At 40.9% G+C, this 72,089-nt stretch overlaps 4 protein-coding genes across 4 annotated transcripts; 3 read left to right on the top strand and 1 right to left on the bottom strand.

Moving 5' to 3' along the window:
- Positions 1 to 15,931: 15,931 nt before the first annotated feature.
- Positions 15,932 to 24,272, top strand: tbc1d24 (TBC1 domain family, member 24; the record flags this gene model as incomplete). Its single annotated transcript, XM_083904319.1, has 6 exons — positions 15,932 to 16,920; positions 17,563 to 17,721; positions 19,424 to 19,487; positions 20,496 to 20,591; positions 22,052 to 22,289; positions 23,970 to 24,272. 6 exons carry the CDS (start codon positions 15,932 to 15,934, stop codon positions 24,122 to 24,124), a joined length of 1,701 nt encoding a protein of 566 aa, XP_083760445.1. The 3' UTR covers positions 24,125 to 24,272.
- Positions 24,273 to 29,359: 5,087 nt separating this feature from the next.
- atp6v0cb (ATPase H+ transporting V0 subunit cb) lies at positions 29,360 to 44,620 on the top strand. Its single transcript, XM_083903823.1, has 3 exons — positions 29,360 to 29,631; positions 41,515 to 41,698; positions 43,631 to 44,620. Exons 1-3 carry the CDS (start codon positions 29,559 to 29,561, stop codon positions 43,833 to 43,835), a joined length of 462 nt encoding a protein of 153 aa, XP_083759949.1. The 5' UTR covers positions 29,360 to 29,558; the 3' UTR covers positions 43,836 to 44,620.
- A 187-nt stretch (positions 44,621 to 44,807) lies between these two features.
- On the bottom strand, positions 44,808 to 51,030 carry nubp2 (nucleotide binding protein 2 (MinD homolog, E. coli)). The gene is made up of 7 exons (XM_083903822.1): positions 50,934 to 51,030; positions 50,513 to 50,625; positions 49,691 to 49,889; positions 48,777 to 48,931; positions 46,061 to 46,171; positions 45,736 to 45,805; positions 44,808 to 45,298 (listed from the first exon to the last, which is right to left on the bottom strand). The coding sequence occupies exons 1-7, from the start codon at positions 50,962 to 50,964 to the stop codon at positions 45,159 to 45,161; spliced, it is 819 nt and encodes a 272-aa protein (XP_083759948.1). The 5' UTR covers positions 50,965 to 51,030; the 3' UTR covers positions 44,808 to 45,158.
- Positions 51,031 to 68,236: 17,206 nt separating this feature from the next.
- On the top strand, positions 68,237 to 69,226 carry LOC310938777 (C-reactive protein-like; the record flags this gene model as incomplete). Its single annotated transcript, XM_083903367.1, has 2 exons — positions 68,237 to 68,240; positions 68,616 to 69,226. 2 exons carry the CDS (start codon positions 68,237 to 68,239, stop codon positions 69,224 to 69,226), a joined length of 615 nt encoding a protein of 204 aa, XP_083759493.1.
- Between the last annotated feature and the right edge of the window lie 2,863 nt (positions 69,227 to 72,089).

Genomic DNA, 72,089 nt, shown 5'->3' with positions numbered 1-72,089 from the left:
TCTTGTGATAACTTCCCCTGGTCCACGATAAACCCCAGGAAGGGAATGGACGAGGCGTGGAAAGTGCACTTTAGCATACAGTTTATTCTCAAGTAGTCTCTGCAGGACAAGACGAACATGCTCATTCACCAGGTGCTGAAAAACCGGCGGGGCGTTGGTCAGTCCGAAGGGCATCACTAGGTACTCGAAGTGACCTATCGGGGCGTTGAATGCCGTCTTCCACTCGTCGCCCTCTCGTATGCGGACCAGGTGATAGGCGTTGCGTGATCCAGCTTGGTGAAGACTTGAGCTTTGCAGAGCGGGCTAAAGGCAGTGTCCAGGAGGGGAAGAGCGTACTTATTGTGTACGGTGATGTCGTTCAGTCCACGGTAGTCGATGCAGGGTCTTAGAGTTCCATCCTTCTTCTGGACGAAGAAGAACCCTGCACCGACGGGAGAGGAAGAAGGACGTATGAGTCCTGTAGCCAACGACTGGTTAACATAGTCCTCCATGCTGCTACGTTCGGTCCGGGACAGGTTGTACATCCGACTGGAGGGAATAGAAGCACCAGGCAGAAGGTCAATTCCACAGTCGTACGGTCTATGAGGTGGAAGAGAAAGAGCCAGTTCTTTCGAAAAGACCCCACCGAGATCGTGGTAGACCTTCGGAATGGAGGATAGGTCTGGAGGTTTCGGTGTGGTGGAGGGCGCCATGGCGGTGGAAGGCATGGCGGAATGGAGACAGCAAGAATGACAGGCGCCGACGAAGATGGGATGAGGAACAGTTGAAGCAGCTCGTGATGGTTGCCGGAGAGGATGAGGGTGATGGGTTCAGTGCGGTGAGTCATCGTAGCCAGGCATCGACCGTCCAGGTCGAGGATCTCCTTGGGCTTGGGGAGAGGAACCGTGGGAATCCCAGCCTGGTTAGCGATTTGTAGATCAATGAAGCAGTCGTCAGCCCCAGAGTCGACCAAACAGGAGAGGGAGATAGACTGCTGCGACCACCGGATCTTGCCAGAAAGAGTGACTCGCTTGTGAGTCGAGCAGGAACTTGCTCCGCCCGCCAACACTCCTGCGTGTGTTGACAGAATCAGTCTTTTGGCCGTCGAGGACAGGCGTTTAGCTGGTGATTCGACCCCCCACAGTACAGGCAGGATCCACTCTTTATTCTTAGGGTCCTCTCCGTAGGAGTGAGCCGCGTCCAACCCAGCTGCATGGGTTTGTGAGGCTCAGAGAGAGGTAGAGAGAGAGATGAGGAAGAGAGAAGAAGAGCTGATGACGAGGTCGGTGTAAGTGGTGGCGTGCTAGCTACACGGCGTGAAAAAAACATTCTTTCGCGGCGTCTCTCACCGAGGCGATTATCGAGAATTATGGATAAAGCAATGAGAGAGTCGAGATCAGATTAATCATTACGTGTAGCTAGTTCGTCCCTGAGTTCCCCGTTTAAGTTTTTAATAAACATTGCTCTGAGAGCTGAGTCATTCCAGCCACTCTCTGCGGCATTAATCCGAAATTGAATGGAAAAGTCTGCGACTGAAGAGTTACCCTGAGTAGTGTTAATCAATCTCGTGGCTATGTTATGATTAGCTCAGGAGGTGGACCCGAAAACAGACTGAGACGGTAGGTATATGTAAAAACAATAATATTTATTTACAAAGAACGAATAAACAAAAGCGACTTCCAAAACAAGCGGAAGTGAATGATTGAGAGAGAGAAGAGAGAGAAGTGAGAGTGCAGTAGCGGAGAGTTTGGCTCGGCGATCTGGTGACGTTCCAGCACGGAACAAACTCACTGGGAGAAGAAGTCAGCAGAGGAGTTTCCCAGGAGAGTAGGGAAAGCAGACAATGACCAGTAGTTTCGGAGGTGCAGGAGACGTGGCGACCTGGAGCGAGGAGAGACGGGTGAGTATCCAGTAGACGGTAAGTTTAAAGCGAACGAAAAACAGCATGACTTTACCGACTGAACATGAACAACGATCTGACAACGGTGACGGGGAACGGCTCCGCTTTAAAGTCTTCCTGATTGCTGAACAGAAGCAGGTGAGGCGGAGCCGCGCAGGTGTAGTCAATCACCGGTGTCTTGAGGGAAGGTAGGTCAACCACGCCCCCTGCATAGAGAGAAGGAGGAAGAGCACGCAGCAGCAGCACACACACACATAATAATAATAATAATAATAATAAATAATAATGTGAGGAAGGTGCAGGTGAGATCGTGACAACATATTATTTTCACCTTGTTGTCACTGACCTTATCCCACATGCAAGCCATCTGTTCATTAAAAATATCCACTGAAGTTCCTGGGGCTCTATATACACAACCTATGACGATATTTGGCATTTTATCAAGTTTTATTTCGATTGCTATACTTTCCAAAATATTCTCTACAGTTTTTGACATAGATTTCACAATACTACATCTTAGGTCAGTATCAATGTAAAGTGCAACCCCACCTCTTGTTTTCCCTACTCGATTTGTTGTAAACAGTTCATACCCATCCAGTTGCACATCATTAACTTTATCCTCATTTAGCCATGTTTCAGATACAGCAATTACTTTGAATTTTTTGAAATTATACAAGTAATCATTAATCCTTTCTAGCTTCGTATATAGACTTCTACTATTAAAATGTATTACTGATAAGGAATCTTCCATTTTTACATGGCTGTTAAATTCATTCTCTGTATAATATTCACAATTAATGTTAATGGTATTATAAAAATGGTTTTCAGGGTCGATGTCATTTGCCCTGTTCTTTTAACAAAGGTGTAGGATTAGCAGGTGGGGTGTCATCAGCCCAGACACAATTGCCAGCCACATCATTCCTGAGAATCACATCTATCCCATCTAAAGGTAAGGCAGGCCTAACCCCAATGTAGACTCACCAAGCCACATGACAGAATGACCTTGTGTACAGGAAACAACAGAGCGGTTAAACCCATTCCCGTGCTGCAACACAATTACCAGAATCTGAGTCCTGAGGAAAGGGCAGAGCAGAAGCTAGGATAAATGAACTCTTTGCTCCTGTATCTCGAAGAATCTTCACAGGCACTTTAACATCATCGCCAATATGAGAGACAAACCCCTCTGACACAAAAGCTTCAAAACCTGATTATTTATTAGGTTTTACTGCATCAAGTACCTCCTCCGAGAGAACTGGAATGTTTCTAACTGGAACACTGAGAGCAGCTGGCTTAATATGTTCATTACCCATATGCTTTACCTTGCTTCTCAGTACAGGACACTCCGCTTTCCAATGCCCATGATCACGGCAATAATTGCAAACTTGATCAAAACACACTGAACGTGGACCACGATTTACCTTTGTAGACTCAGTCCAAGAAAATTTAGGAGAGTGAACTGCAGTCTTTCCTTCTCCATAGCCTGCTGAAGCCATTCCCTATGGGCTGAAATATGTGCCACCAGAAACTGAAATTTAATCATTTATATTTGAATTTATATTGTTTAATTTGAATTATTGCATTGAAAAACTGATTCAACACTCCATATATCTTCAGATTCAGTTCTCAAAATTCAGATTCAAATTACTGTGACATCCGGGTAATTCAAGGATGATGCAAGAACAATCCAGCAGCCGGATAGATCGGAGTTTGTCAGCCTCTCATCTGCTAACCAGTAGCACCTAAACAAGTCCAGTCAAGTAAACAAACTAACATAAAGTGAAACTTACCGGTAGGATAGAGCTACAGCCAGTGGTTAATGAAGCCATGTGTTATGTAAGGTGGGCCAGCCATACATTTGCCCCGCATGCCATGATGTCTCACTCCAAGGTTTCCTCAAAAGTTGGCAGCCCTGCAGAATATTATATAATTAAAAAAAAAAAAAAAGTTGATTGAGAAGATATAGATTGGGATATATAGGTATATAAGTATTATATATATATTATACATTGTTCACTCTTTTTGTATAAATGCATTTATTCATATAATGTTTGCAGTAGTAGAACTGCTAACATTTTGATCCACACTCCATACAGATGGTGGCGGTAATGTACCAAATTGTAATTGCCAACCGCAGAAAACCTCAAGAAGAAGAAGCAGCAGAAGCAGCGAGAAGCCATAGGCCGTTTCTCAATATCCATACTTGTGCGTACATGTCCGTACTTGCGTACTCCCGTACTTGTTCAAACGTCATCAGCCTCAGTCCAAGTTCTGTTCCATTTCTCAAGAACGCGAGCAGCGAGTACGGTTCTCATACCCGGAAGTGTTCTCGCTCCGCCCATTTTACAAAGTATGCATCGGGTGGTGACTTCAGCGTACTTGGGAAAGCCATATATCCCAGAATGCATTTCGGCGGAACACAGCAGGATAAAATACAAATATAAACCTGAAATGTCCCGGAACGCAGTTTTGAAATCATTTTAGGCGAGAAATTAGTCATTTAGAATCCAAACATGTGGTTTGTGTAATAAGATATGATGTATTTATAGTGTTGCGGCTTCCAAACACAAACCTTTTAGCCGCTGAGAGTTTATGAGGTTTGGGTCCTCAAGTACGTAGATTTGTGACGCGCTATAGTAGATTATGATAAAGATACGCTGAGATCCAAATATGCTTAGGTGCATTTATTGTAACAAAACAGCACAGAGCTATCACAGCGCAGCAAGGATGGATAAACGTGAAAATGAGACTGGCGGATTAAACAGGAAAAAAGGGTGATAAATGAATGAATGAGTAGCGGTAGCGGTCAACAAAAATTACGGCTACTCCCAACCCTGACTCTCTCTCTCTCTCTCTCCCATCTGCCTCACCGGTGAGTGCCCACCTTTACGCACACACACTTCCGCACGCACACACGCCCACTCCCAGGTGAACCACCCCCTCTGCAACACACACACACTCTAACACACCGTGCTGCTCATCTTCAGCCTGTATGTCTCTTACACACCAGCCCCTAATTATTAGGTCCCACATAATAATTCACATTTCAAAACACAATAGGAGACATAATAAATCATCATATCAATTTCAACGATAATGCAAAAATGTCTAATAAATTGCTCAAGTCCATGAAAAGTCATTACGACGAATATTCCTTCTTCTGGTCGTCATGACCGATTAGTGCAAAGTCCATCTGACATCCGAAAACACAAAGTCCATATAGAGGTCAGCAACGTCCTCATGCTGCCTCCTCCTTCTCCAGCAACAAACACACCTTGGATATGGGTCTGTCCAAGCAACTGGTTCTTGTCTTAATCCGAATTTGACGCACAAATCCCTTGCGATCTGGAAAAGTTTGCAAGACACGTCCCATAATCCAAGAATTACGAGGTGCAGTACTGTCCATTAGCAAAACTAGATCTCCTGCGACAAGGTTTCTCTGGACTCCAGTCCATCTCTGTCGTTCCTGTAACAGAGGCAGGTACTCCTTTGTCCAGCGCTTCCAGAACAGATCAGATATGTACTGGACTTGTCTCCATCTTCTCTGTGCATTTATGAAGGAGTCAGTGTCCAGAGAAGGTGCCACCTCGATGTGAATAGCTCTCAATACAAGACAGGTAAATAGGACACCATACCTCTTCACTGTACTCCTCCTGCTCCTCACTTCGATGGGTCCAAAATAATCAACCCCTACACATGTGAATGGAGGTTCATCAGGCTTGAGTCGGTCTGTGGGCAAGTCTGCCATCTGCTGGCAAACTGGAGTGGCATTAAGTCTTCTGCAGATGGTGCACTTGGACAGAACTCTCCTAATGGCAGTACTTGCTCCTGTCATCCAGTATTTCTCCCTGAGCTTGGACAACATGTGGTTGCGGCCGCTGTGTCCTACCTCTTGATGTATATTTCTCAGCAGCAGGGTAGAAATATGAAGGTCTTTTGCCAGAATGATAGGATGCTTAGACTCCAAAGGCAGTGCTGCTTTGCTAAGCCGTCCTCCCACACGCAAGACTCCATCCTCCAGCCTTGGACACAATTTGTGCAGGTGACTATTTTTCTTGACATTTTGTCCCTTTTCCAGACACGAGAGCTCCTCAAAAAACTTTCTCTTCTGGCAAAACTGAATTATGGCCAGCTCAGCCTTGTCAATGTCCTCCACTGTAGGAGCTCCCAGAACAGCTGCACCTTTAAATGTGCACCTTTCCTGCTCCATCATTCTCTGTTGCTGCATGCTCTCTTCACTCTGATTGGCTATTAGCCTTTTTCTCTTCCTGATACAGGACGACAACCATTCCTTGTATTTCAGCCACCACGCCACAGCTTTCTTTAATCGGATCCACGAGGAATAATGATGGATCAGGTGAGTAGTGGGATCCTCTTCAGTTTGTACAGCATTGACAACAGCAGTTTTCTTCACCTCTGGATCGTCCTGGGGGAGATGACTCACAGGCTCAGGGTTCACAGGCCATTCTGTTTCAGGTTGGCAAAGAAACGGAGGTCCTGTTAACCAGAGTCTGTCCTTCAGAAATGCCTCCACTTTGAGCCCTCTGGATGCTGCGTCTGCTGGATTTGAAGCTGTATCCACGTACCTCCACTGAGCGGGGTGAGATGATTTCAGGATCTCCGAAACACGATTGGCAACAAACACCTTAAATCTGGAGCTTTCGTTGTTAATGTATTTCAGCACAGAAGTACTATCAGTCCAAAACACAGGTTCCTGAAGACTCATGTGTAGTTCTTTCTTCCACAGGACATCCATGCGACTGGCCATTGTTGCAGCAATCAGTTCCATTCTTGGAATTGTAACTGTCTTCAGTGGAGCAACACGAGCCTTTCCCATAATGAAAGCACTGTGCATTTGGAGGTGCTCATTCTGTAACAGCAGGTAAGTGACTGTACCATAGCCTTCCTCAGAAGCATCGCAGAAATGGTGTAGTTGTGCAGTAATAACATCTCCAAACTCCAGAGGTTTTAGACATCTGGGCAACTCAAAGTTGTCCAGTAGGTGGAGCCCTTGCACCCACTTAAGCCACTCTTTGGAGACAGTCTCTGGTATGGGATCATCCCAACCAACTCCTCTTCTGCACAAATCCCTCAAGATCCTTTTTGCTGTCAGAACAAGGGGACTTAACATGCCCAGAGGGTCATAAATGGAGCTTACAGTAGAAAGGATGCCTCTGCGGTTGAGTGGTCTGTCCTTCCATACAATTTTGAATTTAAAGGTGTCTGACTTGATACACCACTCTACACTCAGCACTCTTTCAATGGGCACAAACTCCCGGTCCAGGTCCAACTGCTCCATGCCTTTAGCTCTGCGGGGCTCTGGGATGGTCTTGAGCACTTCAGATCTGTTACTGTGCCACTTGGTCAAACAGAATCCCTCTTTAGCGCACAGAGACATGAGCTCATGACAGAGGATCAGTGCCTCCTCCTCTGTTGCAACTGCCACCAAACAATCGTCCACATAAAAGCAGTGCTGCAGCTTGTCCACTGTCTCCTCCTTATGCTCATGTCCAAAATCCTCTGCACATTTCCTGAGGGAAAAGTTGGCGCAGCTAGGGGAGGATGTAGCTCCGAAAAGATGTACCTTCATCCTGTATTCACATGGTGCTTGGTTCAAGTCTCCTTGTGACCACCAGAGGAATCGCAGCAGATCAGCATCATCTGGGGGCACTTGCACCTGGTGAAACATAGCTTCTATGTCAGCCATGATGACCACAGGTTCCCTCCTGAACCTGGTCACAACTCCAATCAGTGAGCTGGTTAGATCGGGCCCTTGCAACAGCTCTTCATTCAGAGATTGTCCTTTGTAACTGGCACCACAATCAAAAACAACTCTGAGCTTTCCCTTTGTCGGGTGGTAGACACCATGGTGCGGTATGTACCAGACCCTGCCATCACTTCTTTCCAGCTCTGCATCAGGAACCTTTTCAGCATAACCTTTACCAAGTAGATCGTTAATAAAGGTGTTATACTCCCTGTAAAACACTGGATCCCTCTGGAGCCTCCTCTTCAGATGGTTTTGACGCTGTTCCACCACTTTCCTGTTATTTGGCATGCTGACGTTTGGATTTTTCAAAGGCAGGGCGACCTGGTAGTGACCATTGACATGTTTGGCTGACTTTGTGACCATGTCCATGAACCTCAGGTCTTCCCTGGACAGACCCACTTGTTCCTCCACAGCAGATTCTGGAAAGTCCATCTTAAATTGCTGTTGCCACAGTTCATCCAAATTTACAATGGACACACGGTTCACAGTTACTGGCTGCTCACAGTAATTGGCCTCTCCACCGTTTCCTGTCAGTGGTCCATTTACCGTCCAGCCCAGCGCCGTCCTTATAGCGTAGGGTCCATTGTGCTCACTGCGGATAACTTCCAGCGGTTCCATGGCTCGTGGAACATTCGTTCCAATCAGCAACTCAATTCCAGCCTCAATCTGTGGTAAGGAGATGTGTTTTAAATATGGCCACCTTGTCAGATCCTTATTTGTGGGTATGTTTGCTTTGTGGACTGGCATTGACAACTGAGTATACGCTTTTGGCAACTCAATGAAGCTGTCATCTTCAAGTGCTGCCACCTCCAGCTCTGGCACAATGTAGCTACTGACCACCTTCTCCTGCCCCATGGTCCTGAGAAGAATGTTGGCTCTCTTCCCAGACAAATTGAGCTTCTGCTTCAGACTCTCAGTACAGAACACCGCAGTACTTCCCTGGTCCAAAAAGGCATATGTGAGAATGATTTTATTGCCCTTCTTCGCCTTCACTTGGATCGGCACGATAGGAAGCTTGCAATCCATCTCACCAGCCCCTGTAAGCCCACTGGAAACCAAGGTGTCGTCCACTGTAACCTGGATGCTTCTCTCAGCTGGTTCTGCCGTTGCCACACTATCCTTATGGAGCACAGTTGGTCTTAGGCCACACTTCGAGCAGGAAATCTTCCTTTGGCAATTTTTGCTTATGTGTCCTATACACAGGCAGCGAAAACAAGCACCATTTTCCTTCAGGAAGTCAATTTTCTCTTTGTGTGCCATTTTTTCCAACCGCGCACACACATCCAATGTGTGTCCTCCGGTGCAGCAGGGACAGATCTTCTTGGCTGGTGGTTTTATGTATGTAGCTTTCACAGGTTGAGCTGTTCTCTCCACACGATTCACTGTGGTAGCGAAGCTGGTTCCTCTGATGCTGGAGCGAGGGGGAGGTTTGTGTTTCATTTGTTTAGTTGTTATAACAGTGTCCTGAATGTTTCCAAACACAGGGTCTGTCAAGATTTTTACCTGTTTTTCAACAAAGTTGGCAATATCCACAAACCTTGCTCTCCTATTGTACCTTTCCTGCAGGTCACATGCGTCGCACCTCCAGCGGTCTCGGAGTTTGTACGGCAGTTTTTTAATGATTTCCACCATGTTTGTGGGTGTGTCCAGATCACTTAAATACTGCACATCCTCCAAAGCGTTGCAGCATCCACGCAGAAAGAGGCCGTACTCCTGGAGGGCTTTCACATCTTCTGTTTTAATAGTGGGCCATGACAAAGCTCTCTCCATGTATGCTGCTGCCACCTTTTGCTCATTGCCATAGTGCTCTTTCAATAGAGCCTTCGCTTTCACATATCCTCTGCTCGACTCAATGTGCTGACAGCTCCTCACTAGTCCCTTTGCATGCCCTTTGGTGTATTGTTCAAGGAAGTAGAGTCTGTCACAGTTGTTACTGGTGTTTCGCTCAACTCCATTTTCAAATGCTTTAATAAACGAATGGTATTTGAGTGGGTTACCATCGAAAATGGGAATTTCCCTTTTTGGGAGTGCTGAGAGGCATTGTTGTTGCATCAAGAGTGTTGAAATTTCATTTTGTTTTCTCATTATGTCCAGCACACTGTCATTTTGTGATGCATCAGTTTGTGTAACATTGGTCACAGGATCTTCAGGAGTGGTTAGATAACGTTGGAGCAGGTAAGAAGGACCTGGGAGATGTTTTATGTCAGGTAAGTGAGTGACTTTAGGCTTCACAACTGTCTGTGTGGTTTCAATTGGGTTGGATTTTAGTTTAACTGGCAGTGATGGGACACATTCCATAACATTGATGTTAAGTTGTTGTTTTGAGCATGTCATTTCATAGTATGAGTTCATCCCATCTGAAACCTTTGACTTTGATTTACTGCCAACACTGCTTTGTGATTTTATAACACTTAGTTTTGCCATTTCCTCAGCGATTTCATTCTCCAGTAAAAGCTGTTCTCTTCTTTTGCGTAGCTTTAACTCCTCTTCATCCAATGCATGTTTTTCCTTTAATGCCTTTTGTTTTGTTGCCAAAATTGCAAGATTTGTTTCAGTTTTTAAGCGAGCAGATGAGCGTGAAGCCAAGGATGAGGAATGATGTGAGCGTGATTTCTTGGTTGCATTTGAGATGCTGTCACAGGGCTGTAGTTCATCCTGAGGATCTTGTCCAGTGGAAACAGGTACTGGAGGGTCAGCAACAGACAAATCCTTACTTTTTTCGACAGGAATTTGTTCTGCATAATTTATTTCCTTTGTTGGTTGCTCAGAAGTATTTGTCTGTAGTGGTAATTCATTTGAGTTTTCATGCGGATTTTCCTTTATCCATTTTTCCACTTGTTCCTTGAATGCATCACTGTAATCCATAATGCTAGAAAACCACTCTTTTTGTTTTTTATGTTCATCATCAGGAAGAAGTTGCAATACTTCGTTGTGCAGGTCAGTGGCCTTTTTACACAGTGCATTCAAGTTATTCAGTTGTGAGGGGATTTCAGTTACATTTTCTTTTGATTTCATGTGCGCTTTTATTTGCGGAATAAGCTCTTTGATTTTATTAACGGCACTTTTGCGCTCATGCTGCAACCGTTCGATTTTATTTTCCATTGCTTTGGCCGTCAGTTTGATTTCCCTCTTTTCACGTTCCATGTTTGAACATTCAGCATCAGCGTTTATTTGACTCATTTTCGTTAGATTGTATTTTTGTATGAAGCAACACAATCACATTTAATTCAAGAGCGTATCCAAATCCATCCATAGACATTTCATTTAAATTCATTGACAGAGCGGATTCGATCCAAGCATTTCAACAAGCAGTAGGTCTTTAGACAACATCAGCCGCCACATGCCACAAAGTCCCGACATCACAATCCATTAAAGCACGGAGAATATGCGCCACCATCAATGCGCCAATGCAACCAGCGTATCCATTTAATACATTGTCCTCATTTGACTCAATGCATTCCAATCGAAGCGGATTCCTTAATCCACAAACATTAACAGGTTCAGGCCTACCTGTTCCCAGGTAAATGTTTGGCGTGGTGTGGCACTTAGCTGTGGCTCCTTTGTTCTCGGGCTAGTCGGTGCGGGACGACTTGGTTCTTTGATGCGGCTTGATGATTTTCATTAAACGCCTTTTTTTGTTGACAAATGTTGCGGCTTCCAAACACAAACCTTTTAGCCGCTGAGAGTTTATTAGGTTTGGGTCCTCAAGTACGTAGATTTGTGACGCGCTATAGTAGATTATGATAAAGATACGCTGAGATCCAAATATGCTTAGGTGCATTTATTGTAACAAAACAGCACAGAGCTATCACAGCGCAGCAAGGATGGATAAACGTGAAAATGAGACTGGCGGATTAAACAGGAAAAAAGGGTGATAAATGAATGAATGAGTAGCGGTAGCGGTCAACAAAAATTACGGCTACTCCCAACCCTGACTCTCTCTCTCTCTCTCTCTCCCATCTGCGTCACCGGTGAGTGCCCACCTTTACGCACACACACTTCCGCACGCACACACGCCCACTCCCAGGTGAACCACCCCCTCTGCAACACACACACACTCTAACACACCGTGCTGCTCATCTTCAGCCTGTATGTCTCTTACATATAGTATGACAGCGGCGCTGTCGGAGGTTATCAGCTCGGCCTCGGCGGACGCTCGGTGCCCAGCACAGAGCAGCATTACCTCGGCCTGTCCTGATGAAATGATCCGCTGGTTCAGACAGCTCCGTCATTACATACTTGGTGTGATCCATAGATCTGTTGTTGACATGTTGTTTTGTTTTTAATGCAAACGTTTTGACCTGACAGTGTGAACTTTTGTATAATATATTAATGTTTAATTTATTGTAACTTTGAATTTTAGATTTATATTAAAGTCGCACTGTCATTGTATATGTATTTACATATAATGGACAATATTTTATAGTGTATAAAATATTTAAAATGTGAAAATAACAACAATATATGTATTTATTAAAAGTATTTTATATGTTCATTCATCAACACTGTAGGTGGCGGTAATGAGGCTTAAGTGCTTCGCGCCACCCGCCATTCAAACAGTAGAACAAGGAAGTACGCTGCTGTTCCAATCGAAGAACCGTGCTCGTGTACTCTCGTACTTGGCAAGTATGTACTTCAGTCGTACTTCTCAAGTATGTACTTTAAAAGTAAGCAAGTACATACTGGCATACTAGGGTATTGAGAAACGGCCATAGACATATAACAGTAGACGCCGCATTGGCTGCTGGGGCGCGAGAAATGCGGCCGCCATCTTGGACCGGTCGTTCTACTATTAGTTGAGCAGCAGAAGCAATACGATGCCAGAACATTGTGCAGCATATTCCTGCGTTAATAGACGGACGTTTGAAAACAGGGCTCGAGGGATTACTTTTCACAAGTAGGATTGAACATTACCCAGAACAGGTGATTAATTGAACCTAAAACTGATTTTGTCAGTTGTTTATTACTGTTCCATCCAGTGTCTCTGGTGTGGGCTGCAGTTAACGATTCAGCCTCCAGAGGCCAGGCATCTGTTCTTTTAAGTAATATTGAGATTCCATAAAATTTAAAAGGAAAAGGGAAAGATATTATTTGTAAAATCAAGATAATAGTGGAAAAACAATAAACACTGTTGTGATCTCCCCAAGTAAATATGAGAGTTTCTTTGTGTCTGTAGTGTGTTCAAATTCAGGGTGTATTTGTATTATTTTGGGAAAGTGTTCATTTCTCAGAGCCTGGTATTTGGTATCTCTCTCTGTATATGAATTATATATATTTTCATTTTCTCTGATATATACCATGTGTGTATGTATACATATATATATATATATATATATATGTGTGTGTGTGTGTATGTATATATACATATATGTGTGTATATATATATACACACACACATATATATACACATTTATATATGATTACTCTATGATTTCTATTGCTGTGTTTATATTTATAGTGTATATAGTGTTTGCAAAATACCTACATATCACATAATATATCATACATCTGAATATTCTATTACTGTACCCACTATGACTATTAAAATACGCCGAACCATGTGTTCTGTATCACAACTACATGTATGACGTTTGCAGCAAAAAAAACTCGCGTGGAAATAAGTTTTGAATTCAGAGTTACTTTGATACTTAGATTGATAAAGTGCGCATTGAGCTGTCAAACAGATAGACAGAGTGGAGCGGGCGACCTGTCCCAGATGGCGGCCCCACGGCTCGTCAGCGCCAATAGGCAGTAGCGGTCGATGCGGCGTCTACTGTTATATGTCTATGGCGAGAAGCAGCATTGCATTATGCAATGCGCATGCGTGAGTTTTTGACTGCGGCTTCTTGTCTGAAGACAGCTGATGTCCTGGTAAGAATACCGTCAGTTCATGTTCATGTTAAACTTTTCAGTATTTATCTACAAGGCTCTAAATGCACAACTTCCATAATTCCTCCACATGAATAAACTGGAGGACTTTTCTTTGACAACTGTGGCCAAAATGAATCCCTGGTTTTTCCATGTTAGCTGGCTGCTGCTGCTGCTGCTGCTGCTGCTGCAGCACCGTTCGCTGACATGTTGCTGGGTTGTGTTGTATCTGTTCCGTCATTGCGTTGTGTCTTGTCTTGTGTGTTATATTATGTTCTGTTGTGTCTGTGTTCTGTTCGCACTGACAGGAACAACTCGCGGCTAGCTAACGCTACCTTTGCTAGTTTACGCTACCTTTGCTAGCTTGTGGATGCGGAAGGCTGTATTAGATTAATCCCACGTCCCGTGAACCCGTGCACTGGCACTGGCTTAGTTGCTGTCTCCTCAATGAGTACGTTAACTGAGCATACAGTGTGGCCAGCTTTTCTTGCATTTATTTTTGTTTTATTACGTTTGTTATTTACTTATTTGAAATAAGTACATAATAAACGTATTATGTTTATTAGATAGATATCTATCTAGTCTAGATGTAACAAACAAGTGATTTGTCATGTTCCATATTTTGCCATATTCGACACTTTTGAATTTAGCTCAGCTGACATAGGGCGATAGGCAAGGGTATACCCTGGACAGTTAGCCAGTCCATCGCAGGGCCATGGTGATGACATGTTTGATAATGCTAATAATAATAACAGTAGCCGCCTCCAAACTGGATCTGGATCCTGCAACCTGCAAGACGAGAGCGAGAGGTCATATTCACAGTGCTCTTTGTACCTGAGGAGGAGGATTTTAAATTGAATTCTAAACTGTACGGGGAGCCAGTGTAGAGAAGGTAGCAGGATGCTTTTGTTACATCTATCTAGTCTAGATGTAACAAAGCATGGACTCATTTTTCAGCGTCCTTTAAGGGCAGGATGTTTCTAATTTTCATAATGTTACGCAGGTGGAAGAAGGCTGTTCTGGTAATTAGTTTTATGTGTGAATCAAATGACATGTAAAGTGCTTTATACATAAAATTAATATTTTTTATTAATAACAAAATGCTTCCAGGTAGATCTACCTACTTTTTCACATTGGAGTGTGTTTTAGCACCTGCTAATATTTAAGTTTTGTATTACCTGAGGCATAACATTTGCTGCTTCCTGACCTTTATTTGCTCAGTCTCCTGTGTCTACAGCTACATATACTGTATAACATCACTAATATTTGATGATCGTGAAATAAGAGATATTAAGTTAAGTTAGTTTTAGTGTACTTCATTCTGCACACTTGATTTACAATACAACATAATTCTGTATTTAAAACATTGTAGAGAATGCTATTCACCTGATGTTTAAAATGTAGGTGTGTTGTGTGTCACAATTTTGGCTCTGAAGAACCTATAACCTTCTTAGTTGTTGCTGTTGAATCTAAATTCAAGTCTGCTGTTTGTCCACCGTTGTAGAGGGTCAAGAGTACATAGAAAAAAAAAGAAGTAGAAAAGTAGTCTCCCTGTAAAGTCAGCATAAATGCATCCAGTGTTGCATGCAGTCCTCATGTGACATGTTGGACAGCAGTTTGCAATTATGTAATCATTTTATGTCTGTCATTTCAGTGTCATGTAAATGATCTTTCGCCTGCATTTCATTGTGTCTGAAAGGTGTTTTTCTGTGTGTCCTGTGGATAAGCACTGGCCAGAAACTGACAATTTTTCAATTATATTGATACTTTGATAGTGAAGCATTACAATTTCTATTGCCAAAGTAGTATTTGCTTGACCACTAAACATTTTTATGAAAATACTGAAATATCAAACTCAGACTGATTAATTGTTGGAGATATATTTTAGCATCAAATGTTTTCTGACGTGGGTTTGTATCTGTCATATGACATCTCTAATTTACTTGTACTACATTCCATTTAAGTTTTTCTCTTAATTTTCTCATCAGATGTATAAATTGCATGATGCAACCCATTTCCATCTGAAGATCAGAAATCTAATCAGTGTCCCTTAACAATCCTTATCCTTAACTAATAAACGTATGTGGTCTGGTGCTAGCAATGAACATGATTTGTATCGTGCTTAGAAGTAACCAATGGCTGATATTTGCACATTCAAAAGATTTTAGAACACATTGTTCTTTCTAAATGTTGGTCAGTTGACAAAGAAATATGTTATGCTCTGATGCTGCTGCTGATGTGAATATTTTGTCTATGATCATAAACTTTTTTCCCATTGTGCTTTTCAGTGAACAGCATGGGCAGATAAGACAGATAGTCTGGTGATCTGCTGTGTGGAGGACAGAAGTTTTTTTTTTTTAAAACCCCAGAGGAGTTCTCCTACTCTTTTCGCTCTAGCAGTCCATCTAGTTCTGAGCATCATGGCTGAAGATGACTATGGCACGTTTGTCGACTGGGCCCAGATGGGGGATCTGGCTAAGACGAGTGGGCCCAGCAAGGTAGACTGCCAAGACCTGAAGGAGTTCAAGGCCATGGCTCGGCAAGGTTACTGGGCCAAAAACCACAAACTACGGGCACAAGTCTACCAGCAGCTTATCAAAGACATTCCCTGCCGTACAGTTACCCCAGATGCAGAAGTATATCTTGACATTATGGGAAAAGCACCCACTAAGAAACCCTCTTCCCACATCCCCCTGCCAGAGTTTGTAAATGGAATTCCTGTGCCAGGGTACTGCCTGAAAGCTGAGGCAGTAGCCTCAGCCCATCAGATTATCAACTGCCTCGCTGGACAGTTTCCAGATATCTCCCACTGCCCATCACTTCCAGCCATTACCTCTTTGCTCCTGCACTTCAGTATAAGTGAAGCTCAGTGTTTTGAGCATGTCAGCCACATACTGTCCTGCAATGAGCCAGGCAAGCGCCTGCTGGACCAGACTTTCCTGGCCTATGAATCTAGCTGCATGACCTTTGGTGACCTAGCCAACAAGTATTGCACAGCTGCCCACAAACTGATCGTAGCTACAGCCCAGGATGTGACGGACGTCTACTCAGACTGGCAACGCTGGGTGCTTGGTGATCTGCCCTTCAGCCATGTGGTCAGAGTCTTTGATGTCTACCTAGTGGAGGGTTACAAAGTTCTTTACCGTGTGGCTATAGCCTTGCTCAAGCTCTATTGCAAGCATAAAGCAGGAGTCCAAAGGCTTCCAGGCAACCAGCAGCTGCAAGATTCAAGCAAAGTCAGAGAAGACGTTCAGGCTTTTATCAAGGGCATTGCCTCCACCATCACACCTGAGAAGCTGCTAGAGAAAGCCTTCTCCATACGTCTGTTCAGCCGTAAAGAGATCACTCTGCTGCAGCTCACAAATGAAAAGTCCTTGAAGCAAAAGGGAATCACTGTCAGACAGACGCGGTACAGTCAATATTATGATTTTTATGTAGTATGTAGAAGTGTGACCATCTTTTGTTTAATTTTTATTTAGAATTAAGCCATCTATCACACACACATACCATATTATGCACGTATCTAAGAATCCTACACACGGAAATTAGATGAATGCACTTCACTATACATCTTTATTTCGTTAGAACTTGATTAAATGTCCGTCTTCCGTCTTCGATGATTTTGTTTAAACCTTTCACAGATATCAGAAACTTTGATAGATATGAATTGTTTAAATAGGACTGTTTTCCTCATTGATTCTCTGGCATGTGTTTGTAAATGGACATTCTTGCAACAATGTCATGCATCATGCTCCTGTTTTCTTTTCATTTGGTTTGGGCCACTCTTTTCCATCTGTCGTTGTGCGTCTCATCTATACTCCACTTCTGTGTTCACTACACTGGTTCTTTCGCAGGTCTAGGTGGGTTCTCTCCATGTTATTGTCCACATGTAGTACTAATGTTGTTAAAAATGCACTTTGGTTTTCATTCATCATGGTAATTTATCAAATTTAAAATATTCTTAATGTTTTATGCACCACTAGCCCTGTGATGTGTGTCTTATTCTGTACCTCTGCATTTCCTTGTGTCCATATGTTTGGGGCATCTTCAGGCGGAACGTGCAGCTGGCACTTAACCCTGACACCTTTTCCTCTGAGATTGTGAGTGCCAAGGAGATGCGGGACATCTGGTCGTGGATCCCTGAGCGTTTTGCCCTGTGCCAACCACAGCTACTCTTCACCACCTCTACCCATGGTTGCAGCATAAACAGGTACATATGTCAGATGTCATGGTTATTGCAATAATGCTGTTACCCTGTCTTGTCTCGCCCTCCGCAGTCAAACTCGCTTGTAGACTAGCTTGGGATTTAGAATAGGAATTTAGTTCTTGAAGATGTTTTAAATTTAATTCAAGAGGCCTCTTTAGTGAAGACCTGATGAATTTCCTTGGATTGTTAAAGCGGAACTAGACCGGAAGTTTCAATTAACGCTGTTTTTTTGGTGTGTATCTGCGTCATTACCTTGTTTACGAAGCCCTGAAGTTTCGAAAACAAACAGTTCAGCCATTGCTGAGAGCGCTGTGTTTTATTGTAATCTCAGGCTCAGCGAGATCTCTGAAAATCCCGTTTAAGTTACGTAAGCAGCGGTTCTCCGGAACAGCCGATCGTCCTGCTCTGGGAACAAGTCCGGGAACATCCTGTTGTAGTACATTGAACCGCAGAAGAAGAATAACGTCCTTTGTGGAGGTGTTTCACGAGCGACAGCGTCTTCTGACTCTGGGTCTGACTACGGTTCAAAGTCATAAAAGGGACTGCAGCGGGGAGTCGTGAAGAAGCTATTTTTAAACACTGTTAAAACAATGTTTTGATAATGAGGAGCAGTGCATCCACCATTCCAGAGGGGGGTGCTGCGCTTCTGAGAGCGGGTGTGCCAGGATAATGGCCAATCACAACACAGTCTGTCTTCTCAGGCGAGATTTATGTCTGAAATAGCGCAGCTGACAAGTGCTTCAAAAAGGACAGATTTCTATCGGCTCGTTTCCAGCAACTAGGAGGTTTTTGACCATAAAAACAAGTTAATATATGTAAATAGACCTCCATAACTAACATATGTGCAAAAGGACCACTCTATGTGAGCTTCAATAAACACAACATTTATTGTACTGTGAACTACTTTTATTCTGCTTTTAAATAGGTTTTTAAAAGAAGTGTTATTGTCCAGACGACATCCAGGAAACTTAATTCAGTGTTTCCCCTACCATTATATTTGGCGTGTGTGGGAAAGTACCTTTTTATATTTATTTATTTTTGGTATGGGGTTGTTTAATTTAATACATTGTTTTACTTTATATTCCCTTAAAGGAATGGTCTGTGTCTTGTGCATGAATACTGTGACAAACGGGGGTTGAGAGAGTCTGTGCACGATCATTCCTTCAATACTGTTTAATTGGGATATCTTTTGATATGATAGTCTATTACAGTGATTGTTTATACTGATTTTAAAGGCATAGAGTGATTGTCATTTCCATGGGTTGTTTTAGGGCGGTGTCCCGTGTGATGAATTAAATTTCAAATACATTTTAATAACATTTTCAAGATTGTTTAATAAATAAATAATTACTAATAATAATTAGGGCACGGTTGTTGTAGTGGTTAGCGATCTTGCCTTTGCAGCAAGAAGACCCTGGTTTGCACCCTGGTTGGAACAAGGGCCTTTCTGCATTGAGTTTGCATGTTCTTCCTGTGTGTGCGTGTTTTTCCTCAGGGTTCTCTGGTATGGGTATTAGGTATTAGGTAAATTGGATACTCTGCGGAGGATAAAGTGGTAGAAGATCGATGGATGGATAATAATAATCATTTAGTTATTTTTATTATACAACATTAACTGTTGTGCCCCATGAATACACACTGTACATACAAACATGTAAAAGAACATGAACACCATGATTCCTTTAACTGTTTGTGTTTCCTCCAGATTCTACTCGCATTGTGAAGGCTATGAACCTACTCTGCTCCTTATCCGGACCACAGATGGTGATGTGAGTAACGCATATATGGCTCTGTCTGTCATAATCATAATTCAGTCATAATTCATTTTTCTTCGATTATAATGTTTTTATGATCGTGAGAAGCCAACAATCGAAATCGTGATTAAAATTTGATTAATCGTCCAGCCCTACAAAGCAGCTTACCTTATATTTTCAGAATGCAAACTGTCCAGTGAATATGTTGTTATAATCCTCCAGAACATGTGTTCTAATTGGAAGTGTCTGTATGTAGCATTAATCGTCATTATCGTCAGATATGTGGCATAGTTTTCCCTGAAAATGTTCATAAACTGAACACTGGTATATCACCATACAGAGAATGGCAAATGGCACATTTCTCACAAAATTCTGACCAATCACAAAACTGTTTACAAAAAACTCGAGGCATGTAGAGTCCAGACTGCAGTGTGAAAACGAATGGAGTTAAGTTTTAGTGCAACATTGTAACATATTACTCCCTGAATCTGAACCAAATACAGCTATGAATGGTTTGGCAATGTTGCTGTGAATTACTCTTTCTTGATATGCAAACTGAACTGGGTCAAATTTGATGTGCTTCTCGGTCAAAACGTCTCTTCATGATTCTTTCAAAACCCTTTATTTATGTGGTAATTATTCACCACCATTGATGATCGACACCTATGGATCTTTATGGATCCTTAACTCAGGAACTTTATTCTGGTTCTTGCTTACTGCAGTCATGTTTGGCTCAATTCAAGTAAACCTATATTGTTTGTTGTGTCTGTAATACATTTGCATTGTTCCTGGCCTACACTTGTTTTCTTTTATGCAGAAAGGTCCACAGCAGCTCTCTGCTTTTCTAGATGGACATTTGTGAATTGGTGTCAAAGTTCACAATTTCATTGGTGTCACACAAAGTGATCCCACTTCAGGCATTGGTATATTACAGATGGAAAGCTGCTGCTTGTATGGGTTTTGATGTATTTTACAGAAGAAAGCCAATGCATATGAGCAAATCAAACATTTGTTTTGCTACAGGTCTGTGGAGCCTTCCTGTCTACAGACTGGGAGGAGCGAAAGAGAGGAGGCAACAAATTAAGTTTCTTTGGCACAGGAGAATGTTTTGTTTTTAAGGTGAGTTTACTTTTAGTATCTGAACTTCAATTCCTTTTCAGTAAAAAAAAAAAAAAGTTTCCCTTTTTAGCAAATGTATCCAGCTGCAGCTCTCTGCATATTTACCACTGCACTTGGGATAGAACAGGACGGCCAGGATTAGAAATGAGCAAATTCGAGGGCAGCTCAGATTGAATTAAAGTCAATGTCGAGATTTTTTACTCACGTGCAGAGGAGGGGTAGTGATCATATTGGACAAGGGATGTTGAAGATGGAGCTGCTAGGCAGAAGGAAAAGAGGAAGACCACAGACGATTGATGGATGTTGTGAAGGCGGCATGAGGACAGTTGGTGCAACAGAAGAGGACATGAGGGATATGACAGTGTGGAAGCAGATCTGCTGTGGTGACACCTAAAGTGAGAACCCCGAAAGAATGATATCCAGCGGCAGCCTGTCGCTAACAGCGGGCTCACTGCACACCCCCTGTGGCAGTTAGTAGGGTTAGGATCAAGGTTGGGGGTTATAAAAAGCAGCATGCTGTGAGAGCTACAGGTTCTAGCCAGACTCTAACTCTAACACTAACCTTGTTTAGTGGAGTGCAAGGACGCTTTACAACCACTATGGCACTGTAGCCACCAGAGGGTGCTATTTACTGGTCTTTGTATCTGTGTCCACGTCTTCATATTGGGATCTTTATGATAAGGCGCCATTTGCTAAGCCTACCTTTTTAGGTCAGTAAATTGTCTTTTCTTCCTCTGCTAAAGCCCTCAATCGGTGTGTTTAATTTAATTGTGATGATGCGACGTTAAGCTTAAGGTTTATTAACACCATGGTTAAGCACACTGGATTTCTATTGCCCTCTGTATGAATTAGGCAGTTTGCAATACGGAATACACACACACACACACACACGACGATCACACACACACACACACACACACACAGGTTTGTGTAGCTATCCTTAGTAGTGCACTGCATTGACTTCCATTCATTTGGACAGACTATACAAAGTCGTGTCAATTACATATCTGCTGTTACTGACACCAGTTCATCACAGTGGTTTTAAAATATTGTATCGTTAATAACATTAGTGCTAATGCATTAACCACCAAGCTGTAACCAGCCAGTTTGAATACATCATACACCAGCTGTGTAACAAACCTCCTGCTCTCATGAAGGAAATGGTTACCAGCCTTCATGTTTACCCGATTTAAATGCTGCTGCTTTTTATTTGTTCTATATTTATTCCACAAACAAAATTACACTAACTGTACTCCACGTCTGATGATAACTTTGAGATGATTACTGCAGTGTGGCAGGATTTTTTTTTTCAGGATTCATTCACCTGATTTCGATGAGTATCATGTGTGGATCTTTATGTTAAGATTTGCAATGCCACTTAATTTAATGTTTGGTGTCCTACTGTGTAATTGGTGAGGTCTACTCTGCAGTAGCAATCTGTGCTTTGTTTCCCTTGTTAGTTAAAGCCAGAGGTGGAGCGCTATGAGTGGGTCGTGATTCGTCACCCAGAGCTAGCCACCTCCATCAAGAATCAGTCTCCAGTGGACACTGCGCCCTCTGATGGTCAAAACAATAGCTTACAACAGCCAGAGAAATGTGCTGGAGAACTGTCACCCTTTCTCTCTGCTCGCCACTTCAACCTCAACTCCAACAATACTTCCATGTTCATGGCTGGAAACTTTGACTCCATCATAGTAGGTGAGTGAACTGCTGTATAATAACATAATAACATGTTTCCCCTACCATTATATTACCCCCGACACCCCTTGAAGGTCAAGTTAATTTGATAAGATTTTGTTTTAACACTCGTTAAAAATCAACTTGTTAATCATTTAAATCCTTATATTTGGGACTCTGGAGGTCCTATCAGTCGGCAAAGTGAAGACACTTATGTTTTTGTCTCAGTCTTAAGTACAGGAGATTGGGAGCTCCGCTTTGTCCGTAAAACACGTGAGAATGCTGGCAAGGGCAACAGTATCCGTAAACCCGAAGTCCGCGAAAGTTCTATTCTTGGCTCCACAGTGCAGCACAGTCCTACACAAACTTCCAGCCTCAGAGGATTTATCTTTCATATACATATATAAAAAGTACAGCTCTGCATAACAGTGTATGCTTATTAACTTTAAAGAAAACAAAATCATCTTACAACAAAGAATATCTTTATTAACATTGTATTTTAGTCTGTAACAGAAAAGATTTAAAATGCATCAATTTGTTGATGTGGATATGCAATTACACTTTATTCTAGTACGACAAAAACGGCATGTTCCCCGGGGTCATTAATAGGGCTGAACAATTATGGCAAAAGTTTTGATTTCAAAACTTGAGTGTTTATTGAACAGCAGAAAGAGAAGGAGGGAAATGAAGGAGAAGGTAGTGAACTGGAGAGACCAGGAGGCTCAAAGCAGAAGAAGATGACAAAATAAGTTAAGGAGAAGAGGATGTGAGGGATGAAGAGGAGGAGGCTGCTGGAGGTTCAGAAAGTGAGACAGAAGCAGGGAGTTTTTTTTTATTATTTCTTTGATTATTGCACTTTTTTATTTTAGATTTTAATTTGGCTATTAATATGTTTATAAGAGATGCACTGGGCTTGTTCCTATTGTTCATGATAAAACATTATTTTTTCATTAGTTTTTTATTATTTTTATGTTTGTTATGTTAAATCCATTTACTTTGGGGATTCTTGCGTACCGTCCTCCCATGCCACCCTGCTAAGACCTCTTGCCACCCCATGTAGAATTTTCTAGATAAGCCACTGTCGCCTGGTCATAGACCACTTTATGACTGAATAAGTTGGTGGTGTTGCCTTGTGGAGCAGACACGACAGCACGAGAAACTTTACAAACAATTTCCTTTTGCTCGACATCCGTCAAATTGAAGCCAAAATGTTGTCCTACCTTTCTTCTCAACCAAAGGTTGCCTTTCTGCCATGTTTTCAATCGCTCGCTCCTTATATTATTGATCCACACACGTCACACGCTTGCTGCTGCACCCAGGGGGGCCCACCCCGCTATTTGAGAAGGACTGTGTTAATGTAACAATGTTTTTTTGTTCAACTGTAAATTATTTTACATAATAATTCCTCCCACAGTCCAAAAACTTGCAGATGGGGGGATTAGGTGAATTGGTCACTCTAAATTGACCATAGGTGTGAGATTGAGTGAATGGTTGTTTGTCTCTGTATGTGGCCCTGTGATGGACTGGCGAACTGTCCAAGGTGTACACCGCTTATCGCCCTATGTCAGTTGAGATAGGCACAGCACCCCCTGTGACCCTCTGGTGGAGGATAAAGCAGTAGATGATGGATGGATGGATGTAAATCATTTGCAGCATTTATTCCCAATTGTCTGTAACTTGTACACTCTTGTGTTTGATCAGGGGGCGGTGAAGGAAACGCTCTTTACATTGATGCAGAACTGAACCATGGTCGCACTGGCAGGTGCACCACCTTTGACAATCCACCCCTTTGTGCAGAGAGCTTCCAAGTGTCACTGCTGGAAGTGTGGGGTTTCCAGGACACCATGGCTGCATAATACTGCACAAATACAGGCACAATACACTAGGTGTAGATCCACAGTATATAGACATGGAGAAAAAAGTGATGGAAATAATAAAAAGCCAGCAGACATCTGTCCTACACATGTATTATATTAATGATTACTTATTTTTAATTTGATTAAAATTACAGCCTATAAACGGTGTGATATTTCTGGTTGTTTTGTGTTTTTTTTATTGATCCTTTTTGTAGTACAGTGTACCAATTGTGTTTAATGTGCAGTCGTGTGAACTAGGCGTTAAGGATCTACTGTAGATAAAGCTAATTAAAGCAGAACATGTTAAAAGTATTCATGTTAACACTGGGCTACAATATTTAATATTCTGATGTAATGTATGTTCTATGGTTTAGCTCTGTATCACTGCAGCTCTGACTGTTGGTAAACTGAGAGTTAAATGAGTGAAGTTGTCATTGAGTATTTATAAATGATGAAATGACAAACTTAAGTTGTACCCTGTTCACTTTTATTCAAGCCCTCTTTATGTATTGTTCACATCTGCTAAATGAGTCCATGTTGTCCATGGTTGTGAATTTCAGTGGTGAATTTGAATGTTCCCCTTTTGTGCAATATGTGAATGCTTTCTTTTGATTGAGTTGTAGTGTCTCTTCTGGAAAGTGAATACTAATATGATTAACATTACAATCCTTTTAAAACACAAAATATCCGTTTGTAAAGTGAAGAAGATTGATTCAGCTTTCATATCCTTCACTGCCTTTGTACGTTTCTCTCTCTCTATCTTGTCCTCAATTAGTCCAGAACTGTACATTGTGTACCTGTGTTTCAGTAAAATATCAGTTGAGTAAACGTAAACATGTTCTCTGTGAAAATACAGAAATATTATACATTCAGTAGTGACTCTGTGTTTGTTTTATCTGTTTTCTCTTGCACATCTATCACATCCCTGTCCTTGCAAAGAGGATTTTATTTCTTCAGTCTGTAGCACAAATGTGCCAGATGCCTTCAAAGGTCAGCTGACCAGTGACCATGCATCCAACCCTCAAATCTTCCACTTTTGTGGTTCGAGCTAGCGTGACTGGCTGCTGACTAATCCATTGAATTATACAGAAATGACTACAGACTTTACATTATCACAGTACTTTTAAGTGTAAAAAAATGCACTTTAAAAGAAAAATGTGTCTTTAAAAAGTTCAACCTCATAACACATAAAATGTTATTTTGCAAATGTTGTCTCAATAGCTGGTCTGGGTTAAAAACAACTGCCTGCTGACTCACACACATCTTGAATTGACACCGACTATTTTTGTTTGTGGAAGTTGACAATGATGTGCATGACTGGAAAATATTTTAGCAGATATTAGTCAAATATAGGTATAAATATATCCATAAAGCGGGCCACACGGTTGGCGTAGGGGTTATCCCTCTTTCCTTTGCAGCAAGAAGACCCGGGTTCGAACCCGGATTGGAACAAGGGCCTTTCTGCATTTGCATGTTCTCCCCGTGTGTGCGTGGGTTTCCTCCAGGTTCTCCGGCTTCCTCCCACAGTCCAAAAACATGCAAAATTTGGGGATTAGGTGAATTGGTCACTCTAAATTGACCATTGGTGTGAATGTGTGAGTGAATGGTTGTTTGTCGTGTGGCCCTGCGATGGACTGGCAAACTGTCGAGAGTGTTTTTATTTTATTTTTTATTTAACCAGATAAAAGACCCATTGAGATCAAGATCTCTTTCACAAGGGCGACCTGGCCAAGAAAGGCAGCAGCACACATCAATAGTTAAATAAGAATCAGGAAATGCAACATTTACAAAACAAAACATTGAAATATAAAAGTGCAACGAGATAAACATAAAGTGCGAGTGGGGTTGTGATCGCAGTAACAATTTAAGAACATAGACATTGTTCAAAGGATTTCTGTTTTCTGTCTTTTAAGATGGAGCGGAAAGCTCCTAATGTAATAAAAGCTGGCATTTTAAGTTCAGTTTGTAGAGTATTCCAAGCAGCGGGGGCAGAGAAACTGAAAGCTTTTTTTCCCCATTTCGGTCCGAACACGTGGAGCAGACAAGTGCAAAATGTCATTTGAACGCAAGGCGTAGTGGCTTCTGGTTCTCTGAAGAAAAGTGCTTAAATAAGCAGGAACCAAGCCGAGGAGAGCCTTATAGACCAGAGTCTTACAGACAGGGAAGACATGGAAGCATTAGCATACAGTTCACAGTGATGGGTGAGGCGACTACAGCCAGTGATGAACCTCAGAGCACAGTGATAGACTGGTGTCAAAGACTGTAGACAGCTGTTAGAGGCACACATGTACACAACATTGCCATAATCAAGTAGTGGTAAGAACGTTGCAGATATCAGGAGCTTCCTAGATCTGAGGGAGAAACAAGACTTTATATTCTTTAAAAGAAGCCGAGCTTCACCCTCAATTTAGAAACCAGATTTCTAACATGCTCTTTGAAAGATAGCTCCCCATCAATAACAAATCCCAGATACTTATAACTGGTCACCAGCTCAAGAGCTCTACCATGGGAAGTTGTAATTGAGGGGATTTTTTCCATGACCCCGCCTATTACCCTATGCCAGCTGCGATAGGCCCCGCAACCCTCCGGTGGACGATAAAGCGGTAGATAATGGATGGATGGATGGATGGATGGATATCCATAAAGCAGTCCTTGTGGTGCATTTCAGGAAATGCACTATACCAACACCAAAAGAAGCAATGATTAGAGGATTTGATTCAATCATTTTAAGACCTCAGACAGACTGATATGAGCCACACCGCACATTGTATATGTGCTATAAATCAGTCTCATGTCAATATATGAGAGTTTTTTCATGTAAAACTGTAAAGCAAATTAATTTACAGAAGTAGTGACTCCTCTGCATGTGAAGGAGTGTAGTATCTAGTAAAGAGATTATGTAGTTCCTTTTTTTTGTAGTAAGACTGTCTCAATTTTGCTAAGACTAATCTGTTCACATGATTGTATTTGCACATTCCCACTCATCTCCTGAAAAGTCCCAACATTCATTGTTTTCATTCACAGACTGCATAACGCAGTTTGGTTGTTGGATAAAGAGAAGGTGCTCCTGCATTTATTACTGAATACATGTGTACAAATCTGCCATGTGTGTGGGTGATAATGTTATCTGTCCTTCAGAATTAATGTTTTTTTAATTTAACTTTTAATGTTTTTGAGTTTTGCAAGAGAGTGCAAAAACACTCAAACACATTAAAAGTTAATGTTTTTGAGTGTATGCTCTCTAGTATTTTGAATGAATTATTTTCTAATGAGAATCCACCAGTTTCTTGATTCTGATCTGCTCCTGTCTTTTTCTTAAAACTACAAATAAGAAAGTTGGTGAGTGTTATCTACTGATTATTGAAATACATTTTGGGATTGCGGCTTTCTGGCCTGAGCACTTGTTATCTACCCCAAGGAGAGCTCACTTTCTCTTAAATCCTGCTCTGTCATAGGTCAAAGTCTCCCGTTAGTGAGCCCAGAGCAGGTGCAGAAGTGCTGCTCTCTCTCACTCTCTCAGATAACGCATTGCATTGTGGTCAAAGACTATCATGGAATTATGGATCAACATAGTGCCAACAAAATACTTCACTTCTGTGCCTTTAAGAGAACATCCACTTTATTATTCAACAAAGGCAACACATAGACTCTCATGTAAAGAGCCAACAATCCAGGAAAATTGTAATCCACACTCAGCACAAGCACAATTGCCCCCACACATTCACATTGCCCTCAACAGTTCTGGATCAATACATATAGTCGGGAGAGAGAGAGAAAATAAAGTGAGTTGCATATTGCCATATCTAGAAAGATGTTGGCCAGATAATGTGATGCAGGAATAGAAACTGCGTGTGAGTGACGAGGCTTTAAAGCTACTCAATTCAATTTCATTTGTATAGTGCCAAATCACAAAATACATTATCTCCCAAGGCACAAAGTAACACTTAGTAACACACACACAGTAGTAAGGCAGAAACCTTACAATATTCTAGAACAGGGGTCTCAAACTCAAATGACCTGGGGGCCAATGTGCATCTATTGTGGTCAAGAGGCCTAGAGAACAGGAATTGGGGAAAAAACAACTGTGCACAATATTGCATCATGATATCACACATATACTTAATAATACTACATATGATGCAAAATGAATGTATTAATATCAAAAACAGACATTTATTTTAAATTACATCAATAATTGTGTGGACAACTGTAATAAATACTGTTTATATATAATACTGTTTCAGCCAATGCCATTCATGGCTCGGGCCCTAACAAGTGTATATATATATATGTAATTGAATGTTATATATGATGCATTTAATAATGGGATAATTATGACCAAATGTCTTATTATTACTGTTATAAAAACATTGCTGGCAAACATATTATATTATATTCTATCACCTCACTGGCAGCTGAGCCTCAGCTACACACCAGACTCAGAGATGTGCAGCACTGATTTTAATCATACCATTATATTAGTTATATGTGGGAGGGCTCATTCTCCTATGCTGCTGACGATCTTGGGAAATTCAGAGGAGCAGCAGGATGAAAGGATGGAGGTAGTGGAGTAAGTGTCATGGGGAGAGCTCAGGCTCTCTCTCTCTTGCTCCTGTTGTGCACTTGTCACTACAGTGGGATGGGGATTCTCTTATCCCTTCCCCCACAGCATATCTGAATTCTCTCCACATTGCTACATGCCTCACCTGACTGTAAACCACCCGCTGCTGCCTGCATGGACGAGTCCAGGTTCAAAATTGATACGTTTCTTATTTGACCTTTATTTAACCAGGTCAGTTAATTGAGAACCAATTCTCATTCACAATGACGACCTGGCCAAGAGGTAGCACGGAAACAGGGCACACACAAACAACAAAAACTGATGTGTATGAATAAATACAAGAAATGGAACTTGAGCCGAGCACATAAATCAACTGTCCCCCTCCATCCAGCTTCTGAGCGTTTAGGGAAAGCCTGCAGTGGACTACACCAACGCGAGTCGTGGTAGGGGTGATCTTCAAAGTGAAAGAAAAATAAACACAACATTAACCCACTGCCTTTACATGCAAAGCTACACACTTTATCTCACATAGATTCACATTCATTGTTACATATTTGGTCTGTGGTAGTGAATCATTAACCGACGTCGTCTCCACGCCACTCCTCATTTTCACACGCGCGCAGCCGTGTGGTTCTTGTTACTGCCAGTCAGGTGACATTTTCCGCCTCGCCATTTTGTCCTGTGCCGGGTATTTATCGGAGAAGTCGTGACTAGCCCGTTTAGACTGTTAGTTAGGTGGTTAGTCTGCACTTGGTTTATCAGAGGGTACATTGCTAGACTGTGGCCTGTCGTAGTTTACGCATTGTGCGATTTTCATCCATTGCTTATAACTCATTTTGTATATTTATATTTATTTTTATACCGAGAGGAAGAATGGCGTCACCACCCCCCGAATATTCTCCGTTCTTCGCAGTGATGGGTGCCTCTGCGGCGATGGTGTTCAGCGGTAACTATCAACCGATCAAAATGTCGTTGTGTGACCTCTTTTGCATTCATACATCACAACAGGATACTGTGAATTGTCTGCCATGGTGTGCTTGTATGCGGGAAAACTAGCTTTGGTTAACGTCGCAGTGCTAAATTAAAACTATCGTTGATTTAGAGTTATTTGAGGAAATAGGGTACTTTGTTATCAAAACGTTTATTTATTTATGTATGTATTTATTCAATATCAGTTTGTCTGTCGCTCCTATATATATGGATTTTTTGCATCAGCATCCGATAGCAAAGATTAGTCAAGGCGAGCTAGCCAGCCAGCTGATGACGACTACAGAAGTGGCTTCGACATTAGATCGGTTCTGTTTTTTTAGGTTGTACGTTTCATCTAAACGAAGTAGAACAGTAGTAAGTACAGCGAACTGACTAGAATGTGTGGTCTGTTCTCATAGTATACTTCTTACAGTGTCAATATGATTTCCATTGTTCAGTACTCTGACAGATGCCTGTTAGCTTGTTGTAATTTGCTGGATGAGCTAGGCTGATTTTTACCCTTTTAATGTAGCGTGTCAGATTAATGTGTGTGTTGTTCATGGGCGATACAACAATTATTGCGACGATTATTATGAAATGTCATGTAATGTATCATAAATTAAGAAATCACGAACCAGTGATGACGAGCCCCCTTTTTAAATATCACGTTAACGTGTAACAGCTATGCCATTAAGCATCGATCGTCGTGGATCAAACTGTAAATGTCGACCGTGTGTCACTTTTATACCGAATTATTAAAGTGAAACGTGGTTTTTCACAGCTGTCATGGTCACATGAAACCAGAACCAGCTGGATTTACTTCCTTGTTGCTCAAAGGAATGACACACGGTCACATGATTGTCACATGATGAGACCTCTGACTTGGAATTTCCATATCTTCTTCAGTACCTGTATTACTAAAAACGCAGAAGTTAACGAGATCTAATTATATTTCACCAATGGTATGTAGGTGTTTATAAAGGTCTTTTCAAAATGATAAACTCCTGTGAAAAAGAAACATTTTACAAATCAAATGTGAGGTCGGTTAATATCGATAGTATGCCTTTTACTTTACACAATGCATAATATAGCTGTCTTAAAGTTTTTTTTATTTATGGAAACTATTTTGTGAAAATAATATATTTCATGTGTTTACAAATATATTGTTTTCGTGGCCAGCCCTACTACAGTTTTCCCTCAGACCATAACTTGTGTGCACTATGTTCTCTCAGCTTTTTCTCTGTGTTGCAATTGCATTGACTGAGACAATTTTAATTATCTGTAGAAAAACCTCAGTTTTCGTCTCTCTTCTTCTCAGATACATCAACACTGCTCTCACTATGTTAGCTGCACAGAACAGACACATAATAAACAAAAGGTTTTATGACTGAAATTAACAAAATGGTGCTTTTTGATGGGTTAAGCATTTTTTTTTACCTGAACATAATGATACTCTGACTCCCTTGGTAAGCGGACAACCCCCAGGTTTAACCCACTGTATGGGGTCTTTTGATTAGAGTAGTATTTTCATATATTACAAAATTTCCTCTGTGAAATCCACTGAATTTACAAGGTTTTACTACATCCCCACCTTTTTTCATGTGATCAGTTGTGTGGACCCATACACCTATGTAATGAATGAAGTATATGAGATGAGATTGAAGTATATCAAACAGAAATATACACGCAAGATGTGTGTTTCTTGTTGGTACGGTCAAGCATTCCATTAAATAAGACGGACATCACATATTTAGGAATATTTCATCTGTCTTGACCAATACAGGGGTGAGTTTGCATGTAGATGCTTTGTAGTACTGCCAGTGTGTTGGACAGACCTGGGATGGCTAAATGGTTCAGTGATGAAAATGTAAATCTATTTGTTGTCTTCTAATTTTTAATAATTCATTCAGACCACAAACATACTGACTGGCATATTTCTGTAACCAACCAACTTGTAGCAACAGACAGAAACACTGTGGTTCAATCATTTTAGTGTTTTTCAAACTGGGGTATACCTTAAAACCAGCAACCAATCCATGCCTAATTGCTTGCCTTGCCACACTTAAAGAACCTAACATTCAGTAATTGTTGGCCTGTTGTTACGGGGTTGTAAGATGGTGTCAATCTGGTGACTGTCACAAGGTATTACCCCTGGGAGAAATCTAGATGCTTTTGCTTTAGACATCCATCGATTACTTGTGTATCATCATGTTCTCGTCATCTTACACTGTACTACTACTGCCATTTTGTAAGACTGGAGAGCCTTCCTTGAAACCAATTACTGAGAGTGAATAATTGTGTTATTCTGCTGCTCCATGGGCTTTATTTTTTTGCAAGATAATCCTGATTTGTCAGCAACTACTATTCTGACATCACAGGGGCATCCCAGTTAATCATTCTGTAAGTAGGGAACATTTATTTATTCATTAGGGGAGTAGTATTAAAACTAGGGATGCACCGATTGCCATTAAGACTCTTGTCTTAAATATGACAGGCTTCGTTCAGTGATTGAAACAAATATAAAAACATTAATGAAACGTTTACATGCAGAGCGCTCACTCTCAAAGCAGACAGCAGCGCCGCAGATGTTGTGTAATCAAATACACCGTAATCGCTGTATATAAAAAATTCATATCATAACGAAAAAAAAAAACAGTATTCGATGTGAACCAGTATACCGCCCAGCCCTACACTCTACTACATGTGCGTGTAGCCGCGCACACGTGTTGCTGATGCTGCGCGATGCGGGTGCATTTGATTGGCTTATTAAATTTGGAATATTTCTGTCTGCGGCCGATCACGTGAAAATCGGCCTGTTCCGGTCACTGGCCGATTAATCGGTGCATCCCGAATTAAAACCTAGCGATTGTTCCTCCACACACTGAAAGATTTTGAATGACGGGAATTGGGATATGTGAGGGTTAGGGTTATCCTCTCTTCAGTCTGTAGATTAAGATGTGTACAGATCAAGACAATAATTAATATTTTGACACACATTTTGGCTTGAACAAATATTGCTCCTCCAGCGATTTGATAATTGCAGTAGACTGTATTGCGATTTCGATAACATTTGGATTAATTGTTCAGTCCAAATCTTTACTCATCAGGACAGAATGGCAGTGTGTGAGGGGATACAAGGAAAGATTAGGTGGAGAAACATTAACATAAACCTTTAACTCCTTAAACTACTGTTTGGTGGAAGGCTTTGGTGTTTCCAGAAAGTAATGTCTTTTTTCTTTTCTTTTTTTTCAAAGCTGAACTTTTTGTATTTCCCCAGGCATGTTTGTGTCCATCCACAGTCAGATGTAAGATGGTCGCTTAATTTATTTGGTTTTAAATACCTTAGTCCCTGAACAAAAAGGTTGATATGACTTCAAAGCCGGAAAAAAAAATGCTAAGTTTGTCAGGGCTTGTGGAAACGGTGCCCAATTTTTGTTTGCATGTTTCTCTGTAGATGGACAGGAATGTCCACTGTAAGTGGCCCCAGGGACCCTCAAAGGATAAAGATAGATGGTAAATGGGTAAAGATGGGGACATGGCTGACTACCATGCATTTTGTTTTCTGCCTTTTAGAGTAAATACGTCTTAAGCTGGCAGAGAAGCAGTGTCACAGATCTGCGAAGAGAGGTGATTTATTCTCTATTCATAACTGTGTTGTTATGTAAAAAATATTTATCTCTGTCAATTGGGTTATTTTTATAGCATCAGATTTTGATTGTATTTTCTGGCTATGTAGGTCCACGGCCCAAGACAAAGATTGTTACAATTTTGTAATGATAATAATCCAGATCCAGGATATAAAACCAAGTTTTGAAGTTATTCCCCATATGCCATAGTGTCAAGTGTATTTGCATTTTCCAGCTTGTGTGTGTAGAGAACAGATGCTACATTTAACATAAGAGCCCCAGTTTCTGAACTAATGAGATACCCTGAGAAGCTTCCATTTCCTTCTTGAGCACTTGATTGGAAGCAGACACATCCCAATTATTCCGTTTAATCCAGTTTTGCTTTAGGTTTGAAACATTGGGAGAGTTATGGCGCTTTTCCACCGGCCCGACTTTAAACGGCACTACACTACACGACACGGTTTAGCGAGTGTTTCCACTAGCGTAGTACCTGGAACTCGGCACTATTTTTAGTACCTGCGGTGGTGAGGTTCCATTCAGTGGTGCCGGTACTATGCGCAGGTACTATGCGCTGATTGGTCAAAACTGCCGGTAACTGATTGGCCAGAAGTGTCGTCACTGGGTGCGTCATGAGCGCGACATAAAATACAGGATGCAGGAGTCTATTTCACCATTTTTCAAAAAATAGTAGCGCGCAAATACTTGGACATGGCGACTCTGCATAAGAACACTCCATGGTCCAACGACGAGGTCCAGACTGTCCTGTGTTTAGTCGGAGACGACAAAATACAGAGAGCTGGACGGAGCCGCCCGTAACGAGCAGGTCTTACCGGGAGTCGATGTCCGCTCACGGCGTACACAGCAACTCCAATAACTCTGCACACGCCAACGGTAAGTTTTTTATTTTCAGCAACGTTTAACTGCTGCTGAGAATAAACTCGCTTAAACAAGACATTATAAAAGTAACATCATGTGTGTCGGTAATCTCTGTCCGTCTGTTTACACGAGACAACGTAGTTGGCTAGCTAGTTAGCAATGTCGCTATTAGGTGCTCAACCTACAACAAAACATTACGTAAACCTGTAAAAGAAACCAGATTTGTACAAGTCATGAATTAGACTTACTACCGTGTAACGTTTTGTCTTTGCGTGTTAAAACAGACTAGACCAGAATATACAGTATGGGTTCTATATTTACATTATAGACAGAGAATGAGCATCGGATATTATATGTCTATATTACACTTTTGCAAAAAGACAGTATATTGCACATGGGATGAGGAGCCTGGTTATATGTTGTCTACTGAGAGCTAACAGCTGCAGGGAGGAATAAAGGATAATAATAATGATAAAGCTCCTTCATTTAGGGTGTTTCAGTCTGTGGCTGAATATATATATATTGTTATGCGTGTAATTACAGCGTATGTATACACTTCTTTTGTTCAAGAATCCCATTCCATATGTGAGGAGTGTTCATCCACCCCAGCAGAGCCATCAGCTGCTTCGTTATCGGGGGCACCAACTTCGCCACAGACCACAGATCTGTGCAACTGGTAAGAAATAATAAACATGATTTACAGCATTTGTGTATTTCCTTAATGGTTTGATTAATAACCCCTTTTCTCTTCTCTATAGTGTTATGTAGGGAAGAGAAAAATAAGCACACAGCTGTCCTCGCAGAGCTTCAGGTGGAAGATGTTCAGTAGCAGAAGTGGAACCGGACACAACGTAACCGCCACACCACGGGAGTGCTGCGTTCAACCACGCATTCCTTTGAGTGATTGGGCAGCTTGTCCAGGCAATAGGTGGCAGGAGCATGTGACCTATTTCCTCCCTCCTGTCCTAGGACTCCACCACCTATGTACAGTTTATTTGATTTGCTGTGCAATTTAACTTTGGTTTGCTGTGTTTTTTTGTTTGAATAAACAACAATGTGACTTATGTGATTACGTCATGCGTATTTCTTTTCTTTTAATTGTGGCAGCCTTTACAAACAAAACGTATACAGACAAAAGGAGACATCTCTGCAGAAAGTACAAACTTTTATTTGTAATTCAGTGAAAAACAGTACAATAATAAAGCATTTTACAAATTCACAACAAGTGACACATCAGGCCCTCACCTACATCTCTGCCATCCTCTACACCCTGTGCCACTGCCACCACAGGTTTAACCACTGTAGCTGCTGTGTGTGCATCTCATTCAGTGTCATAGGTCTCACCATGATTTTCACACAGGTTATGCAGAGCACAGCAGGTCATCACCACCATGGATTTCACCAGCTGGACTTCACAGTCATTCCTTTTCAGGAGTGACAGAACCATCTGAAACACACAGGCAGCATGCTTACGTTAATACCAGAATACCAAAAATAGAGATTGCTTTCGGTCATTACTACGCTGTACAATTGTACAGTACTTTGTAGAAGTCTGAGGCCACTATTAGATTGTTGCTATAATGACAATAGAGGAATCATTATTTCTATTTCACTTTACTGGAACACAATCAGAATATATGTATGCAGTTTTTTGTTGTTTTAAAAAAAACATCCTCTACAGGTGTCCAGTATTTAGTGTGATCGACCCTTACACTTGAACAATAACACAACTCTGTTAATACTCGAGTGGAACCTTAATTAATGTTTCTGGTTCAAGACATGCGTGAGTATTACATACTCAAAAAAACAACATCGTTTCTGCACAGTACTGTATATGAGCTAGTTAGCGATAGCAACTATATTAGCTTACCCTCACTCGTCGTCTCGTAACATCTCATCTTCAGTTTCATGTTGTATGACTTCCCAAACTTCTCTGTACTCCTCCACAATATTTCTTCTTGCCGCCTGTAGCTTTTTCTGGCGATCTTCTCTTCTGTGTGTGAACAAATGCCACAGACCGAGCAACAGAACGAGTCCACGTCCGTCATTGTTTATGTGCGTGTGTGTCTCGCGTATAAGACGTCATAGCAGTTTCGCGCAGCCGGGTTGCAGCCGTGTTGTGATAACCACGCCCACGTTGAGAAGGTACGTTCTCTGTAGTGGAAACACAACTAAACCGTGCCGTTTCGTGTCGTGTCGCTCAGTGCCGTGTAGCCCGGAGCTAGTGGAAAAGCGCCATTAGATTTTCTGCTCATGACACAGACTTTTTTTCCCCAAGGAGTACATGTGCTCACATCAAACATTTAGGGGCACAATGAAAATGTAGCATTATTTGTTGTTGTTTTTTTGTGAAGGGATACAAGGAAACCTACCTTTTGAAAAATGCTTTAGTTAATTCAAGAGCTGAAACAATTTATCGTCAACTAATTTGAGAGTTGATTAATTGGTTTGAAGCTTTTTTTCATTATTAAAACAAGATTTCTGATTGTTTTAGCTTCTTCAATGTGAATATTTTCTTAGTTTCTTTGCTCCACATTATTAAAACTGTATAATTTTGGTTTGTGGACAAAACAAGATTTTTGAGAACATCGTCATTTCTGGGTTTGACAAACGCTGATCTTTTTTTTTTTTTACGTTTTATGGACCAAACGATTAATCGAGAAAATATTCAACAGATTAATTGTTTACGAAAATACTCGTTAGTTGCAGCTCGAATAAATTCAGGTTTTTAATGATTTGTTTCAAACCTTAACATGCAACAGTTTGAGTCTCTGCCAAACTAGCTCTGCTCAGTCAAACTATTGTATATATTTTTTATTTAACCAGGAAAATCCCATTGAGATTAAGAATCTCTTTTTCAAGAGTGTCCTGGCCAAGATAGGCAGCAGCAAATGCAAACAATCAACACAACAAATTTACATAGTTAAAGCTCCCATAGACCGGAACTTCCAGTTGACGCTGTTTTTTGGTGTGTATCTGTGCCATTGCCTCGTTTATGAAGCCCTAAAGTTTTGAAACAAACAGTTCGGCCACTGCTGACAACGCTGTGTTGTATTGTATTCTCGGGCTCTGCAAGTGATCTGAAAAAGCCTGGAATCGTGACGTAAGGATCCCGTCTCCTGAATAGCATGTGCATGGCTGCCGTTTTTAGACACGGCGTCTAACCCTTACCCTATTTTTTTAATTTTCCTTTATTTTACCAGGTAAAAAACTCACTGAGATTTTAAACCTGTTTTCCAAGAGTGACCTGGCCAAGACGGCAGTGCGACAAGTGCAGAATAGTTACAAAAAACGCACAAGACACAAGTAGATTATGGTCACACACTACAGGTAAGCAAGAGTTGGATTTCACAATCGCACAGTGCAATCACAAGATCCAATTGAACTAATTTCTCTGGCTTTTATAATTGACTTGAATTCCCCCAGAGCTATGAGATGTGTCAATTTCAAGTCCTTTTGCACATCGTTCCATGTAGACGAGGTGGAACATTAAAAATATTTTTTGCCCAGTTCAGTTTTAACTCTCGGGACCTACATCTGTATGATGTCCTGAGAACGCAGGCCATATTGGCTGAGATTTCTACACATATATAAACACAAATATGTAGGCAGAAGTCCAAGAATGGATTTATAAATAATAGTCAGCCAGTGAGAGAGTCTGCAGACATACGAAGATGGACAATGTGCAACGGCATATAAGGAACAATGATGTACATGATAGCTACAGCCAGTAATAAAATGCAAAGCACAGTGGTATACAGAATCCAATTTCTTTAAAAACTGATCAGGAGCATTCATAAAAAGCAGGTCTCCATTGTCCAACAAGGGTAAAAACGTTGTGATCAAGATGTGTTTGTGTTTATATACCCATTTAATTTATTTAAATTAATTTGCAGAATATGCTACAGTTATATAAAATAAACTATTTAAACCAAAATAACCTTGATACATTTCACTTGAGATTAAACCTTGAAGCTTGACTGAAATATTTATGGGATTAATATTGTGATATCGACAATCCAATGATAAATATTATGAAGAAGGAAGATTTTTTTCCATATTAAACGGTGATTGATTTATTCCCCATTGCAGGTAGAGAAGTTGGCCTTAATGTTATCTTTAATTATTAATGTTAAGTTAAGACTTTGACATGAATGAACCTTTAAATTCTGCTTCTTTAATTCGTGTGTTCTATTTTTGCCAGATAAGAGGGATAGGAAGTCCCACATCTTTGCAGCGCTAAAAGCATTATTTTCAGAATGAAAGCCTCCATTCTGTAATCTTTTTGTTTCGATTACTTTGTTTTTGTATTTGATTGGGGCTGTAATCATAATTGTTTACGATTTTAAATCATCAACAAATTGTATTGTTGGTTACGTCGTCAAACAGCTTTTTCACGCTGTGGACCTGAACATCCCTTTTTCGACTCGCTGTGGGCGAACACAAATCCTGTGTAAAATTTGCAAAGCCGAGTTCCAACTTGTAAATAGGTCTAATATGTCACATCAGCATATCGTTGGAACAGACACTGTCCAGAATACTACTAGTACATGCTCAAAACAAGCTCAAGGTAAATTCAAATTCTAGTAGCAAAAGAGAGTAGTTGATTAATTGTGTATTTATTACCCGAGTAGCCAACTATCAAAATATGTGTTATTTGGAACACTAATTGTGTTTCACAGCCATGCAGCAGGGTTCTTTATGAAATTGAAGGTTGGGGCACAAACTTCATTTCTGCTGTCAAGGTATCGTCATCAGCAGGATAAGCGGAATTGTGAAAGTGAAGAGGAACAGAATCTGTTCAGTTGTGTTATTGCTCCACTTCCTCTTTCACATCTGCCTTGTTCTGGTAAATCAACTTCAAATTCGGTCAGTGCAATCTGAAGTCCTTTTGGAATCAATTCTCCTTTTGTTGTCACTTTATTAGGTTCACTGTTCTGTTCACTTTATTAGGGCTACTACTTTCTAAAGTGGGAAACGGGGTGTGCGGAGCCTTCTTACCAAAAGGCTGATTTAGTGTTGGATGTTATTCATTGCGCTTTTTTAGTCTATTATTCATTGAAGGGACATTGATGGGAATGCATCCTGGGTCTCTGCATCACAATCTATAAGGACACATCAAACTCACCGTCCATGCATCCCAAGGACACACCTCATTTTTCCTTGACAATTGTACAGTTTTTCATCGTGGCAGCCTGTTGAACACGACACGAGGTGGACTAACTGGTGGGGAGTCAGAGCAGACACAATATTATGACGCCTCTTACGATCCACTGTCTCTCCTCTCAGCCCCGATGTGATCTTATGCACGCACATTGATACATGCTGCTATTGTAGTAGGGACTGCTCAAAATGCGTACCAACTTGCGTTTACAACACCCTGTTAATGTGTCGAAATGCAATGATGTTTTTCCACATATTGTGTTAAAAAAGAAACATTCTGGGTAGGGATGGGAATTTCACAAATTTTTAGAGTCAATTGTCGAGGTCCACGTGTGGAATTTTTTTTTTTTTACAGCAGCAGCAGCAGCAACAGCAGTAATGTGGGGGTGGAAATGATTCTACAGTGTACTACTTCATTTTAGGCTCAAAAACATGGCTGTAATGTCCGTTATTGACCATCAGAACAGCGATAATAAAAATGAGGGGCAAAAAAAAGGAAAAAAAAAAAGCGGACTCCGCTGGAACGCGTGTGTCGCCACTCGCCAGACGGCTCAGGTTTTTTGAACCTGCGCTCGTTAGGTGTCCACCAGAGTGAAGTACAGTTCCTGACTGGGTGAGATGCCGTCTTCATTTGTGTAGCGCATGTGTTCTGTCCCCCACCCCGGTCCTAAACTTAAGCGCAACCTCGTTCGCACTGCACGCACACACACACACGCGCGCTCGGAGGTGCACAGCCTCTCGAGAGAACGAGCCTGTGACACGCGCACGATCATCTGCAGAGTGCAGCGAGCCTGGACAGCAGGATCACCTTTTCGTGCACAGCTTCTTTAACTTCCGTGGTTGTGAAATTTACGTGTTTGTGACACTTCGACTTTTTTTACTTTTCATTTTTTTGTCGAGGTGCGCGCGTGTCGATTGTCGGTCGATTTGTCGACAAAAAAGTCCTATCCCTAATTCTGGGACTTGGTCTACGTTCTTGTTTGTTCTGTTGCTGGTGATTTTTACCTTCTGATTTGTGTGTTGAGGTTATCTTAATGCACCTCTGTGTCTTTTCCTTTCATTCACTTTCCTTCTCTCACTTTCTCTCACACACATACTGAAATCTGATTCTTCTGCCCGTCCTCTACATGTACAGCGTGTGCAGCCTTTATCAAATACAAACATTTAATTATATTAATACAAAAAAGTGCAGAGACGTTGGTGCCAGTGTCTCATTTTGCAAGTTGGGGAGATGACATTAGTTTGCTGGCACCCAGGCCGAGTACCTGCCTCCCGATTGCCTGATTTTTAAAATCAGTGAAGTGTCATCACTCACTCTCCAAAGTTTGTCAAGAAACTACAGTGGCCTTCACATGCTTTGTTTTTGTAGTAAGTTTCCATTATCAGTCCATTGTGACCTGATGCTGCAGCAGTCTGCTTCCGTGGAGAAGCAAGTAGCCATCTTGCCGCGTGTGCCATAGATACCGGTGTAAAACATACAGTGCCGGCCACTCCTCTGTTGTGTTTTCTTATCCACGGGCAATGGTGTAAATAAAAAGTTCCACACTTAATCCCAATCAAGTTGACACACTTGTGTTTATATTAAATAATATCAGAAACGAAGCAGTTTGCATTGACAAATGGCTACATAACATTATTACATTTTAGATATAGAACGGAAAGTCAGGAGTGTTTCTTTCATCACTCTTTACTGACTGACTGACTGACTGCTGTATGTCATTAATACTCTTTATTGATTATTAAGGGTGGTGGTGACAGCGGTTGTCAGTCTGCACACCCCATCTTCTCAGTGCAGACCTGCATGTTTCCCACATCTGGATTAACCCACAGAGTAGGGTGCTAGCAAGCTAATGCTATCTACCGAGCTTACAAACCCATATGCTTGTAGAAGAAAAATACCATGTACATTGTTCTTCAGGTTAGCGTTCGATATAGGCTGCACTCACAGTGTGTGAAGAGAAAGGACAAACAAATCATTGCTATTAATCTTTGTGTGGGTGCGTGCACGCTGCAACAATATGCTGTAGGGATGTGTGGGAAATGTTGGGTGCACCAGAACGACCAAAGAAATACTCAAGTCGCACTCAGGATTTTTGGTCACACTCTAGAGCCCTGCTGTAAGCCTATTATGTTGTGTCCTTGAATTTGCTTTCTTGAATTTTGCTTTACTGAAGCTTCTTTCTTTTTCTCACCAGCATTGGGAGCTGCCTATGGCACAGCTAAGAGTGGTACAGGAATTGCCGCCATGTCTGTGATGAGGCCAGAGCTCATCATGAAGTCCATCATCCCTGTGGTCATGGCGGGAATCATAGCCATCTATGGTCTGGTAGTAGCAGTGCTGATTGCCAACAACATCTCAGAGACTGTCTCTCTCTACAAGTGAGCCAAATTGATAATTTACATTTCTACTCTTCTGTCAAATCAATTTCAAATGCTATGCAGTATGTATATTGAGCTCTGGTAGCTGACGTCAACCAAGGTAACAGCCCCCCCTCTAACAAATTTTGTTAGTAGCCAATCGGAAGTACAGCGGGGCCGATCTTATCAATGCGGCTAGTGTTTATTATTATTGTTTATTAACTATGTATGTTGTTGGCGTGGGGGAAAAGACAAAAATAAACAAATGGCGTTGATAGGTGGCAAATGAAAGAAGCTAAAATATGCCATCAGCAGAAAAAAAGGTCTTCCTCTTAGAGATTGACCGATGTGGTTTTTTCAGGGCCGATACCAATTATTAGCAGTCAAGGAGGCCAATAACTGAAATTTGTAGTCGATATTAATTTGCAGTAAAAGAAAAAATATTGGCATCAAAATTTTGTATAATACAAACACCAACACTTCTTAACTTCATTTAAATGCCTTTAAGCATGTGTTTATTGACCATATATTTTAGGATCTTTATTTTAAAACCGTAACAAAAAGTGCAGGAAGCTCCCAGGCTCAGCAGCATCTCTTATAGATTTAACAGAAATTTTAATTAAATAAATAAATAAATAGCTTCCTGAAGTTTCATAAAGTAAATGAAACAAAGTTAAATAAAATTTGCACAGAAATGTAAGTCTCAATTAAGCAGCGTCGGATTGAAAGAGTTAAAAGAGGGGCCACAAATAATCAACTCATCATGCTTAGTTTATTACAGCATTTGGGAAGCCTATAGTTGATTGTATTATGTAAATGTTATATTTTAACAACGTGATAGCAGGGACCCTGTCATTCAAAACTAAGCTGCTACATTACTCACAATTAAATTTAGTCTAGCTGAAAATAGAAATAGGAGAGACTAGATCCCTGCATCCATGCAGTTCATGTAGGCTTTATGATGCTAGGTTATGTTCCTCTAACAGGACTTTAACATGACAGAAATAACTGAAACATGTCTCTTAAACAGACTTCTGAGGGACACATGTTGTTGTCTGCCCTCTCTCAGTATCTACATCGCACGTCGTAAGACAGGCACGCACGCACGCACAGTCTATTTATCGTTGGAACAGCGTTCAGCGCTGAACTCCAGTGGAACACTAGTGAGACTATCATAATGGACCGGAGGAATAAACTTGATTTCATTGCTTGTAATTTGGCGTCTGTCTGGCGCTACACTCGTGTTTGACGCCGGGATGGAAACGAGTGCAATGACTAGTCTAAAGTCATCTTCGAGAGAAGCAGAGCTGGAGGGACCGAGCGAGCAGAGCTGCCGCTTATGTTTAACTTTTTCTCTCACATTAGCGCTGAGTTGTAGAGGACTTTGATTTTTATTACAATTTGGGGAGAGTCTTCTGCCTTACCTTACCTTCGAAACATATACCTGCTCTGCGCAGGTTCTCTTTTTCTCCTCTCCGCTTTCACGGCTGCTGATTGGCTGTTACCGTGGCTCTGTGTGTAACCAATCAGATGGTGGTGTGGGCGGGACAATGCTGGAGACACAGTGGTGACTCCAGGCAGAGAGGAGCAGCTGTTGCAGAGCCAAAATAACCCAGTTTTAAATTGAATCATAATCGGCCGTCGGATTAAAAAAAAAGTCCAATACCGATTATCGTTAAAATGCCGAATATTGGCGCCGATAATCGGCCCAGCCGATAATTGGTCGATCTCTACTTCCTCTCCATGGGTGTGACCCCGGTCACAGATCAGCCATCCATGCACTCAAATATACAATACATCCACACTGCCAGGAGCAACAGCTGATGCACGGTTGTCAATGTCTTACTATGAATGACATGAAAATGCAGCTGGCGAAGAGACAAGTTTTAAATATAAGTGGAATAGATTGGATATAGCCCTAGTACTGGACTAACACCGTCTCTTTTTCTGTAGGAGTTTCCTTCACCTGGGCGCTGGGCTGAGTGTGGGCCTCAGTGGACTGGCAGCAGGCTTTGCAATCGGCATTGTGGGTGACGCAGGCGTGAGAGGCACAGCTCAGCAGCCAAGGCTTTTTGTGGGCATGATTCTCATCTTAATTTTTGCTGAGGTCTTGGGTCTTTATGGGCTCATTGTTGCCCTTATTCTCTCCACGAAATAAACACCCAGAATATTTCCACTACAAGATCTGTTCTTCATGTTGCTACTTGAAAAGTGGAAAATATTGAAAAGTTTCTGCCACATGAGATGAAAGAAATGAAGGTGGGGAAAACAATTAATTAAATGGCTCTATAAATATGGTCTTATCTCAACAATGTGTACAATTGGTCCTATTTGATAGTCAACTTATCGATGTACAATGTAGTGATTTGTGTGCGTGTTTCAAAACTGTATGAAGATTTTATTTCCCTCCACTCATTTTGGTTGTGATGCCTGGCATCCAATAGTTCACCAAAGTCCACACAACTTTTCCCTCTTTACACGCTGATGTGGGACGCAACACCATCTTATCATTAAGGATTTATTTGCAAAGAGAAATGTGTATGGACTTAAAATGTTTTCCCACTGATTTTTATTTATAGGAAATTGTTCATTGAACTGTTGAATGCAGCAATAGTCTTTACTTCCCCTGGGTATACTACACATGAATCTACAGACATTTATCTATATAGATGGATTGAATGCACTGTGGCTTAATTGTTTCTAAGTGATTGGATTCCTCTGGATGTAATTCTTGATTTAATAATAAGATTGCCTTTAGTATGTTGCTGGTGGAGTGGGAGTTTAGTGTGTAGCTGTATTCTAATCATTATGCAAACTTCAATGTTTTCCTGTTGTACAGCTGTTTGCATTAAAGGTATGTGTGTCCCATGTTGGGTCTCACAAGTGTAATTTCCAAACATCATCTCCATCTTATTAACCCCCATTTTCTGCGGCTGGACTTCATCGCTTCCTTATTCCAGCCATTAAAGTCCTGCATGGTGTTTTGTTGCTGTTGGATTGGAGGCTGGACTTTTGGAAGAATTACCTCAGGTCATGTCAAGCTCATTCAGACTAAATGTGTAGTAGAAGTAGTAACGACTTAAAAAATTTCAACTTGAACTGAAATTAGTTTGTTTTTTTCATGACTCATCTAAAACCTGATATGACCATTCCCAAGTGATCTTGATGTATCCGCGTAAACACTTTAAACAAATTAGAAAAATGTATACATGATGCTAAACCACTCAACATATTGAGCAAATTTATTGAAACTGTTCATTTATTGCTGTTGCACTCTGCAATTACAGATGGTCTTCACACAAGTGTTGTACTTCTGGCAGATAAAGATATTTGAATCGTCTCGTATTGCATTAAACTGCACAGGGTTGATTGGAACAAAGTAGAAAATACATTTAATGATGAATAACAATGAGCAATGTACTTTTTTAACAAAGTATTATGTGCTGAAATTAAACATGATCCAGAAGCTTAATGTCGATGCTCAAGTTGTTTGTAGACTGTTGAGAATCGTGTGTGAAATACTGCTGATGGCGCTGAAGGTGGTGCTGTCAGGAAATAACTCTGCAAAGTCTTTACCTTCCTCTATACTGCTGCTAAGCAGAGGATCCAAAGGCACACAACCTGAAATATAGACAATATTGATCAGTGAAGCCTGCGTGAAGCAGTTTCAAGTTTTACATTATCACACCAGATACACACACAAGCAGCATACTTAATGATCCATGGTGAAAAACCAGTGAACGACGTATCAAACCCTTTCCGCGAGGTAACCAACGTGATAAAGCAATGTGATACTGGCAGAAACATTAAGCCTCTCACTGCCTCAGCTCAATCATCTGCATCATAACCATGTAAAGCAGTGGGAAAATGCTGAATGATAGATCTTTGTGACAAGAACTACTGACTTGAGTCTTTGGTTAATGGAAGTATTGTATATCTAACTGAAATCCACATCAACCATTTTGGCAGGCAGTGATGCAAGATGTCTCCTCAATGGTGGGTGAAGAGAGATTTAAAGTGTACTGTGACATTACAAGAAATCCTTTCACTGATCTCACCTAGGAATACTGATCCAGTCAGTTTGGCAAGTTCCTCTCCACCGCCCTTTGAGAATATGTTGCTACATTCCTGAAAAAACAATGTTTACTATAAAATCAGAAATAGTCTGCAATAACAGAACTTGACAAAATGCATACAACTTTGGTCAGAATTTAAGAAAGAAAATGTATTTACAACCCACTAGGGCTGGGCGATATGGCTTCGATTTAAAATCGATTAATCGCCCAGCCCTACAACCCACATAAAACAGAGGCAGTTGACTTGTAAAGATGAACTATACACCAAGTGACTAAAAAATAAAATGTTCATTAGCAGTGCACTCACAGAGCAGTGTGGACAGACAAAACCACTCATGTTCTCGATGATGCCCAGGACTCGTACACCGGTCTTCTTACAGAACGTGATCTCTCTCCTCACGTCTCCTGTAGACACTGCCTGAAGTAGACAAGAATAACATTAGCAATACTCAAAATCTTGAGGTGAGATATTCGGTTTTAAATCATGTAACATTCAGCTTCATTCTCTGCTCTGAGACCCTGGTCTACCAACTCGAATGGGGACTAGAGTCCACGAACATCACGGTTCGTCAGTGTTTGTGAACACTACTGTATTAACATAAATCCTCAGGTAACATGTAGAGAAGTGACATATTCATCATTTTGTTTAATGACATAATCAGAGCTAGTTTAGCAGCATCCTCTCTCTCCCTCTTCTTCTTTATCAGCAGCCTCACAGCAGGAGTCTCCTCATCTTTCTGTTTTCCAATACTTTTGCTACATGTCGGAGCTTTTCTCTGTGTTTTTACATCCAGGTATGACACATTTGTGGGACAGCTAGCTGAGATGTCTATCAGTAGTGTAGGAGCTGGTGCAGTGAAAGAGAGTTTTATCAACACTTAGGGCTGCAATGATTAGTCAACGTATTTGATTACCACTACAAAAATTTGTTGACGATGGAATTTAAGCGCCGACGCCTCATGTTATTGTTGTAAATCACACACCAGCCACTTCATGCTCATCTGTAACTGCAGTGTAAACAAACACGACCAAACACAAATTCGAGCTATCCAGAACTCGCTACAGGAAGTGCTGGGGGCAGTCTTGCTCGCTGTTTACATCCCGCAAGGAAGCAGAGAAGAATGCATGAATTATGGCGGAAACAGACGAAGAGTCTCGAAAACTCCGACCCAAAGTTTCCAAAGTTTGGAAACATTTCACTGAAAATAAACCAGCGAAACATGTTAAATGCAATCTCTGTGAAGCGCAACTCTCATTCCATGGTAGCACTACGGCGATGCACGAACACCTTAAACGACGACACCCCGGATACGCTGTATCATCACGTACCGCAGAGAAGTGAGTTCACAAATAATGTTGATACCTCATAGATATTTTTAAATCACATGTTCATTTATTAAATAACCATCAGACTATGATGCAAGTACATAATACGCCTGTGTCGTACGTCTATCAGTCAGAAAATCATGGAAAAAGCTTGCTCAGGGAACGCTAGCTCACTTACGTTAATGCGTTCTTTACGGCAGTAATCACAGGTAACTACAGACGAAGCTGCTTTGACATACTTAATTTCAGCCCCTGTCGATGCTAGCGTTTATAATGAATTGTTAACCTCTTTCACTCATCAACTGTGTGATTTGGAGCATATTAATTTGATATTTAAGCTGTAAGAAATCTGTGATATGTATACAACTGTGATAAATGTCGTGAGTCCACTGTATGTAGGTTTAACAGAAGTCCAAAATAACGGAGACAATCGTGATTAGTCGACTAATCGAAAAAATAAACTATAGATTACTCGACACCAAAAAATAATCGTTAGTTGCAGCCCTAATCGACACTGTGATTGAAGAGGAGTTGAGCCTACTATGGCTCCGGTGTTTCATGAAGCAATACTTTTAGACACGCCTAAACATGTTTGAAAAGACTAGTGGAGACTACTGTATTTTTCGAACATATATAATGTGTAAAAACAAGACATAATGAATTTGCTTTATGGGATCTTTAAAGGTCACATAGAGTGGTCCTGTTGCACATATATGTGAGTTATGGAGGTCTACTTACATATATTAAGTTGTTTTTATGGTCAAAATCCTCCTAGTTGATGTAAACGAGCCGATTGAAATCTGTCCTTTTCGAAGCGCTTGTCAGTCGCGCTATTTTTAGCCATAAATCTCGCCCGAGAAGACAGAGTGTGTTGTGATTGGCCAGCCAGCGTAGAGCCTTCCCACCTGTGTTGTGATTGGCCAGGTATCTGGAAGTGACGTAATCTATCACGTCAGCTCTCAGAAGCGCAGCTCCCTCTCTGGAGCGGTGGATGCATTGCTACTCATTATCAAAACATTGTTTTAACAGTGTTTAAAAATAGCTTCGTCACGACTCCCCGCCGCAGTCCCTTTATGACTTTAAACCGGAGTCAGACCCAGAGTCAGAAGACACTGTTGCTCGTGAAACACCTCCACAACGGACGTTATTCTTCTTCTGCGGTTCAATGTACGCAACCGGATGTGCCCGGACTACCGCCTGGAGCAGGACGATCGGTTGTTCAGGAGAACCGCTGCTTACGTAACTATAACAGGATTTTCAGTGATCTCGTTGAGCCCCGAGATTACAATAAAACACAACGTTCTCAGCAATGGCTGAACTGTTTGTTTCGAACCGTCAGGCTTCATAAACAAGGTAATGACGCAGATACACACCAAAAAAAACAGCGATAATAGGAACTTCCGGTCTAGTTCCGCTTTAAGTCGACAATATTTTTAAAGTATATTTGCCTCTAAATCCCATCATGAGACACTTTTCTGAATAGTGACCAAAGTATTTTGTAACTTTTGTGATGTTTTCTTTGTGTCACCACTGGCAGCCGTTTCCAGTCAAGGCAAGTGACTATGGCAGGCTGGTTCCACATGATGGCAGCATGCGTCAGTGGCTCTTAAAACCCACACCACAAAAACCCCAACTATCATCTATTATTGTTGCTCATAGTGTGTGCAGTTGTGTCTGTAAATCTAATACATTTATACCTGTGGTGTGGTGACCAAAACGGCTCCATCCACTTTGTGCTTTTTGAGGTTCTCCAGTATAGCCAAATGTTCATCAGACGTCCCTGGTGGTGTGTCCACAAGCAGCACATCAAGTTCTCCCCACGCTACATCGGACACAAACTGGCCGATCAAAGCTGCAGGATAGGACATTTCATTGAATTAAATTGTATTTGTATGGCGACAAATCACAACATCTCAAGGCATTGTACACAATAATAATAGCCTTGAAACTGGATCTGGATCCTGCAGCCTGCAAGATGAGGACCAAGAGAGAGGACAGGAAGGTACAAACTAGGGAGAGAAAGAACGCTGCAACATTTTCAATTAGCTGAAGGGCTTTAACAGACTTGTTGGAACATCCTGATAGTAATGAGTTGCAGTAATTCAATCTAACAATTGCAACAATGTTTTTCCAACATCCATTAAAGACTAAATGTTTCCAATTTTCACAATGTTTCACCGGTGGAAGGAGGCTGTTCTGGAAATTAGCTTTATGTGTGAATCAAATGACATCTCTAAAACTAAGACTATATGAAGGTATTCTTAAGATATTGCAAATTAAGTGTGTGTATAATTTGTTAGGTACGCCTTTTGTCATGATGCTGAAATCTGTATATCTTAGTGTTTCCATTCGCAGCTATGTTTTTAGTGAGAGGTAGCATCTGTCTCAGGCTGGTGGCGCATGCTCATCATGTTACTACATACAACCACAATTCAAAACATTATTCTTACAACTTGTCAGCAAAAGTTGACAATTTGTAGGTAAAATGCAAGGCATACATCACAGAGCGTGTGTGGAAGCACTGCTGCACATATCACAAAAAGGTTCCATGAAGTGTTTAAGTGCCCACATGATATGTATTATAATGTGTCACAAAGCATAGGTGCAACACCTGTTTTCTTGGGCCCTCTCCACACCACTGCTTCATCTGGGTCTGCCAATAGGAAGCCAATGGACATCAGGGCCAGATTCTTCCGGCTATCAGTGTAGACAGGCACCCAGCCTGAGTCACACTGGTGCACATCAGGCCGACCAACACTTAGCATGCGGGGGATACTAGGCCCACAGAGGTCAGTGTCCAGGATACCAACCTGATCAACACAGTTTTGTCACATTTACTTTATCAGACAGTGCCAAGTAAAGTAAACATACTTTGTTACTGTAGGACTTGTGCTTTGCTTGGCTTTAATATTAATATTTCTAACTAATCTGTGGTAATCTACTTGTTAGATATCCGTTTGATAGTGTTATTTGATTTATGTACAGTAGATTATTTTTGATTTTCGCCTGCATAAGATTCACACCCACAGTGCATGTTTGACTATGATTTGAATATGATTTTGTTTATTGACAATCGGCCATCACCTAAATCATTTTAATTTTATCCATGTACCTTCATTCCATTATTTTTTTTAAAAAAGAGAGGAAAAGTGGGTTTTGTTTTTCTTTAATCCTTATAGCTCTGAAGACCATGTTTAAGGAGGAGAATAAACGTCATTACTATCAACATTCTCACATTAGTTTGTACTTCTACTTCCAATACTCAGACACATTAGTATTTACTTTTAGTATAGTAAATATATACTTTACTATACTATATACTATTTACTTTACTATTAAGACGACAAAGAAAGTAATTTTCTGGTGAGGTACTTTTTATATAACTGTGTTAGGGTTAGAGAAAATGACAGACAGGCAATTGCGTGTCTCTCACCTTGTTGCCAGCATGTGTGAGAGCCAGAGCTAACTGTGTGGTGATGGTGCTTTTCCCCACACCTCCTTTTCCTGACAGGATCAGCACAACATGACGAACTTGGGACAAATTCCCTGCAAGAGGAAAGAAAGCATGGCGACGCATCACCGGTGAATGACCAAGAGAGCCATTGTCACACTAACTGGTCACTTACGGACCAGGGTTCACAAGTACGTTCAGTATAAAGCAGCTTCTTCTTATTAACTATTGCTTTACTGAGGTTAAGGGTCCAGTGTGAACCAGTTTCCGCAGTTGAAAACGTGCAAACCAGCTGATATCAGTTAGCTAACAAACAGAGCACACAGCGTTATTAAGCGGAACTCACAAGCAACACGCACACGAGTGTGATTAAAAAACTTAAACACGGATAAATGAAACCCACCGTTATTTTCCTCCAGGTTTTGAACATCCATGATGATGTGAATCGCTGGGACACTTCCGGGAACATCACGCGCGTCGTATCCGCAGCCAGAAGAAAACACGCCCATGGAACGACTTCTTCTTTACTGAGGTTTTATGGCGGTTGTCAAACAACGATTTGGTGCATTACCGCCACCATCTGGTTTGGAGTGTGCATCAAAATGTTAGCGATTCTACTGCTAAGAAAACAGAGAACGCACAAACACACACAGTATATAGATACAGCAAAACGTGCTGCTTTACGGAAGCGTATTGCATTCTCTTGAAAAAAAAAAACTCTTTCGGTTTGATTTTTTTTGAATAATTTTTTTTCTGTTTTTCTGACTAATATTTTTTTCCTGATTTTCTGAGTAATTATTTTCCTGTTTTTCGGAGTATTTTTTTTCTGTTTTTCGGAGTAAATTTTTTTCAGTTTCAAGTGAATGCAAGGTGATTCCGGCGGCTCAGCTGCACGCATGCAGCACGTGTGGATCCAATATTTTCAGCAGTCTCCTGATCTGGGGCCTCATGTACGAAGGTTGCGTACGCACACTTTGATACATCTGAATTTATTTGTGCGTACGACAGTTTCTGGGTTTTGGCGTACGCCAAGATTTAGTAGGAAATCCATGCAAGTCTTTGTACATGAGGCCCCTGGTCTCTTCAGTCACCAAGTAGCCAGCCTGAATGCATTTCAAATGCATCATCTTGTATCCATGAAGCATGCCATATCTGTCCAACTGATCCTGGAGAAAGATTTGCAGATCTGAATGGGCTTAGAAAAACAGGGAAAAAAGTATTAGTCAGAAAAACAGAAAAAAAATTACTCAGAAAAACAAAACAAAATACTTAAAAAATCAAACCGAAAATTAATAACTGAGAAAAACAGGATTTTTCTTTTTTTTCAAGTGAATGCAATACGCTTCCGTACTACTGACTGTTGGTCTTTCATTTATCTTTTCAATGTAGCTCATCTAACTGAACAGGGAATGGGAGAGTTGACTGAAGTTTTGCTTGACTGTGATTGGAGCAGGGACAAAAAGGGGCAGGAAGTTGGATGGGTCAGTTTCCTTTTTCAAAAACACATTATCTAGAAGGAGGACAACAAAAGTGTCCTTGATCGACAATTGAATCAAAAAAATCAATTGTATTTAATAAACATTTGGCAATATTGATTATCTGACAGTTGGGTTGTTTATAAGACCGTAACTTCCTGATTGGAGCATTTTCCAAATCCACTAAATATAATGAAACAGGTGGAACAAATGCTCCATTGCCGAGATCCACAACCTTGGAATGGTGCTGTTTAAAATGGTGGCAAAAATCATTATTCAAGGTTGGACATGATTGACATGCTGGATCGCCAATAAGAAAATATTTCACCAAGAAGGCCATCCCCAACAGGTTCACTAAAGTAAGAGAAGACAACAGAGATCTTGTCACTCACAACAGATTTATGGTACAATGTCATTTCTCACATTTGGCAGAGGAAGATTTCCAGTGAAGCCCAACAAGTGCTTGAACCCCTGGAAAATTCCCAGATAATGGTAACTTGCTTTTCTTAATAAATGCCTTACCGTTATTTCTGCTTTGGTCTAGATTCACCCTACATCATTACCATAGAAGTCAAATTCTCCTTATGCACAACTAGTAGCAAAGTGCCTGGACTTTTCTTTCTCATGTCCACTACACATGCTAGTTATATTAAAGACACATATGATTTCATAGATAAGGTTAAAAAAAACCTCTTTCCCTTCAACTTAAGGATAAGCTTTAATAAGCCCTCGGCTTCAGCCTACTCCTTTCTCGGACATTTTTATTTACCATTATTTGTGAAATGAACATGTAAATGTCTCAATGTATATTAGTCCGAAATAAACCATTCATTCATTCATTCATTCATTCATTCATTCATTCATTCAACTACTGATATATATAGCCTCCACACAAGTCTAGATATTAAGGAGGGCATCAATCAACATTTTACCCAAAACATACGATAAAAAAGACAGAATAAAAAATAATATAAAGACAATATGTGGGGGCATATGGACACATTCAGAGGAAGATTTCCAGTGAAGCCCAACAAGTGCTTGAACCCCTGGAAAATTCCCAGATAATGGTAACTTGCTTTTCTTAATAAATGCCTTACCGTTATTTCTGCTTTGGTCTAGATTCACCCTACATCATTACCATAGAAGTCAAATTCTCCTTATGCACAACTAGTAGCAAAGTGCCTGGACTTTTCTTTCTCATGTCCACTACACATGCTAGTTATATTAAAGACACATATGATTTCATAGATAAGGTTAAAAAAAACCTCTTTCCCTTCAACTTAAGGATAAGCTATAATAAGCCCTCGGCTTCAGCCTACTCCTTTCTCGGACATTTTTATTTACCATTATTTGTGAAATGAACATGTAAATGTCTCAATGTATATTAGTCCGAAATAAACCATTCATTCATTCATTCATTCATTCATTCATTCATTCATTCATTCAACTACTGATATATATAGCCTCCACACAAGTCTAGATATTAAGGAGGGCATCAATCAACATTTTACCCAAAACATACGATAAAAAAGACAGAATAAAAAAATAATATAAAGACAATATGTGGGGGCATATGGACACATTCAGAGGAAGATTTTAAGTTCTAACACTAATAGTTGTAATCCATCTCTTGTAAAAACATCCACAATGGATCCACATTCTGTGTAGATTTTCTAGACACAACAACATTTACATTTAAGGGACCCACATTTAATCAAAAATAATTGATTGGACATGAAAGTTTTCTTTCAACATAAGACCCCAAACATACTTTTGCAGGTCTAATTAAATCCCAATTGTTACATGTTTACATGATCTGCATACAGGAAAAGGATTTTATGGGGGACACAGGTGCTCTTCTCTGCTTTGGCCAGCAGGGGGTAATCTAGGGCCTTCCTCCGAATGAAACCCCAAATTGTATCCATTTTTCCTTTTATCACCGCCTACTCGGAATCCACCTAGGAGCTTGTCAGAGGAAATTAGGAAAAACTTTGACCATCGGACTAAAGGAAAGGAACTCCTCTATAGCCACAGGATCGTAAAAAAAATTTTTAATTAAAAAAAGTCACTGATCTCAAACCAAAGCCACTGGATGGATTATTTACACAAGGTATGGGTGTCTAACAAAAGAAACAAAATCATAGTAAAAGTCAGGGAAATATTTAATCCAAAATTTGTGCAAATATCATAATTTGTAAATAATGTGGCTTTTTACGGTTGCTGACAGGGCAAACGTACGGTGGCCCTGAGGTGCAAAACACAAACGCAAATCACATAACACAAATGCAAATCACAAAACACAAACGCAAATCGCGAATCACAAAACACAAATGCAAATCACAAACGCAAATCAAAAAAAACGAATGCAAATCACACAACGCAAACACAAAAGCAGAAAACACAAATGCAAATCCATGAGAGGCTGTCTTACGCTCACGTTATATCATACTATCTCACAAACACTATCAAACTCTCTCACAAACACTATCATACGCTCTCACACACACTATCATACGCTCTCACACACACTAGCATACTCTCTCACAAACAGTACTATAGTCATGTACATTTACCATCATACTCTCTCACAAACACTATCATACGCTCTCACACACACTATCATACTCTCTCACAAACACTATCATACGCTCTCACACACACTAGCATACTCTCTCACAAACAGTACTATAGTCATGTACATTTACTATCATACTCTCTTTCACGCTATTATGGATGCAACAACATGATAGTGAATGTATGAGAGAATGATATGCAGTGTATGAGAGTATAGTGGTATGTGTGAGAGAGTTTGATTGAAATGGAAGTCAACTTGAATTTCCAGTTTCTAATTGGCTTTTCAGGATGTCTCTATAGCCGGATCTCAAGGACAATGTCCCGCCACCTCTGGAATGTGGTCGATGAGGAAATGCGGCAGACCTTCAGACCTCCAGCAACAGGTGTATCAGGCCGGAGCGGATCTTCTCCTGAGGCTGCTGTAGCCTACATCTGACAGCCGTCAGCCACATCACGGACACAGTTGACAACAAACTCCAGCGATTTTATCCCATCACGGGCAGAGTGCAGCGGCTATTCACGGAATGCGAGTGGGCTGACGCTATAGCGTGAACGAGAGTATGATAGTTAATTAAGTGGCGGATCTAAAAAATTCTACTTGGGGTAACAAAGCAGGGCAAGAGGTCTTGGCAGGGTGGCATGGGATGGCGCAAGAATCCCCAAATGTAACTAATGGATTTAACATAACAAACATAAAAATACTTCAAAACTAATTACTGTTTTGCCATGAACAACAGGAACAAGCCCAGTACATCTCTTAAAAAGTAAAAGTATTAATAGCAAATTAAAATCTAAAATAAAATGTGCAATAATCAAAAATATTAAAAAACAAACTTAAAAGACTGAGGAACCTCTTCCTCCCTGTCACTCCCTATCTCTGGCGGCTCCTATCTTTGTTCATCTCCTTCGGTGGTCTTCTTCTGCTTTGAGCCTCCTGGTCTCTCCAGTTCACTCTCCTTCATTTCCCTCCTTCTTTTCATTGTGAGAAACTCTGGTATCCTTGTATCACTACACTGCAGGGCCATGTAGTTAATATGTATAACAAATCTAAAATCAGAAGATATTTATTACACAGGACAGTTATGTTTATACTACTTAATGCTATTGTATGTTATTTTCCCAGTTAGAAAAGTAAAGTATGTCACCTGGTTTAACTCTTTGCTGTGATAGGTGACAGTAAGTTGTTTTATAGCAGGTCTACTGCTTAGCTAATCAAATCAATATGATCCATCGAACTGTGTAGTGTGTTGTGACCCTGTGTAAACGTTATGAATTAAAACATGACAGGTTTTAATATATTGTATGAAGCTGTTGTTGTCCTAAAATCCAAACTAATCAGAGCAAAACGCTCTTACAAATCACGTGCGAGCGACTTCTTTCCCCCCTTGCCCCCCCCCCGTAGCTCCGCCCCTGAGTAAATGTATATATATATATGTGTTTGTGAGAGAGTATGATAGTAAGTGTGCGCGACTATACTAGTGTTTGTGAGAGAGTATGATGTAACATGTGCAAGACTGAATTATTTCTCAAACGGCCTCTCATAAACTTCTGTTTTCTTGACATCCATCAAATTGAAGCCAAAAATGTTGTCCTACCTTTCTCCGCAAGCAAAGGTTCAAAGCTGTCTCATATTATTGATCTTCACATGTCACACGCTTGCTGCTGCTGCAGTAACATGGGTGCATTCAAGGTGTTTTTCTAGCATAAGAATTTACATAAACGTTAATCGTTTTTGTAATGTTTTTATGATCGTGAGAAGCCAAAATCGAAATCGTGATTAAAATTGGATTAATCGTCCAGCCCTACGCCCCCACCCCCTGGCATCGCACCCCACTATTTGAGAAGGGCTGCCTTAAGTTAACTTCTTAAAATATGCACAGTAAGAACAAAACTGACCGGTTCATTTACATTGGTATTGAGTGAGAACAGAGAGACAAAAAAGAATACAACTAATAAACAATGTACAGTAAAAAAATAAATAAATAAATAAATGAATCAAACTAGAATGTTAAACATTACAATAAAACCTAAAGATGCTCAATATAGCGCAGTTGCAGTCAGAAATGGGACAGTATAAGATCAAGTTTCTAAAATCTCCAAAGAGAAGAAGGTACTTTATTCAATTTACTGGTCTTTTCTAAACAAAGGAGTTCTGTTTCCTTGAATCAAACATCATCTTCATGAGCTTCAAGGACGTGGACTGGTGTTCCTCTCATGATCTGACCTTTAAAGCCTGTGGAAACATGGCTTGTAATATTAAAAATGCTTATAGTATATCGAAGTTGAGTGTCTCATTAACCATCCACAAAAGTGTTTAGACTGGTTTAGACCACTGGTCAGGACAGTGTGGGCGTGTCAGATAACGCTGTGATTGACAGCTCCTTCGTTTTGATTTAACAAAACCTTTACATGCAATGCTCTCACATCACTCACACATCATGGACACGCGCAGTTCAGAGCACTTATTTCTGTCTCATACTCTATACGGCAGGGGTCACCAACGTGGTGCCCGCGGGCGCCTGGTAGCCCGCAGGCAGCCAATATGGTGCCCGCGGGCTCACTTCACTTCACCTCACTTGCATGTATCCGTATGATCGCTCAGTAAAATATCTTTGATATTGTTTATAAAAACTGATAATCGTTAGGAGTAAGCACTGGAATGAATGTGTGTGCAGTTGAATGCATAATATTAATCATTTAAATGGTAAACAAAAAAAAAATGTTAATGTGGTAGCCCTCCATATTATTTTTTACCCTTAAGGTAGCTCTCATCTCAAAAAGGTTGGTGACCCCTGCTATACGGTATCTAATTAGTTCATATAAAGTTGGCTATCTATCAGTCTATCAATAATCAATGTAGTATGAAGAGACTCTGTGCACTTATCAATTTATTTCCAAGTGTCATCGATGCAGACTATACGCACATCCTTGACACGTTGGAAAAAAAGGAAACAAAACTTGAACATATCTGGTAGCCTAATCACCCTGAGAAGCCACTCGATCCTTTAGTTTTGCGATGCTTGCACCAGATGTGACGACACACACGAGTGCTGAAACCCGGACCTGAGTCAGAGAGACAGAGTCCCACCCCGAGAATAGGATGTCATTGAGCCAGGTGGAGTCAAAATTGGTCCCAGTCCGAGCCCTGCGGTTAAAACAGTGTGCAGGTGCCAGGAAGAATAGTCTTCATTATGGTGGAGACTAATGGGGAACAGTTTTGTTAACCGCCACTGGGGGGCGGGGTGACTCAACTGAAGTGGATGATTTATGATTGGTTTGGATTTATGCACAATAAATCCCAGAGATAACTCTGTCTCTGTTGACATCTTGAAGACATGAAGGAGATTCATCGTTTTCCTCTATTATCAGATGAACGATCAGAAAGAAGCCCTACATGCAGGAGGTTGTCCAGAGAGATGAACTTCCTCTTCTTCTTCTTAGTCAGACAGTGGACATGTTAGTGTGATGATACTCTGAGGAAAAACACACAGCCTCAAAACAATATTCTAACATTTTGATATGCAGCAATGTTTGGGTCAGTACCTTGGGTGTCCAGAGGGAGGTGCTGCAGCTGTTGTCTCATCTCTGTACCTGAGGCTGGATCATCTGAAAATACATCACAACTGAAGGTAAAAATGACAGTAATAATTACACATGGTCAGTTAAAAATGATCATTCAATTGATTAGTTAATAAAACAAGAAACCGGCTTTTTCGGTCTGAAGTGAAGTTGAACTGAGCACCCTTACCTCTTCTCTTACTTACCTTTCTTGCATGTCTCACAGCACTTAGTAAAAATTTTAACATGAAGCCCTCCGCCTCCCTCAAAGTCCCACCCTCCAGGGTGGAACGGCAGCGGCTATGCGCATACGTGTTACATTAGCAGCCTGGACACAGAGGCCGTTTCTCAATAACCATACTTGTGCGTACTTGTCCGTTCTTGCGTACTCCCGTACTTGTGAAAACGTCATCAGCCTCAGTCCAAGTTCTGTTCCATTTCTCAAGAACGCGAGCAGCGAGTACGGTTCTCATGCCCGGAAGTGTTCTCGCTCCGTCCATTTTACCAAGTATGCATCGGGTGGTGACTTGAGCGTACTTGGGAAAGCCATATATCCCAGAATGCATTTCGGCGGAACATAGCAGGATAAAATACAAATATAAACCTGAAATAAATATTTTTCTGTGTCCCGGAAAGCAGTTTTGAAATCATTTGAGGCGAGAAATTAGTCATTTAGAATCCAAACGTGTGGTTATGCTCGGTGCTCACAGTGCCCGGCACAGAGCAGCGTCACCTCGGCCTGACCTGATGAAATGATCCGCTGTCTCAGACGGCTCCGTCATTACATACTTGGTGTGATCCATAGATTTGTTGTTGAGATGTTGTTTTGTTTTTAATGCAAACGTTTTGACCTGACAGTGTGAACGTTTGTATAATATTAATGTTTAACTCATTGTAAATTTGAATCTTAGATTTATAAGTCGCACTGTCATTGTATATGTATTAACATATAATGGACACTATTTTATAGTGTATAAAATATTTAAAATGTGAAAATAACAATATGTATTTATTAAAAGTATTTTATATGTTCATTCCTCAACACTGTAGGTGGCGGTAATGAGGCTTAAGTGCTTCGCGCCACCCGCCATTCAAACAGTAGAACAAGGAAGTACACTGCTGTTCCAATTGAAGAATCTTGCTCGTGTACTCCCGTACTTCTCAAGTATGTACTTTCCAAGTAAGCAAGTACATACTGGCATACTTGGGTATTGAGAAACGGCCAGAGTGCTCAGGTTGTCTGTCTTCTCTGACTGTAGGCTGGGACTGCGGAGGTTTGCTTTGGGAGGTGATCCCGGCAACACACGCTGCTTGTTGAGCTCAGTAACTGCAGAGTGATGCGTGCTTTCACGTCAGAGTCGCCATGTTGGCAACACTGCTGTCAGAGAAGCACGCGACCATGGATGTATAATATGAACTGGATAGAGCTCCGCCCCCTCTGCCTTGAAGACAATTTTTGCATGGTGGCCACTGTGGGTACTGCAACAAAAAATCCCATGGAGCCCAAAAAGCAATTTTTCCATTGACCACAATAGTAAAAGAGACGGGTGTAAAAGTGTCCACAGGACACCTCGAGACATGGACACAGGCTTTTATAAATCTTTATATTATGTATTTTTACTTCATGGAATTTCATGTTTGAAAAACATTCCTAAAGGCCATAAAAAGCCCAGACAAATCTTATTTCTCAGAGTGACGTCACAGCTGTGTACGAGCACAGCAAAGCGCGGTCATGTGGCGTCTCGGGAACAGCGCTGCTGTTAGTGAACCGTACGACATGAAAACTTCATGAGAAATGTGAATAAATTAAGACAATGAGGGGGTTTCGTTTACATTTTTTAAATATTATGACAAAGCAGGTTTTAGTTGTTTATTCGGCGCTCATTAACATTTATTTTAAAACGTATTATCGATGTATTACCGAGCTGCTTTGTGGGTTCATTGAGGAGAGGAGACTGACATGCTGCACTTTATCACTGTGTTCAGTCCCGGACATCGTGACACTGATGACGGTGTGGACTGTGGAGATGACGGTGTGGACTGTGGAGCTGTGACGGTGTGATGCACTGAGACCTGCGGTCACTTCACCACTGAAACCCGGGGAGGATGTTTGTCTTATCGTCACTATCGGTTCATAAAGTTACTGTTAAATGTGATGAACACGCGAATTATAGTTGAATATAAACGTGTTGAGCGAAATAATCGGGAGTTATAAACCTACTTTAACACGTTGTTATTGTATATAAGGGAAATCAGACAAAAACAACACGATTCCTGTAACACATATAAAGTAATAGTCACGGTCAAACCCAAATAAACCATTTTTATTGATCGTTTTAATCTTTAACTCCGTCATTGTACTTTTCAGCTTCACTATATTCACTTCGCTATCGTTGATTTTGCATTTATTTACAAATCCATGGTTTAAAGCCGAAGTTAACGTGACACCGGTATTCATGAAATCCGCTAGCTCACGTCATTAGCATACTCCCATCATGCCTTTCACTGTTCATGTACGCGCCGAGCAAGTCGATAACGCGGACGGCTCGTTCACATAGCCGAGGGGAATGATGGTAGGGACACTACTGCGCATGCTCTATGGGCCCCATAACCCGGAAATAAACGCGGAAGTCAAAAACTTTTTTGGCATATGCGCTGGGTGAGCAGCTTCATAGGAATGAATGGAAGTGAAGGGGCGGTGCTCTATCCAGTTCATATTATACATCCATGCACGCGACTCGCAAGCCGTGACAGCGATCGGCGAGGCGCGCTAGAGACGACAGACAGGTAGCTCGGCGAATTATTTTATTCAGTCCGAATTTTTAATTGGTCGTACTTTTATCATAATAATATGATAAATAAATAATGATGAGTTTCAAAACCTGGTGGGTTTATCCCAGGTTGCTTATAGGAGCAATTTAACATTACAAAAGAAAAGTGTAAAAATGCAAGAAAGGTAAGTATAGCTTTAACTTGATAAAAGAGGAAATAGTTAATTATCTGAGGTGTTCATCTTATTTAGGACATTATTACGGTGGACCTGAGGTCACAAAACACAAACGCAAATCAAAAACACAAACGCAAATCACAAAACACAAAAACATTAACTCAAAACGGAAATGCAAATCACACAACGCAAACACAAAAGCAGAAAACACGAAAAAAATCTGTGTATCATTCGTTTTTCAAAATAAAAACAGAAATAAAAAAAACGATAACGACTCTTTTATCCAATTCCCGATTTTGTGCTGAATGAAAAATGGAAAAACTGATAACGAGTATTTTCCGTTTAATCCAATTTCGATAAATGTAAATTACGTGACCCGAAAGAGAAGAAGAAGACGACTACCTGTGATCGGGAAGGGGAGCATGAGCGAGCACGGATTGACCTGTACCAGGAAAAAAAAGACAATAAAGTTGCAGATTCATGAGATTAAAAGTACATTTCCATTTTATTTAATATATAGACTCACTCCCACGATTTCTCCTGCTGTTAATGCGTTTTAAAGCGGACCTAGTTCCAATTAACGCTGTTGTTTAGTGTGTATCTGCGTCATTACCTTGTTTATGAAGCCATGAAGTTTACAAACAAACAGTTCATCCATTGCTGAGAACGCTGTGTTTTATTGTAATCTCGGACTCAGCGAGATCTCTGAAAAACCCGGTCCGGTTACATAAACAGCAGTTCTCTTGAACAGCAGATCCTCCTGCTACGGGCACTTGTCCGGGCACATCCGGTTGCGTACATTGAACTGCAGAAGAAGAATAACGTCCTTGTGGAGGTGTTTCATGAGCGACAGTGTCTTCTGACTCTGGGTCTGACTCTGGGTCAAAGGTTCTCAAAGGGACTGTGGCGGGGAGTCGTGAAGAAGCTATTTTTAAACAATGTTAAAACAATGTTTTGATAATGAGGAGCAGTGCATCCACCGTTCCACAGGGGGGAGCTGCGCTTCTGAGAGCGGGTGTGCTGAATATGTCACTTCCGGGTACTGGCCAATCACAAGACAGTTGGGAAGACTCTCCGCTGGCTGGCCAATCACAACACACTCAGTCTTCAGTTTGAAATATCGCGGCTGAGGACAGCATTAGAAAAGAGGGATTTCTATCGGCTCGTTAACAGCAACTAGGAGGTTTTTGACCATAAAAACAAGTTAATGTATGTAAGTAGACCTCCATAACTAGCATATATAGGACCACTCTATGTGAGCTTAAACATCAGTTCAGTCTGTTTAGCGTGTGTCACCTGCTCCCGTCTGCTTCACTCGCTCAATTAATCAGTTAAACACTGTTGATTTATTCCCATGAAACAGACATTAAAATTATTAAGGTTTAGTAAATTTCTGTCAGTTGGTGAAGGCAGATTATTCAGCTTTTGTCACTCGGCTTGACAGCCGTCTCTCAATTTCGCATAGTCAAGCCAGCCGATCGTCCTGCTCCGGGCGCTAGTCCGGGCACATCCGGTTTGCGTACATTGAACCGCAGAAGAAGAATAACGTCCGTTGTGGAGGTGTTTCACGAGCGACAGTGTCTTCTGACTCTAGGTCTGACTCCGGTTTAAAGTCATAAAAGGGACTGCGGGGGGAGTCGTGACGAAGCTATTTTTAAACACTGTTAAAACAATGTTTTGAAAATGAGGAGCAGTGCATCCACCGTTCCAGAGGGGGGCGTTGCGCTTCTGAGAACGGATGTGCTGGATAGTACTGGCCAATCACAAGACTCTGTCTTCTGGGGGTGAAAGTTCACTCTGAAATCTCGCAGCAGAAATACACCGTCAGAAAAGAGGATTTCTATCGGCTCATTTACAGCAACTAGGAGGTTTTTGACCATAAAAACAAGTTAATATATGTAAGTAGACCTCCATAACTAACATTTAGGACCACTCTATGTCACCTTTAATTTCTAATAAATTATAATGACAATATTACCTCATGAGCTTCCTATTCCAGTGTATTAAAGTAGAGCTATACTTGTATGAGACACACCTCTTTTTTTTATCACATTTTAATGCTTTTCTTAATATCTATAAATTTTTAAAATACAGTAAATATTAGCATTACAGCTCAGTAGCTTCCAGGTTATTTCACCTGCTGGCTCAAAATCAGTGCAGGCATACACTGTAATGAGACACACCTGTTTATTTATTTCTTTTAAAAATACAGAACAAATCTTAACACTCATATTTTTAACGCCAAATACGTTTGCGAGCTCCCGCCACAGTGACCTGAGCTCGCAAATGTATTTGGCATAAAGTTGGCAATAAAGGCGCACTTGAAATTGAGGGATGGCTGGCTTGACCGCAGTGCTGACTGACAGAAATTTACTCAACCAAAATAGTTTTAATCTAGGCTCCATGGGAAGAAATCAACAGTGTTTAACTGATTCATTGACTTTATTTCTTAGGCCCAAAGTAGCGTGCGGCAGCCGGCAGCAAGTGACACACACAGACTGAACTGATCCATCAATAAACATACGGTTCATAAGTTTTAAACACATAAACAGCAGGAAATCGCGGGTATGAGTCGATATATTTAATAGGATGGCAATTTACTTTTTTTTACATTCGGCGAGTTTATTTTCTCTTACAATTGCCACTTTTTATCTAGTAAATCTCAAAATATTACCCCCCCCTCCCCGGTCCACAATTTCTTCTTTTTTCTTCATACTTGTGTTAACCGTTCCTGTTCGGCTCTCTGACTGTAGTCGGGAAGCACAGAGGAGAGTTTCCTCCAGGGCTGAAGTTGATGCTAACTTTAGGGCTAACCCCCTCAGGCAAACAACTCCACACAGAGGCTCCACTTTGTGCTTGAGAAAGCGACTGTTTTAATTCACCCAAAAACAGCTGTGACATCCACTGTAACTGTATTGTAAACTCTCATAGCACTCCTGCTGACCAGTCTCTCGCTGTTGCTCCATTCACTGTCTCACTCGTACAGACAACAACTCTCTCACTATCTCAACCCTGGTCGATTGCAGGAAACAACGTTTTCCTTTAATGCTTTTTATTTATGTGTTTTTTGATTTGTGATTCTGTTTGCCTTGCATTTCCGCTGTGTTGTCTGCATTAGTGTTTGCCTTTTTTGATTTGCGTTTTCGTTGTGAGATAATGTTTTTGTGTTGGCTGCTTCAGTGTTTGTGTTTTTTGCTTGATGCAGGATTCAAACCGGGCTACCTGTAGTGTGCACTTCTACATGGGACGGCAGCTCTAAGTGTTGTCTGCTTTTGTGTTTGCGTTGTGTGATTTGCGTTTCCGTATTGTGACTGCGTTTGTGTTTTGCACCTCAGGGCCACCGTACATTATTAATAAATGATTAAACTTTATTTATATATCACCTTTCATACGTATAAAAATGAAGCACAAAGTGCTTTAGATTAAAAGAAAAGAAAATGAAACAAATCCCTAAAACATCCCCTCCCCTTACCCTCATGTAACACACACGCTACCCCATACAACATATACAGGTTCTGGTTTGAGTGAACACTGGCACGTTAAGCTGCCACTGCTCTCCGGCTCTCTTTCGTGATTTTAATTGTTATTTGGACCCTTTTCGTCCTGACTTCGACAAAAATCTTGGTTTTATAGTATACACTGCTAACAATCTGGCTGCTAGTACCGTGTGTGTATTTTTCTTTTGACTTTTTTTTACCTGACTGTGGTGCTCCCACTCCTCCCGACTGCTGTCTCCCGGTGCCTCTCACTCGCTCATCATGGGGATTTACCTGACTGTGAGGTTTGTTCTCCTCTCCTATCATGGCCATCATATTAAATCAGAGGTGGAAAAAGTACTAAAATATTGTACTCAAGTAAAAGTACCAATACTTTGATGAAATATTACTCAAGTAGAAGTAAAAGCAGTGCTGGTGTTAATCACATCATCATTCCTCTGGTTCTGGTGTATATTTTCCCCCAGAGGCGATTCTGGAGTCAGTTGGGGCCCGAAGCGAAAATTCCCAGGGGGCCCTTCCGACCAGTGTTCATCAATATTATGTTATAAATAATAATAATAATAACATGGAAAAACCTTGTAATTTTGAAAATAAATAAAGTATGTGAGAATATAAATGTTAAGAACAATAACATACTGTAAATAGCTTTCAAAAAACTAAATAAACTTAGAAAAAAAAAAAACATTACACTGCAAATAACTAACATTATTAACGTATAAACAAAATATAAAGTGTGGAAGTTAAATAGATTTCTTGGGGGTACTAAACCCACAGCAGGCAGTTCCACATGACCACCTTTTAAGCACTGCTTCTACTAGTTAGCATTAGCGTCAACTAGCGTTCTGACGCTAATGTTAGCTGCTGTACAAGTCTGTGTCCCGTTAGTTAGACAAAGTAACAGTTCAATAACAGCAGTCATTTACTGTTAATGTTATCATTATATCATTATCTGCACCAGCAGCGCCACTTACAACTGTGTGTCTTTCTTTCTTTTTTCTTCATCCTCTTTTTTTTCTTCCTCTTCTAACTACCTGACTAATAACTCCTCTTCATTTACCTTCAGCTTCATTTCCAACTTGCAGAACGATAACTTCACACAGGTTAATGTGAGGTGGGGCCCCTTTAGGGAGGTTTCCTACTGAGATGTCATTGCAAATCAACCATTGTTGTTTAAGGGGTACTGTGATGCGGCTGTCACTGCACATTTCAGTAAAAACAGCCCTCAGGCTACGAGTGTCGGGGGCCCCCTATCGGTTCGGGGCCCCAAGCAGTTGCCTGCCTTGCCTGTTCACAAACTGCGCGTCTGTTTCCCCCTGTAGGTCTTCATTGTGCTGAATTTTTATTTTTACTCAATAACGGATAGGATTTATAAAGTGATTAAGTACAATACTTGAGTCAATACGTACTCAAGTAAAATACAAAATCCTGATTCTAAATTGTACTTAGAAATTCAAAATACACAAAAAAGTATTCAATACAGTAACTTGAGTAAATGTATTTTGTTACTTTCCACCTTTGTATTAAATCCATTGTCAGCCTTACTCCAATACACCGCTGCTGAGCTCCTCCAGCTTTGGTTCCATCCACCTGATCCCCCACCGATACTGCGCTTCGGTCCGGACATCGTTCGCCCGCCATATCGGAAATACACCCAACGTGGTTCCCGACGATGCTACCACATTGATGACTCCACTGCCATAATCTCCTTCTGGTCCACGAACAGCCATCGACCAAGAAACTCTGGCCGCAAGGTGGACCGCAGTGTGTTAGCTCGCATACCCAGAGAGGTGGCTAACGTTAGCGGATCCAATGACCGTTGCGACATCAAAGTAGGATTACTTAACAAACATCCGTTCCCTTACAAGCAAAGGACATCTGCTGCATGACCTCCTCCTCGACTGCAAGTACGACTTTTTATGTCTAACTGAGACTTGGCAACAACCTAATGATTTTTCCCAGCTCAATGAAGCTATACCACCTGGGTTTGTTGACACCAGTCCAACACCAACTGTTTTAGTCACTGTCTATCGTCCACCTAAGCCAAATAAGGATTTCATTGATGACTTTTCTGCTCTTTTCACCCATCTCACATCACTCTCCTCCAATATAATTCTGCTTGGTGATTTGAACATCCATATGGACAATCTCAATCAAACCCTCTCCAAGGATTTTACATCCTGCCTGGATTATTTTGATTTTAAACAGTATGTTAATTTCCCTACCCACTGTAAAGGCCATATCTTAGATCTTGTCTGTTGCTCTGGCATCACTCCTTTTAACTGTTCTGCTGATGACCTTCCCATTTCGGATCACATGTTAAAATCTTTCACTGCTACCGTAACAATATCGAAAGTTAAGCAGTCATGGCTCATTTCTTTTCGAAACGTCAAACATATTACCTCTAGTAGCTCTCACCACAGGCATTAACAGCCTCCCCAGCCTCAGTTATTCATCTACTCCTGATCAACTGGTTACCCATTACAATCATGGCCTCCATTCCCTGCTGAATTCACTTGCTCCTGTTAAAACTCGGACATTCACCTGTGTCATTAACCAACTCTGCTCCTTGGTTCACATCCCATCTACGACAACTCAAAGCCAAGTTCGCAAACTTCAATAACGTTTTTCCACCATTAGCCTCACGCAGAGTGGTACACTGGCGACGCATGGACATCACCAGGTTGTTGATCGTGGCCTGGGGGATGTTGTCCCATTCCTCCTGCAGAGCCACTTTTGGTTGGCTGCCATTCTGGGGAACTGGAACTGGAACCCGGTTCGTTGTCGTTCCAGTCTCTCTGAAAAGAGTCCACAGGCGGCTGGAATGATGCACATTCAGTTGTATTGCCACAGCTGTAACGCTCAACCCAGCACTCAGCATAACAATGGCATAAAGGTTAAATGCAGATAAATAAATACACAAATAAGTGATATGCGCCAGCCCATGCCTTGCATTGGCTCTCTACTCCAAGTCTTGTCTAGCCATCGTGTCACCTTCCATCTATATAAACCTGTGTTCCTGTATTGAGGAAGTGTATTTCTGGATTTTTGCTTGTCTGACATTCCATGATAAAAAAAATAATAATAATCAAAATCTATTAAAAACCTATTAAGATATATTAAAACTTCTTAATGTATACTTTTATTTGAAAGTGATTTCTATATTTGGTTGCATTCCTGTTTTTCTGTTCGACAAGAGGAGCATATTTCTGGATTTCTGCTTGTGTGAGCTGATAAAAGCTGTCGATGATAAAAACCGCAGAAATAAAGTACATCTATTACAACTTCTGTACTCTCTGTATGTGCTTTTGCAGTGATTTCAATGTTTGGATGAGTTGCTGAATCGCTGTGTTTTGTGCGTATTAGGTTGAGAGAAGACAAATTAAGTGTCATATTTTTCCATCATATTCGTGTGCTCTTACTTATCTCAGCAACATATATTTGGACAGAGTGTTCATTACAAAAAGTAAAGACATCTCTGTCAATGATTAAATCATATGTTTACTCTGAATGTCTCTAAACTGCACTCATTTGCTCTAACTGGATTAATCCCACCCACAGGACAATGTCAGTCAGCCCTCACACACCAGGCCTATTGTTAAAGTATCTGTTGCAGAGCTGACATCATGTTCTGTGCTAGGAGGGAAGAGGATTAGGCATGGGTCATTAGATCACAGGACTGAGTAAACAACATCATCACAACAAAATGGTAAGAAGAAATATTTCCTTGATCCACTCAATATTCAGTATTATGTTGAGATCATGAATATTCAGTATTTAGAGTTATCTTGGAGATATTTATTTATTATTTATTTGCAGAACTCTGCGGTTGTTTTGCTTACTGTCTTTGGATTGTCTGTGCGTCTCTCCCTCTCAATACAAGGTAGGGTTTCAGAAACAAATTGTCAAAATTGAGAAAGAAAAATGTATTTGGTTTGTGCACATTATTTAAAAAAAATATAGTAACAATTTTAAATATATTAACATTGCTAAAGTTCTGGTGTCTTGCTGTTTGTATCTTCCTAATGTTCATACAGTGGGTCTGAGTAACAAAGTTCTGGTGTTCCCATATGAGACGGACTTCAGCTTCGTGGCCCTGCTCCCACAGAAGGAGATGGAGCTGCGAGCCTTCACACTTTGCATGCGCATAGCCACTGAGCTGCCAGAGGAGCGGCAGATCATCCTGTTTGCCTATCGTACAGCTGACTATGATGAACTCAACGTGTGGCGAGAGAAGGACGGGCGCATATCCTTTTACATGAGTGGTGATGGTGTTTTCTTTCACCTGCCTCAACTCACCACCTTCCGCACCAGCCTCTGCCTGACCTGGGAGTCTCGCACCGGCCTATCTGCTTTCTGGGTAGAAGGGAAGCGAAGTACTTACCAGGTCTACAAACCTGGGCACACCATCCGTCCAAAAGGTACCATCCTCTTGGGGCAGGACCCAGACAAGCACCTGGGGGATCTAGAGGCCATTCAGAGCTTTGTAGGGGAGATGACTGACTTGAATATGTGGGACTTTGTGCTGTCAAAGAGTGTAATCGATGCCTGGAACAATGGGCACCAGGTGCCCAAAGGAAACATATTTGACTGGGCCACTATTGAGTATGAGCTGCATGGGAATGTGATAGTGGTGGATGATGACTGACTCAGTGTGGAGCTTCCAGTAGAGAGGAACGGGTCTTCGGAGATATGTTTTGGAATAACACAGATGTGTGTGATTGGTTTTCTCATATTGAGTGTTTGATGATGTTAGTGTACTTACAAACTAAACATACAAGACCAACAAAAAAAGGGGTGTTGAGAGATTTAATTACCTACAGTATAGTAGACTATATCCCAATACATGTGCAAGAGTTTTTACACCTTAATTCATCACTCTAATATTTTGATGCATGGTAACATTGTGATTTATCCAATTTATGCTAATCTTCTTTGTTTCTCCAAGCTTTGTTGTCTGATGTTGGTTGAGGATGCTGGTAAAAATAATATCATACAATGTGCCAGATGTGTCCACAGGAGGGCAGGCTACTTCACAACAAGCTAGTCAAACAGTTTGTACTTAATGCAACGACTCTTACATTTAAGAAGGAATTTGAAACACATTTTGCAATACAAGGCTTTACTGCAGATACATTTACTACATATGATTATCAGTTAAAGATGATTGTATAAAAGTTTGTTAAATGTGAAACATTTTAACTAAACAAACATATTTCAGAGGTCTGCCATCATGCCAGTATTTTGCCAATATTTTTGTCTAGTAATATTGATGATAAAAGAGAATAAAATATTAAGGTGGGAACTGGGGCACGTACAATTTAACCACTAAGAGCAACCATGAAGATGCCTCTGGTTACTGTGCCCTCATAAATTGTCTGATGTAAGAACGTTTTAGGGCAGATATAAAATCTTGGTCATGTGCATAACTAATTATGTTTGCAATTAAAAGAAAACATTCTGTCTTTGAACTCTGGCAACTTTCTTTTCATAATCTTTGATGCAAACAATGATTTTGTGCATCAAAAATGTTTTGATACACGTCAAGCAACTCTTTACATTTCTAACAAGGGAGTGTGTAGAGATTCACTTAATTGTTTTATAAATTAAAAACATTTCAAAACATTATTCTTTCACACCTCCGTCAATAATTTTTTCTAGAAAATCAAATTACTTTAATACTTTAAGCTGTCTTATGAGTGTTTCCCCCTATAGCATTGAAATGTTCTTCTGTTGTAAAAATAACTAAGGTAAAGCAACATAATTAAATGAATGTTTTAAGTTCAGGTTTTAGATTTAATTTTTATGCAAGTTTCAGAATGAGCCCAAGGTCACTTCTTTTCTGTCCAAGAGTACCACAGTGATTCTAAGTTCCAGCATGCTTCCTGTGTTTGACCTTCGTGGAAAGACAAGGGAGGAACATTCCGGTATACAGCTCATACAAACACCCTCGAGGGCGGGAAAGTGCTGTGTGTGTGTCTATTCTAACCAAATCACCCTTTGGCTTCTTCTCATAAATAAGGAGAGGGCATGACCAATGAGTTCTGACTGCGGTCCAGCAGCCAAATGTTCCACTCTCTTGGATGTAGCAGCGCATCAATCGCAGTGCCCACTCACTGTGTGGTAACACCTTTGTGGACCATCTGCCCAGGCCTGGTTTCTCAGACAGACACACACTCACAGTCTGTTTGCTTCCTTTTGCACATGGTTCTAAGACTTCATTCAGACATACAGATGGAGAATTATATATACAGACACACACACACGCACGCACGCACGCACGCACGCACGCACGCACGCACGCACGCACGCACGCACGCACACACACACACACACACACACACACTCACACACACACATATATACATACAGTACTGTGCAAAAGTTTCAGGCACCACCAGCTCTGTTGTCAAATTCTGTGATCACTGGAATTTGGAATGAAATGATGCGACTTAAAGCTGGTCTTATATATTAGCGAGCTGTCAATGAGTTTAACTCATGCAACATACATAGTAGGACAAACACAGGATTGTCCAGTAACATTAATTAAGGTTCAACTCCAGTATCAACAGAGCTGTGTTATTGTTCAAGTGTAAGGGTAGATCACGCTAAATACTTCACACCTGTAGAGGATTTTTTTTCTTTTTCTCTGAATAAAAACATGTAAAAACAAAAAAAAACTGCACAGATATTTTCTGGATGTGTTCCAGTGAAATATAAATAATTATCATCAATTGTCTTTATAGCATTGCTAAAACAATAAACAACAAAACACAGTTGCACAGTACTGTATATTAATACGTGTTTCTGTCATTTAGGTATTTATTTTTGCCAAACTCTTAAAATCCTCTTATTTCATGACTGTTGATGCGTTTTTATGTTTTCTAGGACTACCCATTCCACTGTTTGTCAAGTAGCCACTTAACAAAGTGGATTATTATTCCATTTACGGCCTAGTATTGCATGTTTTATCAAACTGGGCAAACTCCGAGCTTGTAGCCCTGCTTGTAGACAGGACTGCTAGTGGGCCTGTGAGATCTGCATATTGGCCCATGGTGGTTTCAGTTGTCTGGGGTAAAGCTGTGCCACTGACTGCGTGTGTAGCTGGTGAAAACATTTTCCATGCGAGAGGAGACGGCAAAAGGGAGCCCTGTGTGAATTGTGTGAATCAGTGAGGGGAGACAGAAGGATTCCTTGAAGCAACTCCAAATAGAATTTCAGGCAAAACATATTTGCATATGAGAGATTGTGCTACAAGCTATCTGACTGAGCTGTGACATGTGTGCACTGAACAGATGGAAACATTCTTGCAGAAATTTCAGCCCAGTTAATTAAGATCTTTAGCATTATTCAGATTGTTTTTGTCTATGAAGACAACAAGAATAATCCGGAGAAAGTTACTGTTGTTTAAAATGACAACTCTTAACATTAACAATTCTGAATCTATACTTAATACAAAATATGAGAGATAGAATGGTAGATCCTTTGGAGGGTGAAGTTATGACCTAAAT

The sequence above is a fragment of the Microchirus variegatus genome (genome assembly GCF_963457635.1).
Source record: "Microchirus variegatus genome assembly, chromosome: 17".
In the NCBI taxonomy this organism is placed as follows: Eukaryota; Metazoa; Chordata; class Actinopteri; order Pleuronectiformes; family Soleidae; genus Microchirus; species Microchirus variegatus.
This window is presented reverse-complemented; position numbering and strand designations above follow the sequence as displayed.

What these genes read in the sequence shown, in the direction of transcription:
- atp6v0cb (XM_083903823.1), top strand. Translation starts at nt 29,559, where the DNA reads ATGGCGTCACCACCCCCCGAATATTCTCCGTTCTTCGCAGTGATGGGT. An exon ending in TGCGGCGATGGTGTTCAGCG is followed by an intron (nt 29,632 to 41,514) that starts GTAACTATCAAC and finishes TTTTCTCACCAG; the next exon opens with CATTGGGAGCTGCCTATGGC. An exon ending in GAGACTGTCTCTCTCTACAA is followed by an intron (nt 41,699 to 43,630) that starts GTGAGCCAAATT and finishes CTTTTTCTGTAG; the next exon opens with GAGTTTCCTTCACCTGGGCG.
- nubp2 (XM_083903822.1), bottom strand. Translation starts at nt 50,964, where the DNA reads ATGGATGTTCAAAACCTGGAGGAAAATAACG. An exon ending in GAGAGGGCCCAAGAAAACAG is followed by an intron (nt 48,932 to 49,690) that starts GTGTTGCACCTA and finishes CCTATCCTGCAG; the next exon opens with CTTTGATCGGCCAGTTTGTG. An exon ending in TTTTGGTCACCACACCACAG is followed by an intron (nt 46,172 to 48,776) that starts GTATAAATGTAT and finishes TGTCTACTTCAG; the next exon opens with GCAGTGTCTACAGGAGACGT.